This window comes from Pangasianodon hypophthalmus, chromosome 2, assembly GCF_027358585.1.
Source record: "Pangasianodon hypophthalmus isolate fPanHyp1 chromosome 2, fPanHyp1.pri, whole genome shotgun sequence".
NCBI lineage: Eukaryota > Metazoa > Chordata > Actinopteri > Siluriformes > Pangasiidae > Pangasianodon > Pangasianodon hypophthalmus.
In genome coordinates, this window is record NC_069711.1 from 32196079 (window position 1) to 32257026 (window position 60948).

The window sequence follows — 60948 nt, forward strand, 5'->3', positions numbered from 1 at the left end:
TCCTCATCCTGGACATGGTTCAGCTGCAGTGTTCCACCATACCTGTACAAGATCCCAGGTGATGCTCAGGATCACTAAGGCAGCCACTCAGGATGTGCAGACGTTAAATCCGCCATGATTTACGCTTAAGCATAAGGGCTTTAATGAGAGGATTCATCTTTAAAGAATTCATCTTTAGCCAGGTGGAATTGGTGGAAAACTCTCTGCAACTTTAGATGTTGCACAGGAATCCCTAAAAGATTAAAAATAAACAGAAAAACACAGCCACAATCATTAACGCTGATGTATACATCGATGTGTCAACTAAATGTTGCTTTATGTCATTCTAACATAAATTTAATCAAACAAATTTCTTTTATTCACATTTCAAGCTATACAGATGGAATGCCGTTGAGGTAATTACAATACTGTGCTGTCAAACATCCTAAAATGGCAATTCAGTTTCAATTAGGCCTTTTTATTCAGTTTTTATGCAACATCTGGATATCAGATGAGGCTGAAGTTGTTAAATTCGTCCCCACAAAACATTTCCAAAAGGACATTATGAAATAGTTTCTTTTAAAATAATATCTTGAAACATGTCTGGGCCCTCAGCAGTCAGCAGACCTTTGCACCATGTTGACTGATATTACATTTTGTTAAATCATCAATGTCAATGTTGGATAACTGGAAATAGATAGATAGATAGATAGATAGATAGATAATCACATGTTAAATGACAAGTTAAATCATTTCAGAGCCAAAAAAAACAGACTCCAAATTCACCAAAGACTCTGAAACACTCACTAATGTAAAAGTTATTGAACTTTATAACACTTGTTCCCTGCGTTATAAAGCGTTACTACCACCAAATGTAAAAAGTTTTATGGTTTAGCATACCATTCATGAAAAAACACATAATATAGGATATACTAATATACTCTTACACTGCATAGACAACGTACAGTCATGCATTTATTAAAAGAAAAATCTTTTAAGTTATTTAAAAAAGAAATCTTACCGCAGAGGTAGTAGTTTAGGAAGTCTTAAGATCCACACAGCACGGGTGCAGGACAGGAGGAAAGCTTCAGGTGCAGAGTGAGACGCAACAGCGCCACAAAGCGTTAGTGGCCAAAAATATATTACATCCCTAGTGGTTCAGTGCTACCACAGAGACCACGGTTCGATTCCCCGACAGGGAAACACAATTTTTTTAATTAAATAATTAATTTTTACTCCTTTTTGTGAACACTGGAAAACTTTTATGACTACAGTCCAACTATAAAATTAAACCACATGCCCTACATGTGAAAAAAACAAAGTGAAAATAATTATGTGCAGAAATCAAACCACATGCCCTTCATGTGAAAAAATAAAGTGAAACAAGGTGAAGAAAGCTCACCTTGCTCCTCAGATCATGGTGAATGTCTATCGCTGTACCATTGAAAGCATCATCATAACCTGCATCACAGTATGGTACAACGACTGCACAATGACTGTATGACCTGAAGGCACTACAGCGGGTAGTGAAAGCTGCCCAACACATCAGTGGAACACAGCTGCCCAACATTCTGGACATTTATCAAAAGCATTGCTTGCAGAGAGCGAGAGGCATTATCAAGGCCACCTCCCATCCCCACCATGGACTGTTTATACTTCAACCATCAGGAAAACGCTACAGAAGTCTGTGTTGTTGCACAAAAAGTCTCATGAACAGCTTTTTCCCTTCAGCTGTACTAATGCTGAACTCAGCTTCTAAGCCTCCACCTAATAACTAAACAGTAGCATTAGACACCATAGTACTGTATTGTACATTACTGATATTACCTGCAGTTATTTACCTGCAAGTACTTGCACTTTACTGCAATTATCTGTCATTACTACAATTATTTATATCTATGCTGTATCATATTGCATGCGTCATGCTGTTTACCTCTACCTGTATACTGTTTATCTCAACTTACTGCATTCCTATTTATTCCATTTAACTTAACTGCCATTTGCATTACTGGTATGCATCATACTGTTAACTTTTACCTATACACTGTTATCTTAACTTATTGCACCATAACCTTATTACCTCGTTTAACTTATTTGCTGTTTGCCCTACTGTTTGGATGCTAACTGCATTTTGTTGTCTCTGTGCTTGTACTCTGACAATGACAGTAAAGTTGAACCGTATCCTAAAATAAATTAATCATGTGCAAACATAAAATCACATAAAATCCCTTCAGAGTTATAATCACTTAAACGCAAAAAAAAAAAAGATTTTGAATGTTATTATTTTTGAATTTGTATCATGTAAAACTGAAATGAAATTGAATTTCATGGTTTGCAAAAAAAAAAAAAAAAAAACTAAAATCTGAAACTGATTTTCATGCTAAAGCTTGTATAATGGAATGTGATGAATTCCATGTATAATCAATGCAAAAAAAAACCCCAAACAAACCATTTAGTCTCTTTATTATTTCACATTTTTAGATTTGCTGTCAAAATATCTTCCAGGTAACTTGCATGCGAAAGCAGTCCAACAAAGAACTCCTCTAACTCCATAATCAACATGTGAAAATAAATTAATTGTGTGGCGCAAAGTATCCATCAGAAGTTTGCAATTTTCCTGAGTGAGTTTGTTAGATATTACACCTAACAAACTCACAAATGTGAGTAAATGAAGTAATGGCATAAACCAAGGTGGCTAACAGTAGCTAAAGTTCATAATGTATTGACTGTATGACCTTAGGGTCCCTGGAGGACTAGTGGTTAGGCCTCATCGCTCTCACCACCGCGGCCCAGGTGCGAGTCCTGACCACAGAGCCGGAAAAGAGCACGTCTGCATTCAGATGCGTAACTTAATGCAGGTGTTAGAGTTAGATGAAAATCATTGAGAGTAGTAATTTTTTTCCCTCAAAAAAATATGTTGTGTTGAGTGTAAATGTTGATTCCAGTTCAACAAGGCAAGTACAGCTTTGTTCAGACTCTGAGATTGCTGAATTCCTGACAAGCCAAAGAAACTTCTCAACTCAACTCGAAACTCCTGCTCATGACCTCGGGGAAGTTTTCTCAACCACGAGTTCCTCCGAGTTCAGGGAGTGACGACAAATCAACATGGCTGAACCCAGCATCAGGACTTCTTACCTTTCAGCTGAATTATACTGTAAATCAATCAACATGCAGACATATTCAACTGTTAAATCTATAACACAATACACAGTTTGCTGTTATTGAGGAAGAAAATATACATCACTCATCTCTGTTAGCTCATTGCTAACAAAAAAAACAAACATGGAGGTGGCCATGTTCTTCCCCCAACTTTGTACCTTAAAAGCACAGAGGTCGAATCTTTTCTTTCTTTCTTTCTTTGTATTTTTTCTTTTTTTTCTATTTGCTACTTAATTTAATCTTCCATTCAAAATTAATTCAATTCTTTAATCTGCTCAGTACAATTAAAACTAGATATGCCAAATTAAGAAAAAAAGAAGAACAGCCCTAAAATTATTAATAAATTATATGGATAATATATCATATTGCTGGCCACAGACAGCTTCTGGTCATGGTCATTTTGATATTATTACACAGTAACCTTGATCAGTACATATCTGTAAATACTTTCTGGGGAAAAAAAAAAAAACACCTACCCATTTCACTTAACTGTGCAGCTCTGTGTACACAGTCGGCGCGCGTTCACGCCGCAGGCATGCGCGCTCCCGTTTGGCAGCTCCACGTCGACATTCCTACAAGTAACCGCACAGAAGCGGGGGGTCCGCACGCGGGACACGGCGCGGGGACGAGCAAGTCTGCAGCCGGTGTGTGCAACATGACGAGTGCATGATACATGATTAAGACAGATAGCAACTCAGAAATAGCTTTTATTGCATTGTGAAGTTTGAGTTTTTTTTTTTTTTTTGTGGAGGAGGAGGAGGAGATGCAGCAGCAGGCTTACAGGCTTAAAGCTCTGGACACTTGAGTGAGCAGTCAGGTTGGTGGATTTGCTAAACATTTCTGGAAGTATAAAAGAGTGTAAGTCATAAAATAAAAAGCTCTTTTAGGATCCTGTTACCTGGAAGAATGCAGGTCATCTGTGTATCTTTGAGGGTGGAAAAAGTAAACAGATAGATTGTTTGCACTTCAGGATCTAAAAATGTCTAAAATGAAAAGCTTATTAAGCATTTATTTGATCATTACCATCCTAAATGACAGCATAAATAAAGAAAAGTTTGATTAATGTACTATACGACTATATCATTTGGACTATTTTTCTCTCTTTAATCATTTGGTTTGCTGTATTACTGAATTAATGTACTGTTTGTAATAAAAGTTGATGAATGACCCATAATGCTCAGTGTGAAATGTCAACATACAGACTTTTTAAATTGCTTCTAACTTAATAAATAGTCGATGACCTAGTAAACATTCGTACGATTCAATTTTTTCAGGTGTAAATTATGTAAATGATCCATTATGTGTAACATTTGTCGTATTTTTGTGGTCAGGTTCCCTGATCTACCTGCAGTTATTGTGAAATTGTTAATAAGGAGCGTGTTTAAGGAACGTCATTTCACTCAAATCAAGAATGCCATCTGTGTTTTTTCCCAGGATGCACGGAACCACGTGTGAGCGGCCCAGACCTTGACTGAACCCTTCTGCCTTCTAATACAAATCTGCAACATTAATAACAGAATGTCATGCAGTTTTTGTTATTTTTATGGCTAGGATGTTGTAATCAGTGTTGAGGAAGCTTTTTGCAATTTTAACTTGTTGAATACAAGCTAGTCATGATTTAAAATAGCTAAGCTATGTCCAGATTATTCATACCATTCTGATAAAGTAGCTAGCTTTGCACGCTACGAAGAAAAAGTAGTAGCGTCAGTAGGTAGGAAAAGCAGCTGGCTGTAAAGTCATGGCTGTAACGAGCTATGAGGGCACCGAGGGCATGATGGGAAGGTTTTATTTGTTTTTCCTCCCATGTAGCCTGTCTCCATTTGTCAAATCCAGCACGGAAACAGTGACGTCCTGATAACGTGGAGACAGAATGTAATCTACTATGCGGGAAAACGTACATTCCATGATTACCAATAGCCGTAAGCAGGATCAAAATTTTATTGATTTCCACATTGCAGAAATGTTATAGTTCGTATACTATCACAAAGCCGAGTATACACTATGTCAACTGCTAATTGATGCTAATTAATCTCTATAATGTTATCCTTTCATTCTTCCATGAACTGCTTTGACTCCTGTTTAATTTTATTGGGTTAACTGTTTTGGGTTCAGTCTCCAATGATAGCTGATCGCAGTAATGTTTTCCGATTGCAGTAGTGTTAGCTGATCGCAATAATGTTAGCTGATCGCAGTAATGTTTTCCGATTGCAGTAGTGTTAGCTGATCGCAGTAATGTTAGCTGATCACAGTAAATTTAACTGAACACAGTAGTGTTAGCTGATCACGTTAATATTAGCTGATCGCAGTGATGTTAGCTGATCGCAGTAATTTTAACTGAACACAGTAGTGTTAGCTGATCGCAGTAATGTTAGCTGTTTGCAGTAATTTTAGCTGATCGCAGTAATTTTAGCTGAACGCAGTAGTGTTAGCTGATCGCAGTAATGTTAGCTGTTTGCAGTAATTTTAGCTGAACGCAGTAATGTTAGCTGATCGCAGTAATGTTAACTGAGCACAGTAATTTTAACAGATCATGGTAATGTTAGCTGTTCGCAGTAATGTTAGTTGATTACATTAGTAATGTTAGCTGATCATAGTAATGTTAGCTGATCACAGTAATGTTAGCTGATTACATTAGTAATGTTAGCTGATCTCAGTAACGTTAGCTGATTACATTAGTAATGTTAGCTGATTCCAGTAATATCAGCTGATCGCAGTCGTGTTAGCTGATGGCATTTTTAATGTACACCTTTTCAGTAATTAGTGAAGAGGAGCAAGAGAGAAAAGGATGATGAACACACAGAGAAAGAGAAAGAGAGATAACAGTAAATCAATATATTTAGCTCAATAAAATCAGTCACAGATAAAGTAGCAGATAAAGGAGGAAAAAGAGATGTATGACATAACAGAGATTAGAAATGGTATTGTGGTAAATTAACAACAAAGTGTGTCACATTTCTGCAGCGAGGACCTCACTGAAACGTTGATCCTGCTTACAGATAGGACGTGACATTCCCATTTAACATAACAGAACGCTAAAATATTGTCAAAATGAGCCACAGATACGGAGAGGGCTCACCAGAAGGTTTTTTTTTTTTTTTTAAATATATAGCTAGCTAGTTTTCTCATGCTATACCACTACTTGTAGCTAGCTACTCTATAACACTGGATAAAATGTAATGTAATGTATAACACACCTGAACACACAGCTCCTCAGGCGAAGTTCTGTGGTCCACTCTGACCGTGTGAGTGTGTGGTCAGTGCATTACAGAGCTTTGCTTTATGAGCTATATCTGCTGGTGCTGAGAAAAGGAAAACAACACACACATAATGGCTGGATTATTGGATTATTGATCTGATATCAGTCACATACACTTAGCCACCATGCTTTAACTGTAAATAAATTAAGCTATACTATATGTCTGATTAAGCATATTTGAAAACTGAAGAATCATTATGATCATTATGTCTATAAGGATACAGAATATAAAGTGAATATTGATTTGGTTGCACATATAAATAAAATATTATTTATTTATTATTAATTATTATACAAATAAATAAATTATTGCGTCTGTGTTGTTTACATGAGTCAGGGATTTGATCACCATCAACGTGTCACATTATGAAAAAAGAAAAAAGGTACAATTAATAAATAAATCAATACAATTAATATAATTCAGATTACAAACCCTAGTCACAGGGGATGTAAACCTTATTTCTTTGTGATCTTTATAAAAAGAAAAAAAATATTGGATTTTGGGAAACTTCATCTAAATTTGAGATTAATTGTGATGAGATTGACGATGAGATTCATGGAGAAAAAATGTACTTTGGGACATTATGCATATCTAAAAATAACACTAATTTGTATTTAAGAATTAATTTCTTTATTGCTGTTCTTTTTAAATAAATGTCTGTTTTGTAGGATGGGCATTTTTTTAGTTTAGTTGTTTTCTTTGTCTCTTAAGGTACAAGTGTATGTTATGACACACTGTATCCTACACAGTGCACTATATGTAGTCCAAAGAGAACCATTTGAGATTTAGCCCGTAAGTAAGTAACCTAGTGTCTGGAAGTGTGTACTTCACCATCATGCATTACAAACATTTTTTTAACTGGTGAAATAGAAAAGAAATATTTTCAGTAGAATGTAGTATAATGTAGGTGATTAGATGAATGTTTTAAATGAATGTATTCAAATAACAGCACCATCATTAACAGTTTTAATTAAAGGTGTGCTAGGTATGATTAGTCTTTTTCCCCCAAGCTTAGGTCTCTAATGGTTAAGCACATGGGTTCGAGTGATTTTTTTCCCCCTTGAACCTACCACCCCCCCCCATTTCCACCCATGTTCATGAAGCTCCACCCCAGGACGTATGGCGGCTCGTCAAGCTGAGTGTCTATAAAAAAAACCTGACAGGATGAACGTCCAAACACATACACTGTGGTCCGTAAGTCAGTTCTCTGAACAGGTTTTCTCAGCCACTCCACACACTTGTGTTGACCTCATGGCTTAAAACATTATTTTTTAGTATGTTACATATCTTCCAGGTTATTTGTACAAGTAAAAAAAATCGACTATTGCACCTTTAATGTTGTTATTCATTAATTGTACTTACATCTTTTAACATTTTTCTTCACTGTGATTCCCTGTTTGCTTTTATTATTATTATTATTATTATATTGTTTATGATTGTGGATTGTTTTATTCCTTGTCTAATTTTTAAGCTTATGCAAAGCACATATCCAACAGTTCAGACACAAAATGAAAAGTACTATATAGTTTTACTTACACTGTATAATTTTAGGTTAAACATTTATATAAATTATATTCTCAACTTCGTATCACTCAACAATATAGTAAATATATAGTAATATAGTAAATATATAGTAATATAATGTGTTAAGACACATGCCAAACTTTCTGCAGATGAATAAAAACTATCTGAAAGCATGCTCTGTTCACTAAAATCCCACAATGCACTGCACTAAGTTGCAGGTTTTATAGGGAAAGGTGTGACACATACAGTCACCTGTCAACTCGGTGGCAATATTGTCCATCGGAAAGCAGTGATTGTGGTCTGGTCAGCTGTGTTCAGGGTTTTATAATCAGGAAGCCTGAGTGGACTTGGCACTCTGATGTGGAATTTTCACTCTGAGAAAGTCAGTGCATTTCACTCGAACTGATAAGCATTTCCTTATAATGTGTTTATAAGGTGATAATGTGATTTAGAGAGTGCAGCTCTGCTGAGTTGCAGCTGAGTGTACACCCACTGATATTACATTTACATACATACATATACATACATACATATATATATAAATTAGAGGTAAATGTATTTTAAACCCTGTTTGCATGTTTCAGATAAATTAAAACATAAAACCTACATCAAACAGCCTTTGTGCCTGTCTCAGCCCACAGGAACTACAATTTGCCTTCAAATATAATCATTAAAACACTTGAAAAATCTTATTAATTTTGCATTAATAAGTGAATCTAAAATTTAACATCTTAGGCTTGAACCATCCTTTTTCCACAAGTCATGCTTTATAGGTTATGAAAAAATGTATATTGCAATTTGAACACCTTCACTTTCATGAAATATTTGAAATATTCCACAAGTCACATGTTCAACAGGAAGTTCCATCATCCAAATTATCAGAAGATCACAGGAAGAAGAAAATTACTCTCTCATTCATTTTTCGTTACTTTCAGTGATATTAAGTGACATGTTCACTTTAAAGCACAAACCTCTTACCCACAATATACTGAAGACTTAAAGTAAATTATTCACTTATGAAAATGATTAGAATATCCTTAATGTAAAGTTTGCTCTACGTTTTAAATGGTGCCATGAATGCAAGTGAACGCTGTACGCTGTGTGTTATCATGAATAACATCACTGTTGTGCAGATCTACCTCCAAATCTAATCTGTGATGTCACTTGCGCTAACACACTCCCTCTCGTTCTGCATAATTAATACCTAGAATCTTTACGGTAATTAAAATCGAGCTAATTTGTCTTGGTTCATTGGATAAATGGTTATGCCATGAACCCTTACAGTGGAACCCTTTCTGATAGGAAAACATGTTCTAGGCTTCTATGTTTTTTTTTCTTAGAGCGTGCAGCCCAGGCTTCTGTGGAGAAATGAACACAAAATTAAGTTGAAAACACGACAGACATCAGTGCATCATACACGGCTTTACAGATAAGTGGGATCCCTTTTATTGTAGAAGTTCTCTATAGAAGCATGCATAAAGCAGAAGAAGGAAAAGATTTTTCACTTTTATCAACTGGGTTTTAATTTCATCTGGTACATGGTTACCATGGCAACCGCTAAACACATCGACATTCGCAGTGCATCTCAATCCATAAACAGACATTACGTTTAAATTAATCAGACCACAGCTCCTGTGAAAACCAGGACAGAAAGACATAACGAGAACCCGCGTTGCTGAAACAGTCGGCCATCAGCAGCGCGCCATGACCCTATACCCAGAATTCAACAGTCCATGATGTTTAGTGATGTATTAAATTGTTCAGGTAGGTATTGTTAAAAGACAAAAAAAAAAACAAAAAACAACATTACAGATGTCTAATTTAAATATCTCTCTATGGATAGAACAGCGTTACGATGTGGCAGACTTCAAATATGCGATAAGGTCTGCGCGCTCGCCCTTCTTCTTGATGCCGGCGAAGATCATCTTCGTGCCAGGAATGTATTTCTTGGGGTTCTCCAAGTACTCCATCAGAGTCTCCTCATTCCAAATAACACCTGGAACATTACAGAGTACAAAAAGTCATTAAACTCAGGTCGCAGACTCGAGCCAGACTTTGCAAAGCAAGATGTCATGTCATAACCTAAACCCAAGGTCAACACTGTCATAGAGAACTGCAGCTTGTGGTGACTTCCACACCAAATTACCTTTGCTCTTGTTGGCATCTGTGTAGGAAAAGCCCTCTGCCTGGCCCGTCTTACGTCCAAACAGACCCCAAAGATTGGGCCCGACCTTGTGCTTGCCGCCGTTCTCGACTGTGTGGCACTGGGCGCACTTCTGGACGAAGACCTTCTTTCCCTTTTCAACGTCACCCATAGTGGCCTAAAAAGACAAAAAAAAAAAAAAGATCAAAAACTGTTAAATACTGATGAAGGTACAAAGTGCCACAGGTTAATTAACTGCATCATGATGCTACAGTCAGGACAGCCTCGGGTCATTCAAGGTGAAAGCACCAATCCTTTTATACTCATTTGTCTTTTGAGCAAAAGTACACATTGTGGTCTCAGGTACATCTTGCTTCTTTTAAAAATTAAACCAAAACTAAAAAAAAACTTAAATGACAGACTAAAAGCCGGCATGATGTCATCACAGGGAGCTGGAAAATGCCAACAATCAAAATCAGCTCTTAAAAATCTCAGACAGATTGTAAACTGTAACCAGCCAAAATAAAGTCAGCTATTATTTGCTATGATTTATACAGATGTCTTAGATTAGGAAACGTGGCTAGTCAGTTAGCTAGCCAGCTAATCAAGCTAGCAAGACACAAGGTCGGGCGTGAACACCATCCTCAGAACTGCTCATACTCGCTAAGCGAGGACGTGGGCATTAAACCAACACTCCTGGTGATGAAGATAAAAATTTTATTATTGTTACACTTTAAATTTTACAGTATAACCTCAATAATGAAAAGCTAATCCGGTTTAAAGGTCTCTGTTACAAAGAAAAAAAAATTCCGGTTAGCTAACCTGGCTTTGGTGATTACTCCAGACCAAAACCTTGACATTTTAAACCTGAATTAAATGATACTTTGATCAGATCTCACAACATAATGCGCTATAATAACTGAAATTTGTGTTAGCTTAGCCACCTCAAAAATACCGGCTCGAGCGCTAGCTAGCTAGCAAGCTAATCTAAAAAAAAAAAAATCTTTTTCTTTGGAAGAACACTGCAGTTTAACGTTACAGTGATGAAATATTCGACCCCGTGCACATGTAAGAAGGAAATTATGTATATATAGAGCGTCCAGTTTAAAGAATATAAAATTACCTTTTAAACAGGCGAGATTGTTCTCTCGAAGCGGTTTATTACCTCGCGGACACCGGACGCTGTTCTGCACGAGCGCTGAGGAAGGTCACTAGGTATTAGAGGCTCGTAAAAATGACGTCACTACGCACCGCCAAGCGCTTACGTGCTGACGTAGACTACGCGCACTATCGCACTAAAGAGTATGCATATACACTGTTAGGTGTCGTAACGCTCTGGCACACTGTTTAGTACACTAGTATGCGAGTGCGCCGCGGCGGTTTAGCCTTCTATGGAGAAGCGAGATTGATTGACAACCAGAGGAGAGCCACCTGGTCTTGGCTAGAAGTGTTCAGAGTTGACAGATCCGCGGTTTTTCCACACAGAAGCGAGCAAACAAACAAACAAACAAACAAATAATTAAATAACTCAACAACGGTGGGGTCTAGAAGAAATGATGCCAAGTTGAACCTGGGGAGTTAAGAACCCTAAATGAATCAGTTTACTATTACTGATAATAATAATAATAATAATAATAATAATAATAATAATAACATCTCACCCACCCACAACAGTAATCTAATCACAGACCATAGACACAGGGCATTAGATCAGCAGTAATAATAATTATAATAATAATAATAATAATAATAATAATTATTATTATTATTAGTAGTAGTAGTAGTAGTAATACACTGATTAATTAAAGGTTATTAACTCCTCAGGTTCAAATTGGAATCATTTCTGCTAGGCCGCTCTGTTGTAGGGTTATTTGTTTGTTTGTTGTTGTTATTATTATTATTATTATTATTATTATTATTTCCATACATTGCTAACAATATCTAATACAATAAGAATATAAGGCAATTTGTCAAAAAAAGTTTTATTTCATATGTAGCATATGTGCTGGACTTTAAAAGCAGTGTACATAGTTTTGATGTTGGGATGGTTTTGGGCCTGCTGTCGTGCTTATTCATCTCTCAAACAGGATAGTTTGCATAATGTACACATATATATTTGCATAATGCAATGTGTGTTCACACAGAAAAACTCACTAAGATGGTAGACAATTGGTGTACAATTGATAATAACCATAAATATTGGCACACAGCAGCTTTACATAATTCCATTTTTAGTCACTTTAATAATAATATAAAAACATTCTTTTCAAATAAATCATATGTTCAAACATAGGAGCTGAAGCTTGTTTGAATTAAATGCCAATGCAGCAATGGATCTTCAGCTAAATTCAGTTTAAAACAAAAAACATAACATAAAAAGTTTGAAGTATAATGAAGACAGGGATTAAAAGTTGTTTAATTTATATTATTTGTCTGATATATAGTGAGCAGAAATGTCACTACGCAAATTATAAGCAAATAATTTAGACCAGATATTTTGTTTTTTTTTTAACCTGAGCAGTTGTTCATGAAGGTACTTGTGAGGCATTGCAAGGTGAGCTGTGATTTCTGTTTAGACATTAAAGCTTTACAGAAATCCAGATATTATATACTTCAGTCCATAGTGTATAGTGTAAGCATTTAGTGTATTTTGTGCCTCATGACAGGGTAATGCTTTAGAAATACTGCATAGTGTCCTCTAGCGTCCATTTCAAACTCAGTGCCCTTGGAATCGTCCCCACTTTCCTTTTCCAACAACCTTGTGTGTGGCCGTAACGAGATCTCATGGGTGTGTGTGGGAAGGAAGTAGCACGATGTAACGTGAGACATGTAGTCCGACAGGGGGAGCTGACACAACCGCTACTCACATGTAGCCCTACTTTTGTCCTTGTATACTGTATCTCTGTGCTGTGTCAAAAAATTGTGCTTTTTACACCTTTTTATACAAGTATTCATCATGGCACATTTGCAAGTGTATGTCACAAATGTATATATCATTCAGCTACACTAGCTTAACTCACACTGTAAAAGAATTTCTGTAATTTTTACAATAAACTATATTCTGTATGTCTACAATATGTTGTGTTCACGGTATAATACTTCAGATAGGTTTTAAAGTTTGTCTTGTATACTGGGGAAATATTTATAGTACTTGCTGGTTAAAATATCAAAAATACTGCTGTGACTATTGTAATAACACAGTCAAACATACAGTATTATTAGCTTTATTCTAAAACTAGCTGCTAAAAGTGTTTAGCTGAAGCAGCAAAGGAACCTTGCCTGGCTAAATTTTCACATTTCATTTTTTTCCATTATTTTGTCATCTTTTGATTAAAAAAAATAAAAAGCACAGGTTTAATTATTTTAGCTATGTGAAGCTGGGTAAGTGCTGCAAATCTTAAAACCTGAGGTAATGCTAGTCAACAGTAGGTAATGAATGCCTAGCTAGGGAGCTAATGTTTGCTAGCTAGCCTGGTATTTTCACTAGATTAGCCATATAGCTTGGTTTTAATGTTGTAATTAGGGTGATGGCTCTTTGATTTTGTCCCTGTTGTTCGCATTTTTTAGTTTAACACTTTATTTTTTATTTTATCTGGTTGTTATTTTGTAAATTGATATCCTGTTTTTTTCCTATACAAACTGACACAATTGCCTCAATAAACAATTTTTATCAGTTTGTTTTTCAAATTTATTTACAATGTATATTTGGCAGTAAATGTAGTAAAGCAGCAGTAAAACGGAACAAAAAGTTCAGCAGAGTCCCCCCCCACCACCACACACACACACACACACACACACACACACACACACACACACACACATACACACACACACACACACACACAGTTATATACTGATATCAATATGTAATCCTGTAAAAATGCATTTTTATGCTCTGTTTACAAAAAATACAGTACAATGTGTCAACATACATTACAGTATGAATGCTGTAAATATTGTTTCAGTAAATATCTGGCAACCTGGCTGCTAGTAAATTTAATTTTACAATGTTACAAGGTCATTTATTCTTACAGTGCAATAGCTCTGAGTGCTCTGAGAATCACTAACCACTAAACACCATAAAACCCATAACAGCTTGTGTATTATAATATTAAAAACATATCATGGAAAGTGTTTGCGCAGGGCTGTAACAGGTGCATAGGAAATGAACGTTATAGACTGAGTAAATTTTCCAGGCAGCTCATTTTTAGCAGGAATTAATTGAGCTGCATGTAAATGAACCCTGTGTGTGAAACAGCAAAGGAAAAACTAGGCCACCCACAATAACTCCCAGTAGTCTTCAATTTGTCTGAACTTTGAATACTTTTTACAAAAATAAATCAGCATTGTGAAGAAAAAATTACAATTTGTAATGTGAAACATAAGTCATTAAAGGGGCTGAAAGTTGTGGAGGTTGGTGTGTTTTCTGTCCCCATGTTGACCTCGTCTGTCAGGGGAAAAACCATACCGTTCTTAATCATTTAATGTTTAACGCACACACACACACACACATACACACACTAAACGGTGATCGTAATTGTCTAAATATAATTCAATTTAGGATATATAAAATTCAAAGTACAGGATTACAAATTAAATAAATGTAATATAAATGTAAATGTAAATTGAATGCAGTGTAATAGAATTTTATTGGGAACATGTTTCATGATGTGAAACGAACTTGTAATCAGAATGAAAATCAGAGTAGTGGTTGTTTCTCTGGTGTGGTTGCATCACAGGATGTTTCTCCTGCAAACACGTACATGGTTCTTAACAATTCCATTTAGACCAGACAAAACAGACTTGAATAGGTTTCCACGAAATACCAGATACGTGTCACAGCTTTTACAAAGCTGTGTAACGTTATCCCGAAGTGTCAGTCTTGTTATGTTGTTATAAAAATACTTGTAAATATGTCTGGCTGAGAAGAAACCAATTTTTCAACATCAGTTATGCTATGCTGAAGAACCAGATTCATAATTATATGCTCCAGAAAGTGGGCATGCTCGGGCAAATCCATTGTCAACTTTCACACATTTCACATTTGACAATGAGAGCCAAAACATGTGTGTGGAATTTAGAAACTAAAAAAAAGATATTTTGTATTACCACTATTGAATTCTCGATTCTGATTGGTCAGAAGGTGTTGGTTAATTTTCTATAACAGCAGCTCTGGCAGTAGTGCAGCTGCAAATCACAGGTTTACATTAAGGCACTTGTTCTAGTACATTATTGTTTAACACTTATAAAAGACGTCTCCAGTGTCAGCGCTTTGTAACAGTCAGGTGTAAAATATGCAGTAGGTGAACTGGCTGCTCTAAATTGCCCTCACTTCCTGTCCTGTGACCCTGACCAGAATAAAGTGCTTAAGATGAGTTAATGATTGAATGATATTTAATTTGCAGAAGACTCATCTTCGGTAAGCTGAAAGTGCACTATGGCAGGAGAGAGAGAGACGACAAACACACAAACAGATACACCTTTTGCATGTGTCTGTGGTTGGTTTGTAACTCATGCATCACATTCCTGGTTAGTCACATGACCATCTGCATATCTGAGAACAGGAAGTTACCCACAGTGTTGGATAAACAACTTGTGTCACCTTACAAGATTGTATTTCCAAGATGCCCCTTTGCTTTCTAGATTAAAATGATATTTTAATCTTCAGTGATCTTTGCATCAAACATGCTTTTGTGGCTGTGACCTGTTCACATGTGAAATTGCTGGAAAGTAGGGAAAAGTGAGCAAAAATGACATCTAATCTTGAATCACACCAATAAATAGAATCCAGAGGTGTTAATAATTGTGTATGTGTGTGTGTGTGTGTGTGTGTCCTGCATCAAGACAATGATCCAGAACAACAGGCCTGGATTATGGGTGAAAGGATCCAAAAAAGGATGTGAACTGGGTTGGAGGTATTTATAAAGGAATAAGATGAGCAATAAAAACTTATTAGAGAATATTTATATCACATTCAGAATGAAAGGAGTACAGTCTCAGTCTGTGTATGTATAGCCAACTATTGAAGGTATATGTATAGTCAGATGGTTAATTGTTGTATAGGTCTATAATTGTTTTTCTTATTTATTTTCATATTTATGTTTTAACTTGTATGTAGCACCGTGGTCCTGCGAGACACGACATTTCATTCCACTATATGTCCACACATGTAGCAGAATGTCAATAAAGCTTCACTTGACTTGACTTGACTTGAAAGATGATCTTAACATACACTATTTGACCCATAATATTTTTGTCTTCTTCATTTTTTCCTAAGAGTATTCAAACTTTGGCATTAAACTGCATATATGCTGATTTATGTGATGATTAATTGACAAAACCTCACATCTTCCACAGATCATTGTCTCTCTTTTCTCCATAAAGTAGTCAAATATAAAACATGTTTATGTACAATTGGGGGTGCGCTGTTATAGGAAATTAATTACTATAATCAAAATAATTATTTTACTACCCCAAATTTGATTATTTTCCTATAAGAGCATGTCCTGAAGTGCTTTACTGCTTTATACAACAGCAATTTGCCAATGCTTCCAATTTTTCTGTTAATCAAAATTACGACATGGTATACTTTTTATCCATTTATAGATACATTTATACATGTTGTGGAATGTCTGCAAAATAATTAAGTAACTACTATAATAAATGTTATTCAGTTCAATCCATAAATGTTAAATAAATGTCTCCTTACAGAAAACCATATTAACAAATACACACTTTTTAAAATGTGTTTATGTGGAGTGTCTGCCATACAAGTCCCTGTGTAAGTTGTTACTATAGAAATGACAATATATTTTTTTTGCCATGCAGCTGGTACGATTTTCAGAGCTGCTGTTAAAGAAAAATTAATCACGCCTTCTGCCCATTCAGAATCTAGAATTCGACAGAGCTGTGGTATAAAAGGTTTTAGTGAATGACTCTAGTTTGTTTTACTTTTACATAATGAAGCAAGGTCAGTGGCTGTGGTGGTTTAGCATTCAGGAAATGCCCTTACTGTGGTGTTCCTAGAGTAGCTGCAGGAAAATGCATAGCTCGTATACACACAAACCCACAGTCATTTACCTAAAAAAAAATGCTGAGATGTGAGAAAATCTATGTAATCTATTCCCCCAGTCTGACTAGGAGAAGTTGTGTGTCTTTGAAGCTGTTCTTATATGACCTCCCTAAAGTTGTTGTGTGGGCAAAGGTCAGTGTCTCCTTCAGAGCAACTCTGTGGCTGAGAGACAGCTAACTGTGCTAAATTTAGCACTTATTACTACATAGAGAGGACGCAAAATGTTCCATACTTCACTGTTTAACTTTGCAGAATGCTGGACTATTTCACAAGATATTTTATTTTGTCTTCTATTGAATTTGTCTTGGTTTGTTGAGATAGAAAAAAAGAGAGTCTGATGAGAGTACTACTGGTTATAGCTGCTATATCATAATTCATAACAGGAACTTGAAATATAACTGTAAATAGATAAAAAGTATGACGTGCCATTCTTTAATTAATAAAAATATGGAATAGGCAAAATAGGAATAAAACAATTCAGGACATGCTATTATAGGAAAATAATGGTGGTAATAGTAACTCTGCCTCGTTTCATGTCACTGATTATTTTCCTATAACAGCATACCCCATTTTGTTGAAATGTGCAGGGCCAGGGGTTGTTTCGGACCCAAGGACTGGGGTAGAAAGTAGATGTAAAACTAACCCAGGACGTTACCCCTCCCCTCAAACGAAGGTTGTGGTCCTCAGAATCACTTCCTGACTCCTGAAGTGGTCTGGGAAAACCTGTGGCGGTGGCTGAATTCTGGTAAACAGGCAGAATTGATGAAAATTTCACCATGTGCAGGTGTTTTGCAGGCCACCCCACATATTTATGCTTTCTTAAAGTGAAGATATATGTTACAGGCAGAAAAAAAATGGTCTGTTCTTTTGCAGAATTCAGACGTAGTGATATCCGATGGGTTTTCCCAGACCACCACACATATATATAAATATACGCCTGCAACATTCATTCGTTGTGAATTCTTTCCAAAAGGTATAGATTCTGAGCCTTGTTATTTTACTGATCCTTTGTTTGACCCTCTGTCTGATTTCTTGTTTACTTCTGTGGATTGCCGTTTGATCTGATAGTCCTTTGCCTGATTAAAGACACTAATCTGGTTTGTGATTTCACTTTTGTATATTTGGATTTTGTATTAAAGTGCCTCTGCGCATTGATCCTCTCTCTCTCTCTCTCTGTGTCTCTCTCTCTCTCTCTTTCTCTCTGAGTCTAATATGTTACAGTAGGCAATAGATTGAGACACCTGCTGTCCGTGTACAGAACTTAATTAAAAAAAAAAAATTCTTCCCTCTAGTGGCTAAGTGGAAAACTCAAGTTGGCTGTGAATGGCTTTTAATTTTTATTCCACACTGTGGAGAGTGTGCATGAGGTCAAAAGTAAAAGACTGGATGGCAAATGTGCACCCAAAAGCATAGTAACATTTCAGGCCACCACCAGCCACCAGAACAGCTTCACTGCTCCTTGGCATTCAATGCTTCATGGTTTCTACAAGTCTCTCCAACTGTACTGGAGCAATAAACATAATTCTTTGTGAATATTTCCACAAATAAAACCAACTTAGTTCATCAGAAATATTGTGGGATGGTGCAAAAAATACTAACTGAGGAAAAGGGTGGGATTGGTCAGAATTCCTTCAGAAATAGGCAGGATTGGTCAGAGTTCCTGTGGGTGGAGGCAGGATTGGGTAGATTTCCTTCTATAGGGGGCAGGATTGGTCAGAATATTTTTCAAGAGGGCAGAATTGTTCAGACTTCTTGGTCAGAAGTGGGTGGGATCACTCAGTCAGTATTCCTTGATGAAGAGGTTGTATTGGTCATAATATCTTTGAGATGGGGTGGCATTGGTCAGAATTCCTTCAAGAGGGATAGGATTGGTTCAATTTTGTTCAGAAGGGGGTGAATTTGATCAGGATTTCTTCAGGAGGGGTGGGATTTGTCAGAAATCCTTTGGGAGGGGGAGGGAAAGGATTAAAAAACAGATCTAGTACAAACCTCTGAAAATGGAAATGGTCTTTACATCGTTACTTGTACAGAGAAGGCCAAGAGCAGATATTTTTGTTGGAAATGCAGCAGTATTGTAGGTGGGTTTGTGGTTGAAGCTCAATTTTAGAATAAGTTAAAGGGCTATTTTTTCAACTTTAGGCATGTGTACATGCTGGTTAACGCAAAAAAAAAAAAAAAAGTAGTTTCAAGCTTGAGGTGATGAGGTGAGACATGTAGAAACCCGTGTCTTTTTTTAAAGTTCTCGATTCGGCTTTGCTGTCATTCTGTTCTGTGAATCTGTTTAAACTGATCTCTGTGTGGTTTCTTTTCAACTTTATAAACATGTTTTCATGTTGGCGAACACTTGTTGGTTAACACCTGTTAATACATGTGAACATGTTCGTGCAAGATTCATGTCATTCTGCTGTGTAATTGCAGGAAATACTGGCTTTCACACAACTTTAAGAATAATTTATAAAACAATGCAGTTAAATTCTCAAATCTAACTGAAAGTGTAATCACAAGGTGTTGATTAATTCTCTATAACAGCGGTACTCAAATCCCAGGTTTATATTAATGTGATAAATGTTGATAAATGTGTCCTTACTTATTGATGAATGTAATATCCTTTTGTCTTGAGTGTACCTAATGTACCCTAGTGTACAGCTTATAATTCAGTTATTCATAATAGAGAACATTATTCAGTAACTAAAGTGAACTTAATATTATGTGTTTGTAGTTAGGAATATGTCCGGAGAAGGTCTGGACAATGGTCACTGGGATTTAAGGGTTTTCTTAAAGGGTACTCTTCACAGACATTTGTTAATAATATTTTGTGGCTTCATTCATTAAAATAATATTTAAACTACTTACAGTAGAGTGGACTTTCTAAGATATACTACATACATGCTAAGACTGAATTTCCAGTTGTTTTGATCTCCACCATTTTGGGTGTTCATGTAAACCACTGAGCAGATGAAAACTGTGACAGAGTGCATGTAGAACATATTCCAAGAAAATAGAGGCCCTGTACTTTCAGTATATTTGTAAAATGTGTCTGTTTAGGGTTCAAGCTTATACTAGGGGTATTTAATTCATATATAAAAAAGCTTTATTCAGTATTTTAAACATCATAAAATGTTGACACAGAGACAATAAATGTATATATGTAAAAATACAATAATGCACTGAATATAAAAGTTGAAAAAAAGTCCTTGTTTTCATAAGAAAAATCTTAGAAATTCTGAAAAATATGATATGAATGTAAAGTATGGAATGAAGTGTAAAGTAAAAAACAAAACGAAAAAAGAATGAATAATCACAATAGTTAATATAGAAACAATAAAGTAAATATAAAAAGAGGAAAAGTCACTGGCTCATGGGGAAAATGAAGTGGTGTCAGTGTCAAGCCCGGCTGAGGATTTCCTCTTACCGGAGTATATGACATGGCTGGGACTCGAGAAGCCCAGAACCTTCATCAGTTTCAGCAGATCATTGCGAAACTTCACGCCAATGAAAGCATACAGGAAGGGGTTCACGCAGCAGCGCAGGAAGGCGATACCTTGGCTTACATCCATGGCATAAAGGAGGTTGTTATCGAGGTCACACACGGTGGTGTTGTGCGTGCTTAGTCCCATCACCACATTATACGGCAGCTGGCTGGCAATGAACACGGCCACGACGGCGAAGATCACTTTTAGGGCTTTATTTCTCTCAAAGTTCCTGGCTTGCACGAGGGTCTTAATGATGCAGCTGTAACAGAAGACCATCACGAGGGCCGGCAGAACAAAGCCCAGCACCATCTGGCTGACCAGCATGGAGATGCGGAGATCTTCGTGCCCACTGATGTACGCCACACAGGTGTTGTTGGAGTTGACATTGGAGTAGATTATCTCAGGCAAGGAGAACAACACAGCTATCACCCAAGTGACCAGGGAAGATACACGTCCATAGTGAATGGCGTTGGAACGGCAGCGGTGAGCAGAGACAGCTTTGGTGATGGAGAAGTACCTGTCCACACTGATGCAAGTGAGCAGGAACATGCCACTGAAAAAGGTGATCTTGTAGATCGCATACATCGCCTTGCACAGAAACCACCCGAGTGGCCATTTAGTCATAACGCTGGCGGCCCAGAAGGGCAGCGATAGCGCGAAGAGCAGGTCAGCTACAGCCAGGTTGAGCAGAAAGATATCCGTCATCGTCTTAATCCGCTTGAAATGGACGTAGGTCAGGATCACCAGGAAGTTTCCTAGGAGAGCCAGGAAGCAGATGATGCTGTAGATTGTGGGAAGGAACCATGATCGGAAGTTTCGATTGGAGTCTTTCCCACACACTGTCTCAAATTTGTCATAATCAGGTGTGTAATCATCTTCAGTTGTTTCAGTTGTGGAATCAGTAGTCACATTGGACCAGCTTGTCTGAAAAAAAAAGGGGCACAGATTCACTCGAAAACAGTGCTTCAGCTTGCTTTCATAACTTTCACAATAAAGATACACCATCCAGGCTATTATTACAGAATATGCATTTAAAATGATGCAGAATATGCATTTAAAATATAAAAACACCATCACTACATTCACATGTCAGTCTCAAACTTGGCATAAGATAAATAAAAGTATATCAGAAGTACACAATAGTGCATGTGCAGCCATGCACAACCACATTGTGCTAAATATGTTACCTGAAAGTGGAAGGACCACATCAGCAGAACGGGACCTAAGACTACAGATGAAAGAGAACACGAATTAGAAAATCGATCTATTTCTAGAAATTTTTTTTTATCAAACGTTTAATAAAACTCTATGTAGAAACCTTTTCCTGTAAAGCTGTGTATAGTATTTGCACTATTTGCACAATTTCACATCTATTTGTAGAATACACTGGAAGTAGACAAAGACTATGATAACTATGATAAGACTATGATAAGATAACTTTTACTAGAGTATTTAGTTATTTGGTTTTAAAATGCTTGTACTCACCCGTGAATGAGACCATTGTTGTTGAATGAGTGTGTTCGACGTCTGCCGCACTACTGCTCAAAACACAGTGATCAGCATTGCTTTTTTTCACTCCCCCTCTGCTCATTGTGGAACCACATCTCCTGTCTTTGAAGCCACGATCAGAGGAAGGGTTTTCACCTCACCTCACACTGTTTCGAGAAAAACAAGCAAAGGCAATAAAACGTTATCTGTACAGAGTTTATGTATGTTAACTTTTATGTAACTGATTATGAATTTGTATGAATTTGAATTCCTGAGTTCAAGCAAGCAAGCAAAAGCAGGGGGTGCCAAAACTTCAACTGCATAATTCAAAAATTCAATAAAAACTCATTTTTTCATTTTCATTTTCTGTAGATAAATTTCTACCCCACGTAATGAGAAAACTGTTGAGACTTTGAAGATGGCAGAAATAACGTGGGTAATATCGATGTTTGACAAACCTATTGTATAATCACTGCAACAGATTTTGTTGTAATTGTTGGATTCTTTAGCAGATAACTCGTTGAATATTTCAAGTAAATCCTGTCTTACAAAATGAAAAATTTTAGAAGCAGGATGCAAGTGCGTCAATTCGGTGTGTGTCTTTTAGGGCAAATACAACAATTTTAATCAGAGTCCGGGGTCAAAACACTTACACGCAGCATCAGAGAAGGATAATTCATATTCAGAAATGAGAAAGGAAGTGGTGAGAAAGGAAGTACAATGAGGACCTGGACCTGTGAACCAAGGCACGGACTTAATGGCAACTTCACAATGAACAATGACACAACAGGGTATACATAAACAAACTAATCAAGAACAGGTGAACACAATAAGGTAACAAAGCAAGGAAAGGGGCTGAGACAGAACTCGAACAGAAAATCAGCCATATGCTCATGTTGTAGTCCTGACTCCATCCCTGTCCTGTCATTTTTTATTACCCAAATGTGAAAACCTATTATGCATTTTGTATCTTTAAGTCTGAGCCTTAATTCCTGAGTTCTGGTCTTTATTGTACTTCCTGGTTTTGCCTATGTATACTCTGTGATGTCACTGTTGGTTGTGAAGTCTTATTGCAAACTTTGAAACAATAAGACTTGCGCAAAGGGAGAAATCTTGACAAAAAATATGCTTAGCTGCTCTACTTAGGTATCAGGCAGTAAGTAAGAAAGCATAGAAGCCCAACACTGATGCTGTGTTTGGTCAGTATAATGTTGTGAGTAAGGGCAAACTGGTCAGCAGAGATCTAGTTACAACATTCTGGATTTTAACGACTGCACCGCTTCACAGATATCAAGCTCAAACTCTGCTTCATGACTTGACCGTTCATGAGCGTTCAATTCAATTCAATTCAAATTATTCACAGACATTGTCACAAAGTAGCTTTACAGAAATCTGGATGTAGATTTTGATTCCTAATGAGCAAGCCGGAGCCGACAGTGGTGAGGAAAACTCCAGGAGGCAACGTGAAGAAGAAAACATGAGCGGAACCAGACTCAAATGCGAACCCAGCACCTTCTGGGTGACAAAGCAAACATTACTAAGTGTGTGGCAGATTGTGGACAAGAGTCCTGGGATGAGCACACTGTCTTTATGATAACAGCAGCAGCAGCAGCTCTTAGGTACAAATCTACAGTATCTAGGTGAGATTATATACTGTATGCTGAATAAAGGGTGAGACTTGGGCATAACCTGTTTTTGTGAAGTGCAACTTTTTAGGGTGTCCATGTGGAGCCATGCACAGCAGCAGAAGTGTAGAAGCTCCAAGCAGAAGAAGTATGAGGATGAATCAGAGGAGTCACAGTGTGTCAGGATCAGGAATCGGCATCATCCTAGTAGTACCATGTTAGGTTAAGGAATAGTTCTCTATTAGATGAACTGAATAATAAGGGGTTAAACTGGTACAGCTGCAGAGTTTACTAGCATAACGGTTCCCACAGTAGTATAAAGTAGGGCAAAGAAAATAATGGCCGCACGGGAAAAACAATGCTACATAAACCTTTCATCTTTCCCCCTGCCTCACACACGGTTGCACACAGGTACACACTTGGTTTCTTGTGTGCAGCTGTGGTTCATGTGTAGGCTGTGTTTTTAGCTCGATATCCTCCATATCTAAATCAAGCTAATACCTAAGAATTTCATTCTTTAAAGGAAAAATCCACCCTCAGTTATTTACACAGTAATCTTTGAAATCAACGTGATCTTCAATGATGTCGAAGACTTGTTTTGTAATGAAATCCTGAGTTGACCTTTTTTAGGTTAAACTTCTTTCATTGACGTGTTCGGCTATTTTAATTTTATTTTTTTAATAGTTTTCACCCTAATGCTGATAGGGTTTCCAGTGGGATTTAGCCCTCGCTTCATCTTTATCTATAGAGTGTGATGCAGTGGTCCTTTAGTGTGAGAAAAGAAGCTTTTGTGAAAATGCAAATGAGAAAATGAATAAAAAATTTGAACATAGTAAAAAATTGTAATACAATTATTCACTTAAGGTTTTAATTTGGCCACAAGCAAATGATCTAATTTCCATGTCTTAACGATCTTGTTCGCACAAGTTAATAAGCTGTACCTACATCTTAGTTTTATCAAAGGAAAGATCTCACCACCGGGGTCTGTAGTAAATGGAAAGATTAAATTAGATGACTGCAAACGTCATAATTTAGTGAAGTGTGTGGGTCAGGCTAAAGGAAATGGTTCATTGCATTGTTTGTGTAGTCCAATGTGATGGAGTGATAACAAAACTTTCTCAAACCATAAATCCTTATCTGCATATCTGTGTGTGTTCTCAGAATCACACCTCTGTTTAATCTGATACACAATTACAACTCAACATGAAAAACCAGGAAGTGACATTGTCAAACAGCCGTGGTTTCATTATTTTTTATCTCTACAGACCACCCCCCACCCCCCAAATACTCTACCTTATCCTAACCCTAGCTTTGGGTGTGCACAGGTACACACTTGGTTGCACGCATGCAGCTGTGGTTGGTTTTGTAGTAGACTACTGCTAAGGAAAGGGGCGATGACAGGAAAATGTGCAGCGACCACAATCCAGGTGAGTCATGTGACCATGCAGCCAGCGCTCTGCACTCTTAAAAACAGTGCAAATCTTTGCTCCTGTGGACATGCATGCATAGATTTTCTTTTTCTAGAATATTATTTCTAGAATACTGTAGAGTTAAACTGCATTTTCCTGCAAGGCCTCATGTAAATGCTTTCAGAGTTCAGGCAACATCCTTCATGCATTTGCAGCAATATGCCAAAAAAAAAAAAGATTATAAGATGGAAAAAAAAAAAAAGAAAAAAGAAAAGACTGAAAATGAAAAGAATTGATCATAAATGAAACAATACTATAGTTATAGTAAGTGTCTGTATCTACAATCAGCAGGTCTGATCTCAGGTAAAAGTGTGTACAAGCTGCAGAAATCCAAGACACAAAGATCAAAGAGAAAAAGAAAAAAAATCACAAAAAAGTAAAAAAAAAAAAAAAAAAGACAAAGAAGTACAACTTCCTTTCTGCAAACCACTTTCACTTGGCTGAAAACACTTTCCTTTGTGAGTCTGATTACAGCCTCCATCTTCCACTGATTAATAAAAAGAAAAATGCTTAAAAAGCATGTCTAAAAATCTGTTTTTTTTTTTTCACTTTTATTTGTCTTACTTTTACTGTCATACATTACTTTTATATTATTTTAATAATAGTACACATTAAAAAAAAATATATATATATATATATATATATATATATATATATATATATATATATATATATATATATGTATATATATATATATATATATATATATATATATATATATTTGATATTGTTATTATTTTATTATTTTATCCATTCTGTCCCTCTGTCATATAATCACTGAAAAAAGATGCATAACACAGTTTTACAAATATTCTTTTTTACTTTAAATTTTAACTAACATTTATTTATTTATTTGTTTGTTTATTTGATTGTTTGTTTATTTGTTTGTTTGTTTTTACTGGCACATTATTTTACATTACTTATTTTGTAATGTAAAGTTAGTTATACACGTTTCCTATAAACTATATATTTTTATATATTTGTATATATATATATTTTATACATTTTTATATTGTTATAGACTTTATATTTTTAATAGAAAGCATTTTGAAATGTGCAGTTTTTTACTTTCATATTTAACTTCAGTGGATATAAAAAATCCACTCACCCCTGTTAAAATGGCAAGTTTTTGTGATAAAAAAAATTAAACTAAATCAAATCATGTCAGAACTTTTCCCACCCTCAATGTGAAACATTTTAGGGAGAAATAGGAAAAATACAAAAGTTGCAATAACCTGGTTGCATAGGTAAATGAAGCACCGCAGTGGCATCACTAAGAACAGGATGTCCCTCTAAAAATTACAAAAGTACAAGACAAACACTTACCAGGGAGGCTGCCAAGAGATGTACAGGAGCTGCAGGAATATCTGAGAAATACTGATTACTCTCTGCATGTGACAACAATCTCTGGGCTATGGGGTAGGGTGGCAATAGGTCAAACCATGTGGCAATGATGAGACCAATTCCAAAAGGTATAATAATTTCATAATTCCAAATGGTATGTTTGGTGCGAAAAAAAGAAAAAAAAAGCACAAAAGAACACCATATGCATGGTGCAGCACGGTGGTGGCAGCATCATGCTTTAGGGCTGCTTTTCTTCAGCCAGAACTGGGGCTTTTATCAAAGTGGAGGGAATTATGAATAGCTATAAATACCAGTCGATTTTAGTGCAAAACCTTTAGGTAGTAATGGTGAAGATGAAAAGGAATTTCCCCTTTCAGCACAACAGTGACCCAGAGCATACATCCAAATCAACAAAGGAATGGCTTAAATAAAAGAAGATCGATGATTTTGAATGACCTAGCCAGAGCCCCAGACCCAAACCTGACTAAAAACCTGTGGGGTGACCTGAAGCGGCCTGTGCACAGGAGATACCGTTAAAATTTGATGACTCCAGAATGTTTTTGCAAGAAAGAGTGGGATAATATTGCCAAGTCAAGATGTGCCACAATGATAGAATATAAAAAGACTGAGTGGTGTAATAAAATCAAAAGGTGCTTCAACCAAGTAGTAGTTTAGGGGTGTGAACACTTATGCAGCCAGATTATTGTAAGTTTTTTCCCTAAAAAAAATTCTGATTGTTTTTCTCTTTATTTGTATACTTTGCAATTTCAAAAGGTGGGAAATGATCTGATGTGATTTATCTTAGTTTCATTCTTTTACTTCACAAAAACCTGCCATTTGAACTTTTTATATCAATTGTGTCCACTGGATGCTTATAATATGTTTGTCCTATTTTAATTGTTGTACTTTTATTCAGTTTTTTTAGATTTACATATATATATAAATTTCATATTATTATTATATTCGTCCATTACTTGCATTGTTATTATCTGCCAATTTTTCCAATTTTTTTTTTTTACTATGTTTTGTTTTTGTTTTTCTGTCTTTTTTGCTTCACACTGGAAAGCACTTTGGGGTGCATGTTAAATAAAGTTAATTATTATTATTATTATTTTGACACACTTGAAACACAAATTAGAATTAGAAGAGTAAAATCTTTTTTTTTTTTTTGTAAAAAATGGTAGGTTTTGTTTTTCAGCTTTTTTACCCACAGAGAACAAGGAACTGAATATGAAAAACGTATTTCCGAGGAACAGAAAGTAGTCTGACAAAAAAAAAAAAAAACTTTTTCAGGTTTTTTTTTTTAAACCACATTAATGATCATATCTCATACGAGGAACAGAGCCGAGTATGCCACAACATGACTATACAAATCTAACGTTATGATTCACATAAAGATCACATTTTCTTTATTTGTGAGCTCTTAAGACCAGCGTCTTTACCAGTGAGACATTTCACGGTTCTGTAAATTACTCATGGGTCTGTTATTGACTCTTGTGGGATTTAACCTTCAGACCAATAGCACAGAACTCTAACGTCTGAGCTCCTTTTTACAGATTAATTACAGGATAATTAGCACGAATATAACAATTTAATCTCTAATCATGTCATATCTGATCTCCAGCTCTTCCTCTTCCTTTAATTTCCTTGAAGTGCCCTTTTTTTAATAAGATAAATCAGTTCTTATTTGAGAAACTATCAAACTAAGAAGATTAGACTTAATTCTATAGTCACTATTACATATCCATATTTCTGATTTGTTAGAAAGATAATTAAGATATTTAATTAAGAAATGTGTAAGGGGTACGATGTGTTGACTAAGTAGGGAATAAAACACTCAGGACGTGCTGGTATAGGAAAAGTAATCAGCGATGGTGTGGGGTGATGAAGTGGAGTTACTGTTACCACAGCGAAGTTGATTATTTTCCAATAACAGCACAAATGTTTATTCCATTTTATACCACAACAATTTGCCAACAATTACATATTTTTATGTATTAAATAATGAAACATCATACCTTTTATCCATTTCTAGATACTTTTCATGTTGTGGAACGTCCACAAAGCAAGTTAGTTCCTGTTACCAGTTACATTATAGCAGCTATAAACAAGCCTCTCTTTTTAAAATATACAAGGTTAATGTTTTGTTCATGGCTTTGTTCATTCTTTTTAATTTATATAGGATGTCTTATGTATTGCACAAAGCCTTACAGGTATGTCTTAATGTTTCATGCTTAATTACAGTATTTTTAGTTTTTAACTTTACATCAATAATATTAAACGTAGTAAATGTGAATAATTTCTGTCTTACTGTGTGATACAAAATGGTACATTAATGCTTACTATACAAACATGAGGTTTAATAGTTTTAATGAGGGAAAAAGCATTTGACACTGAAGCTTATGTTACACATTTATTAGTGTTCAGCAGCCGATAAATATCAAAGGCACTTGATTTACATTCATGATAATGCAATATATTTTACTTTATATTCAGTTCATACTGAAAATGTGAAATGAATATATAAATTATCTTACTGTATGGCATTTAATACCAGTATATATTCATAACTGAAAGGATATCACACTCTTCTCAACTAAGCCAAAAGATAATAAATAGATAACCTTTAGGTATGTCGTTTCTGTTTGACTATCAGGCTACCAACCCCAACATGTCATGCACCTTGGGTACAGTATGGAGTACTGATAAGCTTTGTTCCCAGGAGTGTATACTATTAATCCAGTCTGAAAAGATCTCTAGAATTGACTGGTATTGTTACCTCATGCTCTCTTTCCTCTTGCAGTAAGGTGTTCCCTGTACAAAAACATCTTGTTTGAATAAAGCAGTTTGAGTGAAATTAAAAAAACGACCCTTCAATCTAATCTCCACATACACGAGTTGCAGGTTAACTATGGATTAACTGTGACTAGATACATAATCATAACTCATGCTTTACTTCCAAAAGTCCATCCTACTTGCACACATTTGGCACAGAAATCCAAATACATACTCACGGCTCAAAGATCTCAACCTCTTTGGAACACAAAAGAGTGACTCTAAGGGTCGCCACTGAGGAAACTCTACTATCACTCAACTATCACTCCTTAGCCACCGTTGCTAATCATGCTGGAGGAAGCGCTGCCGTCACGCCGTGTGTCCAGACCGAGCTTCTGCAGGTCCACACCCATGCTGGCCAGCACCTGGAGCAGGGTCATCTCCTGCTGCGTGGCCTGGTCAATCAGCGCCGGACACGTCGGGTTGCACTGAGGGTATTGGCATGTGTCGATCAGGTGGAAAGGGCAGCCTTTCAGAGCCGTCTTGCTGTTCTTGTTGGCCTCCTGAAGGCTTCTGTCCCAGCACTGGAGTGCGCGAGACAGAGATGTGCCCTTCACTTGGAAGTCCATCCAGTTACTGAAATAAGATTAGGAAGTGGTGAAGACAGGTACAAGCATCATGTGCTCAATCAAAACATGGCCATGTAAGGATTTTCATCAGGATAGGATATATTCTCTAACGTTTTCCTTGCTTGATTAATTACATTTAATGTGTTTGTAACAGATACAAATACATTCATGAGGTCATTTTATGGCCCACATAAACCCCGGGTGGTCCGAGCTATCATTACGCCCAGCGAGGGGCCACTGGCTAGGTGTGTGAAAGTGTGAGGTGGCATTTTGGTGACATCCAGAATGTGACATGATGGATGTGTGGTCAAAAACAGCAGCATGAGCTCACCGTGTGTGGCTGCGGTGTCCTTACCTTTTAGTGATCAGTGTGTGGGACAGGCAGGACGGGGCGAACACAGCACTGAAAAAAAAATAAACACATGATGAGAGGTGCTTATCTATAGCATAGACTTTCCTGTAGAAGCCACCTTATAGCTTTACTAAACTACATGTTTAGTTTAGCACTTAGTTTAGTATATGTTTAAAAAATACTTCCTTAATAATAATTACTGACACTTTTTAATCAGATGTTCTATCTGCAACTATTTTCTTCTATAAATTGTATTCTATCATGTGTAAATGTGAAATGAGGAACCACAGAGTAGCTTTGTGAGAGTGCAGCACTTACGTGACATCTTTGAGGGAGTTTTTCAGTTCTTTCCCGAGATTCTGCATGTAGGTCCACTGCTGCTCGGAAAGAGACTGTCCGCCCACGTAGATGTTTTCCACACGCAACTGTTCCTCATCAAAAAGCCACTGAACCACAAACAGTGGAGCTGAACACAGAACAGATTTTAAATTTCATCTGATCTGATTCACTGTTGCAAGAAAGCATGAAATAAGCCTGATATTTTAAATACCTGTTAAAACCTACTGACCACAATAATGAACAATAACATTATGGAAAAATTGGTGTACACTTCCATCTAGCACCATAAAATAATTCACTGATTTGTCCCTTAAATCAGAGGAATCCCTTAAATGTTCTATATGGAGTTCTCAATTCAAGCCCAGTCCCTGGCCCACTGATTGTACACAAACTCACAGCTCAAGAAGGAGTACAGCTTGTGTCCGAAAAAGCATTGCCACTCCTCGCCTCGCTTGTAGTGCTGCTTACACTTCTCCGGAATAACCCCATTCCACATTCTGTGGAGAAAAAATGATTTATTCTCTAATTTAAAAAATTGAATGATGTGTGAAAGTGTAAGCACTATGAAAATGCTTTATACGAGAGCAATTGAATTTACCGCAACCCTTTCTTGATAGCATCAACCGGAGTGCAAGAGAGACTGTCTGGACACTCTTGGGTCTTTTGCTGCTTGCTCTCCAGAAACCATCCGGAATCGACCAAGCCTCGAACCTGCACATCTGCACCGAACTGCTCCAGCTGACTGGCCACCTTCTCGATGTTCAGCATCACACCTGTACCTCCAGCACTGCAGGTAAGATGGAGCAAACACATTTTACCCCTTTCTATCCCTACAAATGCAGCCAAAATAAACCTGACTTGGATAGAAAAAAACATGGGATGTCTCACTGGTGTGATAACCGTGTGCATGGCTGTGCATTCTTTTTTTGGCCGACCAAACATGCCACTAATCTGGGAAGAATCTTCAGAACTCAACATCCCATTGTGGAGGGATATACATAGATATTATGTCATAGCGGTATACATCTTCATGGCGGACGACAGCATGGGCTGAAAATAGAGCTCCTGCCAGGGTTATGTGTGCTGCTCGGATGGTGCCGGCAAGGAGCTGGTCCATACATGGAGAAAGTGTTTAAGCCCTCTGACCCAGTGCCTCTGTGTCCATTGTTTCCAGTTATTGAGATCTAAATGTATCTTGACTGTTATAATGAGTGGCTACTGATACGTATCTTGGCCTTACCAAGCTTAAGAAGACACAATCCTAGACATAACTCCCACTTTAATAAGCCATCTAATTTAATGAAAAATTACCACAGCACTGTTGAATTCTTCATTCTGATTGTCACGGGTTTATATCAGTGTGCTCATTCTAATATGTTATAGTTTCAGTAGTAACAACCTCTTGGGATGGGCTTGTATGGATGATGTTCCACATAAACAGATTAAAATCCATGTGTCAGATTATTTTTTCTATAACAGCATTTCCCATTGTGTTTTATTCCTTACACATTACCTCGTTCCAGCCAGCATCACCACTTTGGCCTGTTTCAGTCCTTTTGTTGCAAGCTCTTTGATCAGCTCCCGGATGATCACAGATCCCATGAAGGAGTACTCTGACATGGAGCAGACACAAACATAAAAAGCATAAATGATGCAGATACCGGTCAAAATCTTCAGTTAATGTTCACATCAAACATCTCAGTGACTTTAACTGTTGTATGGATGTAAGCAGTTCTGCTGCTGGCGGAAACACCTTGTTGATGAGAGAGATCAGAGGAGAATGGCCAGACTCATTTGAGTTGACAGGAAGGCTAAGGTAACTCATATAACCACTCTTTACAACCGTGGTGAGCAGAAAAGCATCTCAGAACGCACATTATCTGTCGTGTGCAGTTCCCTGGCCTAGAATCGAAGCCCATCCCAACGGGTTGTTACTACTGAAACTATAACATATTAGAATGAGCACACTGATATAAACCCGTGGTGAGAGCGCTGAGGTCTAACCACTAGTCCTCCAGGGACCCGATTTGTACTATTATTTGTACAAAATCGTATATTTGTACAACTAATTTGAACTAAGTGTAGGCACTGTTGGGGTGGCGGTGGTGGAGTGGTCATGAGAATTTTGTGCCCGTAAAATGGTATCATTTTGGGCAAAAAAAGGTTGAGAACCCATGGGTTAGAGTATATTTTACTCCCCTGATTGGATATTTGTAATAAAACATTCAATTCAATATAGCTTTAAGCAAACTTATATCCATGTACTAATAGAAGATAGAGTGTCACCTGTTTCTTTTGCCTGTTTGGTCTTTGCTGCTGGTTTGTTACCACTCCACACATCACTGGAGCAGTAGGGGACAAACCTGGTCACAAAACACAGAAAATTACATTAAATATCAGATTTGTTTCGCTGTTACACTTTTGGTTTCCCTGTTACACTTTTGATGCACTTACACAATGTTGGAATTATACCAGTGTGGATTCTCATCAGCTTGTGAAGACAGGATTCCAGTTCCTAAAAAAAAACAAAAACAAAAACATCACACAGATTCAAGCCTCGGGCACTTAAAAGTGAAAGCAAGCGAGAGAGAGAGAGCGTTGGCATGTCATGTTAGTGCTACAGGAAGTGATAGACAGCAGCCTACCTTTGCGTGTCTGTGGCCAGTCAGTTGAGCTCATCAGGCGAGGGATATTTTTATATCTGGAATCACAGGTCTCTTTGTTGTAACAGCACCAACCACCTAAAAATAATTCACTAATATTAGCCGGACATCCGGTTTGACTAGGGCAGCCCCGTTAGGCTGCTGTTCAGGCTCTCGAGGTATGGACCACCTGCACCAGGCCATGCTGTAAAAGCAGCAGCGAGAGGCATGACTGGTGCAGAAATGTGTAAGAGTGCTAACTCTCACATCACTAAACGAAGGTTTAGGAGTATAAAGTCTTCCTGAGTATAAAATTAAACTCATAATGTATTGAATTAGTGTTATCATTTCACTGTTTGTTAGAACTGAATTGTGTTTACATTTTTTGCATTTAAACCTAACCTTCACCTAATACTTTTTCAAAGAAAAATCTCTGCTTACATTCTTCTTGTGAGAATGAGACCTAATACCCATCACTGCTGCATATCTGCTGCTACACACACTTTGTATTTAGCGTGGGAGCTAGCTATTAGCATTCAGCTAGTTATTATCATGCTAGCTAACATTTGACAGATTAGGAATAAAGCTGTTGTTAGCCTTAGCTAATGTTATTCCATGTACCTTGGTTCCTTGGAGAAAGTGGAACTAATTTACCATCAGTAACTAAAATCAGACATGTGAATCTTTTTTCTACTTTTACTTTAACCCACAGAGGTCTATGCTAACTTTTGCCTCTTTTCATACCAAAGATATGTGGTGTTTTATATCTTTTTTTTTCAACACAGATAGTGCTATGTGACTGTTGTAGTTTTAGATGTGTCAGATAATTGTATAAAAAGCTAAACCAAATTGAAAAAAAAAGAACTAAATAAAAACTAAATAAAAAACAAAATGTCCGCCGTGTACTTGTTCATAAGAAAGAACAAAATAACAAACATGCTAATATGCTAAATAACCTGCTAAACTGTGAAGCTATGAGTGAAAACGACTTTCTAACCGTCGCTTAACCGTCAAATAATTTGGAAATTATTGAGATTATTGTAATTATTGTAATTATTGAAATTATAAAAAATTATTGTAAACTTTTATATATATATATATATATATATATATATATATATATATATATATATATATATATATATATAAAGATATAATATCTTTCATGTCACAGACATTGTTTATACTTTTCTACTTTAACACAAGTGAAGAAGTTGAAACTTCAACTTTTACCAAAGGATTTATTTATATGAGGAATTTCATTTTTTAACTGAGTAAAGAATTCCTCTCAAAAATACAGTCATACTCTCCCACTACAGAGCCTCAGCAGGTTTATTATTGTTTTCCAATCCAGCTACATAGTGGGTTTCTTTTCTTGCCCCGTGCTGACACCATCAATCGTACATGTAATGCAAGTGAAGCAACACGGCGTCACACAGTCCAAAAAAACAACAAAAAAAAGCACGCCTCCAAGAAGATGAGCGGCAGTCAAAATAACGCCGAGCAGAGCATTTAAGCCCGCTGACGGCCCCTTGACAAAATTAACCCCGTTTTAAATACTCACCCTCCAAAAATATCAGCCACCTCTTGCTTCCTTTGAACTCCTTTAGGTAAAACCTGTGGATGGAGAATAAATATAGAATGGGATAGAATAGGAAGAGGTTACGGATGAGCCTAGGACATGCTCAGGTCATGGCCATATCAGGACGTTTTCATAATAGAGTCTGTTTGTCATGCAACATTTATACATATCTGTTCTTATTAGTTCGTTTTATATAATAAATACAGTATGTCTAATTTAAAAAATATATCAGTGTGCATCACTAAACTGTAACTGACAGAAGTCTTCAAGATGGACAACTTTGCGCTTTATGGTTTCTCTGTAACATGTCAAGCTGCGGTTTTTTTTTTCTTATTAAACTTCAACAGAGGCTGATGAGGGAATGACTGTTTATAGCTGCTATAACGCAAGTGATAACTTGTTTTGTGGATATTTCACAACATTAAATGTAACCATAAATGGATAAAAAGTTAACCATGTTGCTTTTTTAATAAATATAAAAATTGCTTTGAAAAATTTCTGTGGAATAAGAGGAATAAAACACGGTGCTATCTGTAACAGCTCTCTGCTTCACATCAATACACCACCCCGCTTTAAGAATGAGGTGAAGAAGCTCTGACGATCTCATGCTCTCACCCAGCCGCAGTGCCGTCATTGCACGTGGCTGGCGTGTTCTTCAGGAGGTGCAGCTTCATGTCATCGGCCGGCTTGTTAGCAGATGCTGTCTGCTGGTTCCCCGCACGCGTGTCTTTGCCAGAGTCATCGTCTGGGCCGACCTCTGCAGACGGACTGCTGGGTTTTTTAGCTGCTCTGCCGCTGGGTTTGGCATTTCGGTTGTTCTGGCAATAAATGGCTCCCAGCATGAGCAGGAATATTACATGACACAGGATCTTCATATCAAATCCAGCAGGACCTCCTTTGAAGAAGAAGGAAAAGAAGTAGAAGAAGTAGTCATTCATGTGTTATAATCTTTAAAATATGAAAACTCTGCTTGCTTTAACTTTATAATATGACTTAAAGTAATTCCTCACACATAATAATGTGATCAGATTCATCTAATATTTCTCAATACGAGATAACACATCTAAGTGCATAAAACCTATTTCAAACGCAACTTTGGCTTTCTAGACGTAAACGCGTGAAATAAGCAAAGTTATCAGCCAACAGAACAAGCCGACATGTAATACAATACAATAAATATATCTTCAATAAAGTCAAATTTGTGTAATATTTCTCATTATGATGCTGTTACATAGCAAATAGGAGTTTATTAAATTTATTTCTACACATTTGTGAGCTTGAAATTGTCTTTCTAGTAGTAAATGCTTGAACTATGCAGTTATGTGCTAACAGAATAAAATTTCAAGGTTAAAATGAGTAGAAATGTCTAGAAATTGGCTTAATAGTCTTTCATTTGTTTTATAATCATTAAATAATGAGAAATATTAAATAGATCTGCCTTTATTCAAGATATTATCACTTGCTAAGTCCACTTGCCTTGACTTACTGTTAACTGACATTATGACTTTACTTAATGTAATAAAAAGTACAAAGAAAATGGGATAGAATACATGTATCTTAAATAAAGTAAAATGTCTCTAATATAATTTTTTATTATGAAGTAACAAATAAGAATATTAAGCCTATTTCTATGCATTTTTACTCATTTCAAGCTTGAATTTAGCTTTGTAGAAATCAGTGATTGAAATACGCAAAGATATCCACCAACAGAAGAAGATAATGAAGCTTAAAATGAGTGAAAAAGATCTAGAAACGAGTGTAATAGTCTTATATTTGTTATATAATCATTTCAAAGTGAGAAATAGTAGATACATTTGCCAAAGATAGAATTTTCTTGCCTAGTTTTGGTAAGTCCACTCACCCTCAAATTGTCTTGAATTTGGACTTTTTTTTGGATTTCGCAAAGTTATCCACCAATGGAATAAGACAATGAAGATTAAAATGAGTGATTGTATCTAGAAATGGGGTAATCTTCAATAATCACTATATGTTCACCTGAGTTTGATAATTCCACTCACCTTGACTTATTTTTACCACTCAACTGGCATTGTGACATTACTGAATGTAATTAATCACACCTAATAATAATGAATTGGGATAAAATATTTACAGCAAAAGAAACATACCCTTTATAATCACCCGGTCCTGGTCACCTTGTGCTCTGTAGAAGTCTTCTGTTGTGTGGACCACCGTGGCCGCTGTGAAGAATTGAGAGTTATTGACTTGATGGTTTATTGAAGCCTGCAGCGATGATCTTGGACTATGGATATGGATGTGCTAGGTTTTATAGTGCCACCATATGGATTGCATTTCCTAGCATCTCTCCCCCCACCCCACACACTTTGAGCCAGTGCCAGCTCTGGGCTGTAACTGATGACACACCGGCGCTGGACGCTTGATGCCGAGGAGAAAAGATAACAGGCACTCTACCAACCATATTTCAAACACAGGCCCTACCCCTCGAAATGCGTCCCACAACAACTCCTCCCTCGCTGACGGCTCAGGCCGGCTTTGATTTAAACACCTACATGGCTGAAATACCTGCACGGCCCTTCAGATACATGGCATGCAACAGGTCAGTGGAGTGAACGTCTACTACACGCTGGAGCGAGAAACAACAGGTCCTGAGTTAAATGGTGTTTATATGCCAGTCATCAACAAGGAACAAATTTCCTGGATGTCTAATGAATACTTCACTCTAATACATTATATCATAGTGAAAATATCATAAATAAAGCCGAATTGATCAAATATTTCTCATTAAGAGGTCAATATATAAGAAATATATGTGTACTAAGCCTATTTCTAGACATTTGTAGACATTTGTGACTATTTTCAAGCTCAAAATTGTTTATATATAGAATTTTGCTCCTTTTTAAACAATTTCATGACAATTTCAAGATTACCATTAGCAAATATATCTAGACATGGGCTTAATAACCCTATATTTGTTTTAGTATTACTTCATAAAGATGAATATTAGATAAATTTGCCTGTATGTAAGGTATTCTCACTTGCTAAGACATAATTGTTTATGTTTTTTGTTTTTTTTGCATTTATGCAATTTACTGCATTTAATGCTAAGTAGAATCTCAAACCTCTAATTAATCTATACAAAAAAGAACATTTTGAGCATTTTAAAAATAAAAAACAGCTGCTAATCTGTTAAAATTAACAGACTAAAAAATGGTTATTGATATATAACACCCAAAACCTTATATAACACCTTATTACACCCAAAGAAGCTCTACTAGTTTAATAAAACAGCATGCTTTTATATATATATATATATATATACATATATATATATACATATATATATATACATATATATATATATACATATATATATATATATATATATATATATATATATATATATATATAACAGTATAAGCATTTATATTAATTTTTGGTGCACAGGAATTCATGTTTGAAAAACATTTCCGTGTACATTTTATTATATTATTTTATTACTTTATTATTATATGCACATATTTTGTGACATGAGTCAAAAAACATATCAGATTTTCATTACTGACGTTGATTATTGTGAGTGAATCTTAATGCAAAAGCAATTTAGTCAACACTAGAATAAAACAGATGTTACAGCTGATTTTATCTTCAAAACTGAGAACGCTGAGGTGGAAGTTTTGGTTTCCTCTGTGCACAATCTGAACTGCACTGAAATATTTTGATTAATATTGTATTCGAGGAAGCTCGTGAGAAGATAAATAAAATTTTAATTTGTCCTCTGCAGGCCTAGATAAACCAGCATGTATGGTATCGTTCATTTCATTTATTTATTTATATATATATATTTATTTATTTAGCCAAATAATGCAAAAAAAATGCCAGGTATCTTGTATAAATGCCATTTTTTTAATGCAGTAACCAATTTTAGATTTGACATTTTTTAAAACAAGTTTTACAGTGTTGCGTGATGCTAAGATATTTTTTACTTTTATCGTGATAAGATATCTGAATGCTTTAAAGCGTTGCCAGAAAATATTTCACATACATGAAAATATTCGAGTAACGAAATATCTAAACAAGTCATCCAATGACATCGCTTTTTGGATTTGATCTACCGAGCTTTCATTCTTTTGCTATTTAAACGCGTGCAAGCCTCATTCTGTCTTCCCAGAAATCATTGCAACAATCTGTTAAGCAGACCTCAAAACACTTAAAAACCTGAGAGAAAAAAACTGGTGTAAATCAAGCAAGAATGTTTAGAAAAAAAAGCATTTAGATGGCATTGCCGGTCTTTTATGTCTTTGATATCTGCTTCAACAGATTTTTGCAGAAGCTGGCAAGAGACAGCAGCTCTTGGGATCGATAGTGAAGACTCTGGAGCGTGGCTGGAGCTGAAACACCCACACACTCTTACCTCGAGAATGACCAGATGCCCATGATGCCTCAGTGGGTCAAAGGGAAATACAATGACAATGCTCTTACATACACAGCGCACAAGTAGTGCCTTACAGCCAGGGGTACTGAAGTGGAAGTATCCAGCCAAAAAATGTACTTAAGTGATAGTCAGAAAGTTGTTACTTTTAAACGTACTCAAGTATTAAAACATAAAAAGTACATTTGTAACTGATGAAATTAAGATAATGCCATAAGTAACTTTAATTATCTAAAACTGTTAGAAGATGCTTTTCGTTGTGAAGCAACTACACTCTTTTGCTGAAAACATCATTCAATCTCTGTAGGTTTGCTGCTCATATGCATGAGTAACTCTACGAATTAATCAGAAGTAAAATATCATGTGAATAACCAACATTTACCATTAGCTAGAATATAGCTAGGCAATTATGTTAGCTACTGAAATCAATGTTAAATATAACTAGTTAACATTAACGAATTAGCGAACTTACCTCAACATGCTTTTCCACATTAGATGGAGTTCATGCATTCTCAGGAGGCAAAGGAAACAACTTTATAGAAAGATTTCCTTACTCAAGCATACTGAAACATATTACTGAGGTAGGGCTAGAGGCGCTCATCCTCAAGTTCCACACTACAGTCTTGTGACTTCTTCATGTTCAAATGCACACGGATAGCTATAGCGCTAACTACATTGTGTAGCATGAGAAGGTCACCGTAGATGACAAATCGACATGATTCTTGCTAGTTTTTTATGTTGGTGCTTTTAACATAGTTTTTGACATATTTGGTGTTAAACTGAAATGATAAAAGAAACCGTGAGAAAAGAAGAGACCTTTGCGATTTGTAACGAGTACTCTGAAGGTTTCAATTAAAATATAAGAAGTAAAAAGAAACATTTTTAAAGGAAATGGGGGCATGATGCATTGGAGAAAGAAATCATTTCTGGCACTTATGCTCATTTTCTTTCATTGATACACTTTACATTAACGTATCTCTATAAGACACTCTCAGTGATCATTTAACTGTAAAGAGATAGATTCTCTTGAGCTGGAATGCCTCTTCAGAAGGTCATGGGCTGACACACACTGTCTAGGACGAGGTGTGTGTCATCGCTGCTCTACAAGCAAGCTACATTTCTCAGCTGACACCCATCAAAGCATGCCACGCTGCTGGGAATCGTAATAAATTGCATTTTCGGCGCTCCATAATGCAAGAAGGTCGCGATAAACATCTAAACTTAATACCTGTGACTTAAACCTCTGCAGTTTACGTGCCTGGTGCATGACAAGGCTGTTTAATGCACTTTAAAGGCTAGCATAATCTGAAATTTTAAAATGGTTGGGCTTGTCAACAGTTCTCAAGTACACTTTTAATGAGAGAAATATGCTCAATTTGTGCAATGACCTGGAGGAGATGAATGACCTGTTCACGGGGCACCTGCAGTAAGAGGCACGATGATGATGATGAGGGATTGCGTGGTTAGGGGCATCAATCTCATGACACGGCTCTCAAAGCTTTAAAGGATTAATGCAAAGTACAAGTTGTCCAGTAATGAAGTGTGGTGGCTAAAGGCAGCCATTATGGGAGGTGAAATGCTAACCTTGTGGTGGGTTCGATGGTCTAGAGAGCTTGGTGACTCAAAAGAAAGTGAATGGCATGAGGGGTAGCATCACCTCGTCTGCATGTAAAGGCTTTTTAAGAATTGAATACATTTGTTGCTAGTGTTGGTCTTTGATGATGAGTGCTGTTTAAAAAAAAAGATCAATTCAGTTCATGCAAGTTGCTTAATGTAGTCTAAACCAGGAGCTGGTCCTACCTGCACGTGCAGGACCGGTGTTCACTCACTGTTTCAGGCCAGGGACGGATACATCAGCAGGGGCCTGTGGTAGTGATCAGCAGTTACCTAACTGGGTCATATGCTTGGATGAATAGCTCGAAGGGCCAGCCGAGGCTCATGAAGTAGCTACATGGCCTTGGAGTCAGCGACCACCCGCACTGTCATGGCCACTGATTGATTGCCGCAAGGGTCATGTCTCTCTGAAACACCTAACATAAGCCGTCCCAGCTGATCCGAAACGTGCCAACACAACTGCTGGCCCCCGAGCAGTGAGATGACTTACAAAGGCAAACATCCTTACATCCACTCATGTGCTCGCCTGTTCCAAATGACACTAATGTGCATTTTACTGTCATGTTCGCATGAGTGATGAAGCTACAGCTTAGCAGCAGACCACGCACATACTAACTTCTCATTCACAGAAGATAGACGAAGATTAATCAATGCATTTTTGGACATGAAAAAAATTTACTAAGATTTTGTGGCCTAAGCTCTTATTAAATTGATGAGTTCAGTTAACATGAATTACATATAAATCTAAAAATCTATAATATCACAAAGTACCATTAAAAGATCTTGAAATCCTCTGAATAATATATTAGAAAGACGACATTGCCAACTATGCTAACTAGCTGTAATGTGTTTGTATAATTGTGAGCTGCACTGAGTGGAACAATGTTCACCTTTGTGCATGTGTAGGCCGAAGTATGTGTGGCAGAATATATCTAAATTAGCCACTTAATTACACTTCACCCATGGCACTTCTCCTCTTCTACACCTGAATTCAAGCTGAAAGTGAGATTGCCTTGTGGAGGACAAATTTCTATTCTATTTAAGGACAACGCACTGCATCTCACATGTCCATGCGTGGGACAGCCTAGATATGAAAAGAGTGTACAGGTCCTTTATGATGTGTATTACAGACCGGATTCTGCTGAAAGGTCCGAGCTTCTGAGAAACCGAGGGCCGAGCACCACCCACACCTCAAAGTGGACCATTAGTTCATTTTAAATTTATCGCTACCTGACAGACAGCGTTTATGTTAAGGCACATGACTTATAAATGAATCCTTTGCCCTTTGGACTGCATCTATATGGAAGACATTTTTAGGTAGGGCCATAAGTGTCATCAAGGTAGCTGATAAAAATATACAATGATACAAAATCATTTTTACTGAAATGAATATGTTTTAAACTGGAAAATGATTTATGACAAATATGTTTTAATGCCAAAACCTTAAAGATATGCCTGTCCTATTGGTTAAGAATACTGGTAGAAAAAAAAACTGCTAGCATGGGTTTTTATTTACAGCACAAACCAATAAGATATGATTTACAGAGATATATAAAATACATTTTATAATTGGAAATAGGACATAAAGATGCACAAGGACTGGATGCTGTGAGGCAGTATGAGCTTCAGACCCTAAGCTTAGTGATTGATGACGCTTTAGAAGCCAAGAAACACAATGATCTGCATCCGAAAGTTTTTATGAGTGCTGTGGATTTATATTAACACTGCTCGCAAAATTTACAGCAGCGATTTTTCACAGTCTGAGGACCAAGCCAGTTTGACTTTTCACAGCCCTTTTGCTGATTTCCTGCTCAATGTCAGTGCAGATTCTTCTGAGAGGTGAACTTAGGCAAAGCAGTCGTGCAATAGACCATGAAAAATAGTCACACATATGTAAAGCGTGAACGATTTTAACCGTGAGATTATTCCTATTGAAATTACGGGAAGCGTGTGCCAAAAACAGGTTGATATAGATGTTAATTTTTATGGTTTGCTCTTATTAACACCTGCAGTGTGCCTGGAGTCATCACTCACGGTTTTATTTAACGATAATTTTGTCACCCTTCACAGGTGCCAGATATGTCTCTGTACAAAGCTTGTCACTTTTTTTTAAAGCCTTGCATCATGCTAGACTTGCATCATGAAGATGTCAACACTATTAATCTGAAACAAAAATAATTCCCAGCCTTGGCTTAACTTTTGATTGGATGTACTGCTCCTGTGTAGTTCCATGCTGTAAGAATAATCATAACACTGCAAACACTGCTTCAGTAATCTTGATGGTTTGTTGAGGAACCATGTCTAGAACACATAATCTGATACTGATAATCAGAGAATGATTAATGTCTAAGACACAGATCAGAAGGTGAACAGTTTAAGGACTATTCATTCTTTCCTTTCTTCAGTAAATGTTTCATCCTGGTCAGGGTCGAGGTGGAACAGGAGCCTATCCCAAGAACACTGGGTGTGAGGAAGGAATACACTCTGGTTGGGATGCCAGTCCATCACAGGGTACTATCATTCACACACCTAGTGGCATTTCAGAGTAGTCAAACCACCTACTGACGTGTTTTTGGGACGTGGGAGGAAACTGGAGAACCTGGAAGAAACCCACACAGACACAGGAAGTGCATGCAAACAATAAACACCTCCCTAATAGATGGATTATTAAGCATTTGCCCAGTAGTTTCACTTCCAAGTGGAGAACAGTAGGGACGCTGACCAGCCCATATAACATCGTGTCATACTCATACTGACTGAAATGTTATGATGAGTCTTTCATGCACCTGCAAATTTAGTTTCATGACCACTTGAGCACCACTAACAGGTTTCAGAGCTGAGGTGACTAAAATCTGCATTTCATTGTTATTGAATCTTAAACTTGAGGGAAATGTTTTTGAGAGGTGGGAGGAGGGGTGAAACCAGACAACCTGAAGGAAACCCACACAGACATGGGCAGAACATGCAGTAATAATTGATCCCCTAAGAGATGTACTAAGTTATTACCAAGTGGTTTAACTGCCAAATGGAAAACAGCGGAAATAAATAGGAAAACACTCATAGTGACTGAATTTAGTTGAAATCTAACTTGACGTTTAGTTTAATGAACACTTAAGGGCTGTAGTAACTTCAGAGCTGCTAGGCCTAAAGACACGGAAAGTCTGTATTTTAGTGTTACTGAGTTTTAAACTTGATAATTGATACAGAGATGGAGGCTTCCATCCTTCTTTTTCAAACTGCTCTGGAAGTGGAAGCTCATATGTAACCAAGCTCACCTATGGAAATATGGAACATATGGAAATAAAGCTGACTTGACTTGGCCTGCTGTTAACACACTGAAGTTCATTATTTTCCTGTAACAACACGTCTCAAGAAAAAACTAAAACACTAAAAACAAGAAAGAATGTTTTTAGTCACATGTTACATTATAGCAGATATAAAGTCATTACCTCATTTTCTCTTACAAATACAAAAGAATTTAGCTTGTAATTGAGAAAAGCCCAGAAGATGTTCTCATATTGGAAAATTGAAGTTGCAGCTTTCTCACTGACTGTTATAAAGCTCTGACACTGGAGACTCCTTCCATAAATTTTAAATAAACTTCTCCTTACAGAAAATCATATCAATAACAATTACACGTTTATCGTTGCTAAATAACAACACATTTAAAAAAACAATCTGATCATCATTAGACTTAGAGTATGTGCAGTGTCTGCTGTACGAGTCCCCGTAGATGAGTTGTTACTATAGCAACAATATCAGAATGAGCGCATTAATATAAACCTGTGATTTGCAGCTGCCTTACTGTCAGAGTCGCTGTTATAGAAAGTTAATCAGCACCCTCTGACCAATCAGAATGGAGAATTCAACAGTGCCGTGTCTAGCAGCCTTGAACCAAGAGATGAACTTACAGCTGTACGCAGAGGCAGCTGTTCATGTTTAAGATATGAAAAAAAGACACACATAGTGAAGGAATGTAGCACCTCAGAAGAACTGGAAAGCCGTCAGTGAGCTGATACGCATTCTGAAGCATTACCAGTAACAAGGCCGCCTTAATTGCTCTTGTCCAGCTCATCTGTTGTTTTTCAATAGGAGCTTAAGGGAGGGGGTGTCTTGATTTATGAAGGTATGCGTGACGTTTATTTATATACGGAGAGCGGCTCGTGAGTAGTTCAGCTTAGTGTGTGCAGAAGGGTGATGTCATCCAAATGCTGAATCCTGTGTTACCTAGTACAAGGCGAGAAGGGATAAAGTGACACATGCTTTCGGTGTGTTAAAAAAAAAAAAAAAAGCAACTACATGTATACATTCAGGATTATTTATTTCATACAGAGTTCTTTTAGAAATGTATTCAGATTGTTCTGTAAATTAATACAGAGTTTTTGCTAGTCATTTTGGGATTTCCCACATTTTAGGGCAGTGGCCAGGGTATTTTTACAGGAAGAGTTGCAGTGGTTTAACCTTAAAGGTCTTCTCTCAAATGCTTAAAAAACAGGTCAATTAAGTGAACTTATAACACAGAGCTAAATATAACCCTGCTGAAAAATCCAGCCTGGTTGAGCTGCTCAAACTGGTAGAAAGGAAACAGTTGAATATACTGCTAGAAACACAGCAGTTTTTTTTAAAAAACCAAAATACAACAGTAAGTAATCTCAGACATTTTTGGGGGGATTCCCCTCCAATTTCTCCCTAAATTACTCTCCCTAACTTTCCACACACCAGTCAGCTCTCCCCGATCATACCACAGCTGCCTACTGAGGAGAGTCAAAGGTAACACTTCCTTCCTCTGAGAGACATCAAGCCAGCCAATCACATCGCAACACACTCTGAAGAAAGCGCTATCTACCCTCTTCCACATACATGAGCTCGCAGATGCCCTGGAGAACACAGACATAAACGAAAAAAAGAAAAAAACCCTCTTCTGGACAGGTTGCATGCTCAGAGAACATCAGGAACTACAATACATCTGCTTGCCACCAGATGGCGGATTAAAAACAGCATGCAATGTCTGTCAAAGGTTTTTCAGTCTACGACTTTTAACAACCCCAAACACACACCAAAGCTGTGAAAGAGATATTTGAAGATTAAGGAGGAAGTGTTGTGCAATGAATGCCACAAGGCTTTACACGTAATACTATTTGCCTAAAAATAAACCCGATGAGTGTATAATGAGTTACGGCAAAACGACAAAGAAAATGCTTGTTTATTAAAACATCTTAAAGCTAAGAGTCCATAAACTTTTAATGAGCAACAATTTTGAGGATTCTTTGGATAGTTAAAGGCTTTTTAGCTTACTAAAGGAGCCCTAACCCTCAGATAGAGCAACTCTGTTGTAGGGTTCTAGATTTAACCTCTTTTTTTTTAAAGAGCCTTGATAGATAGATACATTATATGGCCAAAAGTCACATGTCATTCAAAATGTAGTCCCCTTTTACTGTTATAATCAGCTCCACTCTTCTGGGAAGGCTTTCCACTAGATGTTGGAGCGTGGCTGTGGGGATTTGTGTTCATTCAGCTACAAGAGCATTAGTGAGGTCAGGCGCTGATGTTGGTGAGGAGGTCTGGGGTTCAGTCGGTGTTCCAGTTCATCCCAAAGGTGTTGAGTGGGGTTGGGGGCAGGTCTCTGTGTAGGACACTCGAGTTCTTCCACTCCAACCTTCACACACCATGTGTTCATGGAGCTCGCTTTGTGCACAGGGGCATTGTCATGCTGGAACAGGTTTGGGCCTTTTAGTTACAGTGAAGGGAAACTGTAATTTATAACATACAAAGACATTCTATACAACTGTGTGCTTCCAAATTTGTGGTGATCAGGTGTCCACATACTTTTGGCCTTCCACTGTTTATTCTGGTAACCATTGCTGGATATAGATTATATACCAATTTAGGAAGAAATACAGTTACATAAATATATAAAAACAAAAACAATGGCATATACAGTCATACATTTTATTAGAATGGTAATGAAACATCCTTGGGAAGAAAAAAAAAAAAAATAAAAATCAATCTATTTTCCCTGTGCAGATGAAAATTCTGGTATGGCCCATAATCAGGAAAATAAATTCATCTTACAACTTCATTATATTAAATAAAACTTAAAATAATGGATGCACCAGGCCCGTATTTCTATTTTAAGTTATCTGAAACATCAGAGGTGTTCTTTACAGCAAGCTGTGTCTTGTGTTCCTGTGCAGGATCTGTGTCCCATCACTCAACATCACACTCCACCTCGTCATACTCAACACTGGACTAGTTAAATAAGGAAACAAAATGACTCAGTACGAGAAAGGATTTTTTAAATCCGCTGCGAGATGTAAATCGCAGCTTTACAGCCGGCCTGTATTAGAGTCTTCAAAACCAAATATCCAGGAACCTGGAGGAAACACACAGCAAAGAAAAAAATCTGATTATACTTTGGTGTAGCAACTCATTATTTTATGCTCATGGTGGGAGACAGACGTTCTTCTACAGTTAACATAATCTCTCATCATCCTCAGTGCTTCTCAATACCAGTCTGGAGGAAGGATGTGGATGGATAGTTGCATATCTGACCCATTGCACTGCACTGCTTAATCAAATAAAGGTATTAAAACGTTTACTATTCAGGATTTTACTGAATCACAGAAAGTGTTTAGACAGGAGTGTTGTTTTTGTATTGAGATAAAAAAAAAGTGACCGAAATCATCCCGTGTTAATTCATAGCAGTCTGTATGCTCGAGGTTTATATGCTGTATTCTTGGATTGGATTCTGTCTCACTTGTAAATCATGCTGGATAAAAATGAATAAATGTGAGCATACTATATTTCCTTATTATTAATTTGTTCCATTGTTGTTACGCCACTCTGAGAATGAGCAGCCTCAGAGGGGCCTTCCTTCATAATTACTGCAAATAAATAGAATTATCACATATTTTTAAGTGAAAATGTAGGTGAAAACTATAAAAAATGTAAATCAATAAATTTTTTTAAAAAATCAGAAAGATAGGGATTGAATATGATACGATACTGAAGGCATGATACTGGTCACTGATACTGAAGGCATGTTTCATGTGGCTCACCGATTCGGCGTCGTGTTCCAGCCCAGTGTCGTGGTGCTCCAGTTCATCGTCACGAAACTCTTTAATGAGCTGATGGAGTTAAAAACAGGTTGCAGACATGTTCATTAAAGTTTGCAAACCACACACACACACACACGACAGCTTTTAGAAGTGAATAGACACTGAGGTGTGCGACGGCTAACGTCGGTTTTACTCTGTGTGATTTCAGCCTTAGCCTTTTAACATTATTACTTGTCACACTGCATGAGACCAGACTGTGTGATAACGTGTTCTCTGTGTCAGATTATACGATCAAAATCCTCTAACAATAGACCTCCGATTAAAGAAAACAACGTCACTACCTATTTATGTCATCAATCCGGGCTTGTGTAGAAAACAGGCTTGTATAAATACAAACATTCTTGATGTAATAAGGATATACTTCTGTCTGTTAGCATGTTTCGTTTATGTATTTATAGCCATCCTGTGAGTTTGGCGACATCCTCTGCCATCCTCCCACTGGTGGCTTTTAGACGAATGTCACAGCAGCGCTCACACTCTGAGATTTTAATCCGAAATTTCTCACATTTCACACAACCAAAGAATTCTGTTATGATGTGTGATATTGGTCTGAGGCAGCAAAGTCATGCCAAAATCGTACAGTGTAAAGCCGGCTTTAGAGATTTGGCTCATACCTGTAATAACTCCTCATATCTCTCAGGATCTGCTTCCATTAGCGTTCGGATTTGGTTGTTGTAGTGTTCAGAGATGCTCTCCTCCACCGCCACAGTGCAGGCCATTGCTCCCTCTTTCCCCAGAAGTGCTGTAGAGGCTCCTTCACACACACACACACACACACACACAAACACAATTTAATTTGCTGATTTTGCTGCCTGCTCCTCTTATCTTCTTCAATAATTTCCAGCCTCAGCATCTACACCTACACACTCTAAGTAAGGAATAAAACACTTGGGGACATGCTGTTAAAGGTAAATAATCAGCGAAAGGGTGGTGTGATAAAGTGGAGTTACTGCCCCAAATTTGACAATTTTCCAAGAACAGCACATTCTGAAGTCTTGTATTCCTCTTATACCACAGCTATTTCCCAGCAATTACATTTTTTGTTAGTTATAAACAACACATCATAGTTTTTATACATTTATAGTGTTGTGCATGTTAATGTTGTGCAATGCCATTAAAGTTACTTCCTGTTATCACTTATGTTACAGCAGCTATAAATAGTCATATTAAATAATGGAAAAGATAGTGTAGTTCATGATGGACAGATATAAATATAATGTTTCTAAAGCAGTATGTGATTATACTGGAAATAAACAGCATATAGACTATAGAAATAAAAAATTAGATACATGAAAATGCATAAAGATTTAACTTATAACTGGATTTCTAACAATACTGAATCGAATCGTGTTGTGAGATGAGGCGTGAAGACCCTTAAATTAGGGTGGACACTTTAATATTTTCATATAATTAGTCATTATTTTATTTCACATCCAAGCAAGTCAAAACACCACACACACCATTTCACTGTCCAATTCTTGCAGTGTAACTTCATCAAATTGTATAGATTCAGAATCATTAAAGAGTCAGAATCGAACCTACCGAGTAAAAACCCTGCAACGTTCCACAAAGGCAGCATGAGTGTTGGTCGCACTCGGTTCTCCCCCAAGATCTCATTAAACTTCTGCAAATGCATCTTTTCTTGGTCCCACATGTGCTGATGCAAATGACAGAATTTGGTGTGATTCAATATTTAAACATTAAACAAATATTGTATTAAACACAAACACTGGTTTAAAGTTCTTGCCTTCGGTGCATGGTAGAAGTTATATTTTTAATTATCTCTCACTGACTGGTAATTATAGTATTATTAATAACAGGATAGGATAACGATAGGGGCTTTGAACATCTCCGCAACCTTACTTTGTGCCATATCGGTTCCCACGCTTCGACATGCTGTATCATGCTGACTAGAGTTATATCTCACGCTTTAGAAATTCAAGAAAGGGTTGATTCATTGCTCATGGTAAACCTATCCCGATATAAACAGTCAGTATCTCAGGAAGTCTGTTTCTTTCTTCTCCCGTCCTTCCTCGTCCTCCACAGCCGTGTCTTCCTCAGGTAAGGAAAGTACTCCACATCCTTCTGTGCAAGAACCCTTAAACTATTTAATACCTGGATAAGCGGGCCTGTCTGAGTTCTTCCCAACACAGCCATCTGTCCAGCGTAGATGCGATTGGCCCCGTATTCTCCGGCATGGTCCACGCGGAGCATGCTGTCCAGCAGGGCTTTCTCCTCCTTGTCCCGGGGAGGAGGAAGAGTACTGTACTTTCTGCATAACAGCGAGCTGTTTACTGGAATAAACACACACACACACAATGAGCTAAGAATACACACTAAAACATGACATACAGGAATCATATCATGCAATGCACACATGATGCCATGTTTCTGCAGAGGTCAAGTCAATCATATGACAAACATATAAAGGACAGAAACTATACTGAAGTTTGTTAGGATGTTAAATATATTCAGAGTTCGAGCTGATGAGGAAAAATGCTCTTTATGACCATTAACCTGATGCTGTATTTATTAATTACTCAATCATTTACTGTATTAATATTAATTCATCTGCACACAGTCCTAACACATGTTATGTTATGACAGTTACCTCGGTTAATGACAGCAGGAGCATTTCCTACGTTTAAAGGATAAAAAACACGCCATAAAACGCAGTTTGTAGCTCTCTGCATCACTGCTAGACGATGACGATAAATACTAGCGGAAAAAAACTAAAAAAAAAAAAAAAGTAAGCTCCGTTTTAGCAAAGGTTGTATATGCAGTATTTTGGCGCTGTTAGATGACGCAATCAGTACGCGTCATGCTAAAAAGGGGCGTTGTTTTTGTTCTTCCGCCGCTTCTCTGGTTAATCTGTGTTTCACACTTTATCTGGCTTTATTACAACTTACGAAACTTCACCACCACTAAGATTACTTTCGTGTAATATGAGAATTTTTTTTTGTCATTTAATATGTTATCTGTTTTTTGCGTTTTTTTCCAGTAACAATAGCTTTAGTGCCGATAGGTGGCAGTATTGTACAGGATGAAGCTCCTGTACAGCCAGCAACAAAAGTCGGGGTCGTTAAGGCCACTGGATTTGTTTTATATGTTTCATTTGAGAAATCTACAGTAAAGTCTAACTTTATTAAATTTTATTACTGTTTTATTACTGTGATTTTATTAGAAAATCACTACAGTAGGGCAGTAAAGAAGCAGTAGATAAAAACAGCAGGGGACCAAAAAAACAATGATGATATGCATCTAGATAGATAGATAGATAGATAGACAGATAGAGAGCTAGATAGATAGTGTCATTCCTTTTGACAATAGTCAATATATTCATTCATTCATCTTCAGTAAGCACTTTATCCTTGTCAGGGTCGCAGTGGATCCCGAGCCTATCCCGGGAACACCGAGCATGAGGTGGGAATACACCCTGGATTAGACACAGGTCCATAGCAGGGCACCATACACACACACACACACACACACACACTCAATAACCCAAATGCAATTTATTGTAGCCAGTCCATCTACCAGCTGTGTTTGGGAGGTGGGAGGAAACCGGAGAATCCAGAGGAAACCCAGACGAACCTGAAATATTTCACATGGACAGTAACCCGAGCTCAGGTTCGAACCAGGGACCGTGGCACTGTGAAGCACCAAAGCTAGCCACGATATATACAGTACTGTGCAAAAGTCTTTGGCACCCTATTTTTTAAAATTTTTTTATTAGTACAAAGTTTGTTATAGATTTTTATTTTAGACTTCTACATTAATGAGTCAGTACAAAAACATTTTAGATTTCCAAACATTAGTTTTCCAGCACAAAATTAAATGTTACAGAAAAATATTTGTGTATCAGTAAAGAAATATTACGTAAGAGACACTTTTCAGACAAAAAAAACATAATGAAGGCTGCTGGGTTTCGCTGCAAAATAAGAAGCGAGTGTGACAGTCAAAGTCAAGTATGTATGTGTGTATGTATATACACACATACATACACATACATACACACACACACCGATCAGCCATAACATTAAAACCACCTGCCTAATATTGTGTAGATCTCCCTTGTGCCACCAAAACAGCTCTGACCGGTCGAGGCCTGGACTCCACAAGACCTCTGAAGGTGTGCTGTGGTATCTGGCACCAAGATATTAGCAGCAGATCCTTTAAGTCCTGTAAGTTGTGAGGTCGGGCCTCCATGGATCGGACTTGTTTGTCCAGCATGTACCACAGATGCTCGATCGGATTGAGATCTGGGGAGTTTGGAGGCCAAGTCAACACCTTGAACTCTTTGTCATGTTCCTCAAACCATTCCTGAACAATGTTTGCAGTGTAGCAGGGAGCATAATCCTGCTGAAAGATGCCACTGCATTAGGGAATACAGTTGCCATGAAGGGGTGTACTTGGTCTGCAACAATGTTTAGGTAGGTGGTACATTCAAAGTAACATCCACATGAAGTCCAAGACCCAAAGTTTCCCTGCAGAACATTGCACTGAGCATCACACTGCCTCCACCGACTTGCCTTCTTCCCATAGTGCATCCTGGTGCCATCTCTTCCCCAAGTAAGCGACACACACGCAATCGGCCGTCCACATGATGTAAAAGACGTGATTCATCAGACCAGGCCACCTTCTTCCATTACTCCATGGTCCAGTTCTGATGCTCACATGCCCATTGTAGGCGCTTTTGGCGGTGGACAGAGGTCACCATGGGCATTCTGACCAGTCTGCGGCTACGCAGCTCCATACGCAGCAAGCTGTGATCCACTGTGTGTTCTGACACCTTTCTATCATAGCCAGCATTAACTTTTTCAGCAATCTGTGCTACAGTAGCTCTTCTGTGGGATTGGACCAGACAGGCTATCCTTTGCAATTCTTCCAAAATTTTTCATACTTAGTTCATATATATATATTTTTCAGATAGCCTTTAAGAATGCCTTTGACAAAAGGAGTACGTATTGAAATCATTCTCATGGTTGGATTGGGAAGCTGTCTCAAAGCTTGGGAAGGTTGTGATGGACTTTATCAGGAAACATGGCAAGCACAGCACACACTGTTACCAGACACTGTTACCAGACTTATTAACAAATTCAAACAGACTGGAATTGTTGTGGACCAACCGAGAAGTGGATGTCCGTGAACATCCACTGATGAAGGCACAATCGACATGGTGCTGGCATACATAGTCCCCAAACCCCAGACTTTAGTGACACCCTGTATATACACACACATATACTAATATATACACATATACCACCCTGTTTCATTTGTTCTCATATTTAAATAAAGACAAAAGAGACGCATATCCCCCTTGACCAACTTTCAGGAAAAGCTGAAATATTCCTGCCAACATTTAGGTCAGAAATTGAGGCTAAAACAGAGATAATAGTGTTCCTTCAGTCCCTAAACGCTGTCACGTGTGTCAGCACAGGGACAATAAGAGCACACACCCAGTTCCACTTTATTAGTTGCACCTAACAATACAGTGACCCTGAAGAGCAGGGCAAATAAAAAGAAAAAAATGAGAAAAAATAAAATAAAATTTAAAGTTGACTGTTTTTATATTAAACTTGATGTTTGCCCTTCAGGGCCACCGTGGCCTTTTTTTTTTAAATCTCTTAATATTAACATGTTTATTAGTCAGCCCTCTCTACCCCATTAGTGAAAATGGACCTTAAAAACAATGCTGACTGAATATTATTTGGTTGGTGGATCATTTTAAGCATTCACTGACACTGACGTGGTAGTGTAACGTCACTACGCGTGTAGATCAGGTACAGCAGTGTTGGGGATTTTAAACACTGTGTACATTTACACACCTCATTACACACGCCTACGTTATTAGTTCACAGTGTAGGTGTGCAGGTTTTTTCCATGGACAGCATTCGTTATTTGTGCTCTAGCTGTGTAACTGTGTCACTTTATTGGTTGGTGACATTTTTGGTTGGTGAGAATAAAAAGCAACCAAAAAGTTTTATTTTATTGAGTGTTTATCATTGAAAAGCGTATGAAAAATTGGTAAGTGTGTGTATGTATGTGCAAGCTTAATCTTCGTTTCCCGGCCTGTGTTAGGAGACAGAGTGTGGAGTTGGCAGTCGGAAGTGAAATGTAACTGTTCACTGTTTTTAGCGTAACCAGTGAGTGTTAGCGGCCGTGTTTAATTGTTATGTTGTTTTCCATAAAATGTCTATGAGAATTCTGCAACGTCGTGTGCATTTCCCGGCAGCCTCTACAGCTGAGTGGTAAACTTGTGGCTGAAACAAGAATGCATAACCACTCAACAAAGCATTGTCATAATGTGGAGGTAGACAGTCAGAGCAATACTTTTGCTAGGTCTGACTAATACTATTTGAGAACAATACTGACAGGAGTCTGAAGCTACTGTGAGCACAGATTCACACAAACTCAACAGCTGAAGAATGGAAAACTTCAGCTGGAACTTTTTCATTCTTCAGCTGTCTCATTTCGGTGAGGCTGTGCACACTATACCCTCAGATTTTTTACTTCTGTATCATACCCTACAGAATAAGACAAAGTCAAAATATAATTCCTGATAGCCAGATGTTAGGCAAAGAACCTGAAATAGAGCTGAGTTTAATAAATTTTACAATGTGTTCGTGCAAATTTTTGTTCCATTAACTAACATTATTTACTGTATTAAACATTAGCAAGCCATGAAGCTCAGCATTAATATATATTATACCACAGCTCTGTTGAATTCTCAATGCTAATGGGTCAGAAGGCCAAGGAGTATCTCTAAAGCATCTGGAGGGATCTACAACTCAGAAGCTGTTCACAGGACAACTAGAGAGGTGACACTCCACAAATCTCAGCTTTATGGAAGAGTGATGGAAAAATAGCCATATTACTTAAAAGACATGTTGAAGACTTAGCAAATATGTGTAAAAATGTTTTTTTTTTCTGGTCTGATGAGACCAAAATTGAACTTTTTGGCCTTGCCACAAAACACTAACCTAACACTTTAATCACACTGAAAAGATCATCTCCACAGTGAAATGTGGTGGTGGTAGCATCATGATGTGGGAATGCTTTTCATCAGCAGGGACTGGGAAATTGGTTTGATGTCAAGATGGACGGATCCAAATGCAAGGCCATTCTAGAAGAAAACCTGTAGTCTGCAAGAGACTATGTGAGACTGGGGCAGAAGTTCAGCTTCCAACAGGACAAGGACTTTAAGCAGTACTACACTGGAGTACTTCAAAACCAAGAACTTGAATGTGTTAGAATGGAACAAAGCCCAGAACTCAATCTGATTCCATGGCAAGACATTAACATTGCTGTTGGCCAGCAGTGGTGTCCATCTAATCTGTCAAAGCTTGAGCAATTCTGCCAAGAAGAATGTGCAAAAAATATTAGGATCCAAAACTGCTAGACACATATCCTCGAAGACTTGAAGCTGTAATTAGAGGCAGATGTGGTTCTACCAAGTGGGGGGTGTACACGTATGCAAACAACACATTTCTGATTTTTCATTTATTTAATGTTTGTGTCACAATAAAAAATGCTTGCAACTATAAATGTTAGACATATTAGACACATGTTTACCAACAATGGGAACACAGCCGTCAGTGAATCAAATCAGTCAGCAAATTTACATTTTATGTAAATACATTACGTGGTGATCTACACCCCCTATGTGGTCCCTTGCCTTGTGCCCTGAATCCCCTGGGATAGGCTCCAGGCTCCCCATGACTCTGTGTAGGATAAGTGGAACAGAAAATGGATGGATGGATGGACAATATGTATCAAAAGTTTGTGGACACCTGACCATCACACCCATATATGGTTCTTCCTCAAACTGTTCCCACAAAGTTGGAAGCACACAATTATATAGAATGTGTTTGTGTGCTGTAGCTTTACAATTTCCCTTCACTGGAACTAAGAGACCCAAACCTGTTCCAGCATGATAATGCCCCTGTGCACAAAGCGAGCTCCATGAAGACATGGTGTGTGAAGGTTGGAGTGGAAGAACTCGAGTGTCCTGCACAGAGCCCTGACCTCAACCCCACTGAACACCTTTGGGATGAACTGGAACACCGACTGAACCCCAGACCTCCTCACCAACATCAGTGCCTGACCTCACTAATGCTCTTGTAGCTGAATGAACACAAATCCCCACAGCCACGCTCCAACATCTAGTGGAAAGCCTTCCCAGAAGAGTGGAGCTGATTATAATAGTAAAGAGGGAATAAATCTGGAATGGGACGTTCAACAAGCACATAAGGGTGTGATGGTCAGATGTCCATATACTTTTAGCCATATAGTGTATATTCTTGGCACAGAAGCTTTTATTCAAAGTGACTTACAGCGAGGCAGAATCTAAATGTATGACTGATTATCAAACATATACAGTAGTTTGGCATCTGGCACCAGCAATAGAGTAGAGTCTGAAGGCTATCACTGGAACATTTGGTGTGTTTGTTGTTGCATGTTCTGGCTGCTCCTGATGGAAGGAGAAAATGTGTTCTTCACTGATGTTTCGTGGTTCGGGTCAGACAGCAAATATCTGTGGTGGAGCTTCGACCGCGAGCCCCAGGCTAATGTGAGTCAATGTGTCTGCCCACTGCTGAGAGACGCAACATGTCTTGCCTTGACGTACACAGACATTTGTGTATTTGGTTCCATATGTATAGTATTAGGCGTGTTATTTTTAACTAGGAGCCAAGTTTATGTGGGCAATCATCAGAGGCATGAAGTCACGTGACTTGGACTTGATTCAGACTTGAGTCATGAAATAAAACGGAACATGACTTGCACCTCAACTTTGACTTGAGATCCAAAATTCGGACTTGGACTTTGGCTTTATAATGCGAAAAGGCTAATTAACCTGCGTCCAAGGATATCTTGAAGATAACGGTTTCAATTACAAATGCAGTATGCAAAACTGTGATAAGTGGATAAGATTTTTAACCCTTTCATCTCACATACTTTGCATAATGCATTATACAGATTTACATTCCTCAATCTTGTTAATTTGTTTGCATTGATTCTAAATTTTCTTTGGGGGTGTCAATACTTTTTGCCACATGTTTTTGAGGGAAAATACACTCACTCACTCACTTGCATTCAGAAACCTCTTTATCCTGGTCAGGGTCACAGAGCCTATTCCGGAAATGAACGGAAATTCTAAGGTAAAGGAAAACTAGAGGAATTGTTGTTAATATATAATATAAAATATATATGATATAAAATATTTTGAATCTACATTTTGATGCACTGTAAATGGCTTGGGTTCTATGGGTGGAAAGTCAGTCTCTCACTCACTTTCAGTAAATGCTTTATCCTGGTTAGGGTCATGATGGATCCGGAGCCTATCCCAGGAACACTGGCATGAGATGGGAACACACCCTGGATGGCTTACCACTCCAATGCAGGGCAAGAAAAATACAATTATGAAATAAAGGGCTTAAAAGAAAGATTTTACAATCTTTCATCATTTATTGTCAGTAACATCGTTATCCTGGTCAGGGTCATAGTGAATCTGGAGCCTATCCATGGAAAAAATGGAAATTCCAGGATGAAGGGTAACTAGAAAAAGTGTTGTTAATATGAGGAAAATCTTTCAAATCTACATTTTAAAACAGTGTATATGACATGGGTTCCATTGGTGGAAAGTCACTCTCTCTGACCACTCTCACTCACTTTCAGTAAGTGCTTTATCCTGGTCAGGGTCACGGTGGATCCAGAGCCTATCCCGGGAACTCTGAATGTGAGAGGCAATTATACATAGTCTATCCACTTAGTGTGTTTTTGGAAGGTGGAAGGAAACCAGAGAACCCAGAGGAAACCCATATGGACACTGGGAGAACATGCAAAACTCCACATTGACAGTAATCCGAGCTTAGGAGCGAACTGGTGTCCCTGTGTGGTGGACGGATACTGGACGTGAAAATGTTATTCCAAGGAATCTCTATGATGATGTTTGCTCTCAAAGGGTGTTGTATGGGGTTCACTACAAACAACGGTTTACGAACTGTCACTGTGTGAACATTGCAGATGAGCCCAGTTAAATGTTTTGTGCTTTTAAAAATACTCATGCAGAACGCTTTGCAAAATACATTGAGGAAAACCTCTGGAATCTTCTCTATTGCCGTAAAAGAGGATTTGTGTGCAACAGGGTTAACCAGATGTTTAGACTGTGTTACTGCGAACGGCAGCAGACGTTTCACCATCGCTCGCATTATATCAGCATGTGTAGGAAAGGAAAGTTCGGAACGCTGTATATACATTATGTTTGCGTAAGTGTGTGTGTTTATGTTTTATATATATATATATATATATATATGTGTGTGTGTGTGTATAAGCGTGTTTTTATATATATGTGTGTGTGTTAAGGTCTGGTGGTCATCTGGGTGCTTAAGAACAAACATTGAGAAACAGAGCTGCCAGTGTGTAGATGTGGTTGTGTATTTTGCAACAGACAACGATGCAGGGAGGAGACGCTGTGCTGGAACGATGTGAGGAGGGTCTTCTCGGTTATGCAACAGTAACGTACATTGGTACATTTAGTCCAATCGTGGTCCAGAACTTTCTATTTAATTGTTTCCTCATGGTGCGTCCCCTCGACTTGCAAAAACAACAACAACAAACGTCAAATTCTGATTTAAATTTGCAACCACCCAGCTCTTTTTATAGCCTGCTATATAAGACATAAGCCTAGGGTGAGACAGACAGCGAGACAGACAGAGATACACTTTACTGGCCATGCCGAAGTGTTTACGCTGAAAAAAAGTGTGTCTCTTCATCTACAGCCCTTGTTAAGCGGTTCAAAACAGGCTGCCCTCAGAGACAGAGGGAATTCGGCATGCGTCTGGTGGAAGCGCACAACCGCTCATCTGTCTCGGCTGCTTTAACTCCGACACTTTCTCAGTCTTGTTTCCACCTGTTCCTGGCTGTGGGACCCGTGTAACATTTTCACGTCCAGACACATTTCATTTCCCAATGAGCCGAAAGACAAACAAACGATAGTCTGTGCAATACAGAGAGAAAACCACTTCAAAATCCAAACCTCATAAGGTTTGGATTTTTGATTTGACACTTAACCTGTTATTTCGTTATGGATTCAGTGCAATTACAGGGCGAGTGAGAAATCAGACCTGCATAGTTAACTATCTGCACAAATATTTAATCTGCACAGCCATTTTACACAATCCAAACCTCCGCTGAGCATCTTCCAGGAAAATCAGGAAGAATCTGGACTAAAATCTTCCATTTACTAAAATCTGTAATAATGCAATAATGCAAATAAAAAATAAAAAATAAAAATGTCTTTCTAGTGTAACTGTTAGTGGTTTGCTAATAGCTTCACAGCAACTGAACATTGCTTAAAAAAGGAATTTAGCTTTGATTTTTAATTATTATTATTATTTTTTTTACAGTACAGCCAACATTTATGCTAACCATGCTAACAGCAAAAGGAACATAGTAGCAAACCAAGTTAATGACAAATAACAGCTTATTAGTATTATGAAAATCTGAGTCTTTGCATTGATTTTCATTGTTCTGCACTAATATCTGAGCCAATGTGTTAACATTTGCACTAAAGCTGGCCTTCAAAAACAGAAAAGCAGCACCTTCTGACTCTTCAGAATCAAGAATTGAACAACAGTAGGGTATAAAAAAAGGAATAACTGAGTAATAAACCACATGGTTAAATCCTCCTGCTGAGCATTTTTGATACAGAAAAAGCAACTGACATGAATCATTGTGTCTGCTAATTAAAACTTTCTTTGTTTTTAAAACTCACTATGTGAAAAATGCCATAAATGGTGCAAAGCTGGTACCACTAACCATTGATTGCTCAAGAAAATGGAATTTAGCTTTGATTTGGTTGTGAAATTGCCCTAGAGCCATTTTTTAAAATAGTGGCTCAAACACTTATGCTAACCAGGCTAACAACAAATTAATAACAAGCTAGTGGCTTTTTTAACATGTGCATTATTAAAACAAGCCGCAAAGTCCTTCAAAAACAGAAAAGCATTTTATGGATAGGGTGGGATGTTTTTCATTTATAAATATTGTCCTTAAACTTGTCAGTGAAATGATTTCTTAGCTACAGTAGGGTGAGATCCTGAGTATCTGTAATCATGCAGATTAATAACAAAAATGCATGTCTGCTGCGGTTTGCTAATAGTTTAGCTTTACCTGAATGTTGTGTAGGAAATGTCAGAACTCTGGCCATTTTTAACAACTACTCTTACTTCTTTTAGCATATTCCATAATTCTTAATCCAGTATGCTTTAATGGATGAACCTACTGCGAGATCAACACCACACCCATTAATTATTATTATTAAATTAACAATTGTAATCGTTTGTGTAAGAGGAATAAAACACTTCGAAACGTGCTGTTGTAGAAAAACAGTAAACTTACAGCACATCACACCACCTTGTCGTTGCTTATTTTCGTATAAAAGTTTTCCTCTACATGTTTTATCCCTTACTAAATATATGTTCATTTCTGGATCTTATAGTAAAATGTTACCTAAAACATTTATATCTAATATTATGCATATAAAGTAAAATTCAAGGTACATTCGCAAATAATAATAGACTGATGACAGCATTCTATTGAAAACTTGACCAAAACAATTCCCATAAACTTCATGGTGTTGTTTAAATGTCATTCTTGTTCACCTCGAGCGGCCTCGAGGCACATCTGGTTGACAGCTGTGTCGTCTGCCATAAATAGACCCAAGATTCGGCCAAGAACCAGCAGGATGGATTCAATGTGAAAACATACCCGACTAATGGGGGTCTTTTAAATACAGTTTCATTTGGAGCACTGATGTAATGAAATTAAGCTGCAGAAATCTCTGGTTCATCAGAATTATGTTTAGTATAAATAAAGAAAAACTAGTCCAATTAGTCGTGGGAAGTGAGAAAACATTTACTCAGAGGTAATGTACACTAACGTTTTTTTTGTGT

At 37.4% G+C, this 60948-nt stretch overlaps 4 protein-coding genes and 1 long non-coding RNA gene across 5 annotated transcripts in view; all 5 read right to left on the bottom strand.

The window, feature by feature from the left end:
* LOC113538523 (uncharacterized) overlaps positions 1–1063 on the bottom strand; it is a 3375-nt gene extending 2312 nt beyond the window's left edge. Inside the window, exons 1-2 of the long non-coding RNA XR_003403855.3 lie at positions 1001–1063; positions 1–232 (exon numbers count right to left, since the gene is read on the bottom strand). The exon at positions 1–232 is cut by the window's left edge and continues 280 nt beyond it. This is a non-coding gene — a long non-coding RNA (uncharacterized LOC113538523). The remainder of the gene's footprint in view (positions 233–1000) is intronic.
* An 8278-nt stretch (positions 1064–9341) lies between these two features.
* LOC113538217 (cytochrome c iso-1/iso-2) lies at positions 9342–11341 on the bottom strand. The gene is made up of 3 exons (XM_026933129.3): positions 11186–11341; positions 10066–10240; positions 9342–9915 (listed from the first exon to the last, which is right to left on the bottom strand). The coding sequence occupies exons 2-3, from the start codon at positions 10232–10234 to the stop codon at positions 9770–9772; spliced, it is 315 nt and encodes a 104-aa protein (XP_026788930.1). The 5' UTR covers positions 10235–10240; positions 11186–11341; the 3' UTR covers positions 9342–9769.
* Positions 11342–20202: 8861 nt separating this feature from the next.
* Positions 20203–22211, bottom strand: ccr7 (chemokine (C-C motif) receptor 7). Its single transcript, XM_026933439.3, has 3 exons — positions 22093–22211; positions 21795–21835; positions 20203–21531 (listed from the first exon to the last, which is right to left on the bottom strand). The coding sequence occupies exons 1-3, from the start codon at positions 22196–22198 to the stop codon at positions 20491–20493; spliced, it is 1188 nt and encodes a 395-aa protein (XP_026789240.1). The 5' UTR covers positions 22199–22211; the 3' UTR covers positions 20203–20490.
* Positions 22212–28933: 6722 nt separating this feature from the next.
* notum2 (notum pectinacetylesterase 2) lies at positions 28934–37283 on the bottom strand. The gene is made up of 12 exons (XM_026933494.3): positions 36979–37283; positions 35468–35747; positions 34835–34887; positions 33274–33369; positions 33083–33143; positions 32915–32991; positions 32142–32241; positions 31227–31415; positions 31025–31125; positions 30608–30755; positions 30293–30340; positions 28934–29944 (listed from the first exon to the last, which is right to left on the bottom strand). The coding sequence occupies exons 2-12, from the start codon at positions 35725–35727 to the stop codon at positions 29638–29640; spliced, it is 1440 nt and encodes a 479-aa protein (XP_026789295.3). The 5' UTR covers positions 35728–35747; positions 36979–37283; the 3' UTR covers positions 28934–29637.
* An 8776-nt stretch (positions 37284–46059) lies between these two features.
* Positions 46060–50798, bottom strand: coq7 (coenzyme Q7 homolog, ubiquinone (yeast)). Its single transcript, XM_026933448.3, has 6 exons — positions 50604–50798; positions 50108–50286; positions 49535–49649; positions 48607–48746; positions 47933–48001; positions 46060–47247 (listed from the first exon to the last, which is right to left on the bottom strand). Exons 1-6 carry the CDS (start codon positions 50683–50685, stop codon positions 47170–47172), a joined length of 663 nt encoding a protein of 220 aa, XP_026789249.1. The 5' UTR covers positions 50686–50798; the 3' UTR covers positions 46060–47169.
* Positions 50799–60948: the final 10150 nt, after the last annotated feature.

Excerpts from the sequence above, each read along its gene's own strand:
- LOC113538217 (XM_026933129.3), bottom strand. The coding sequence starts at position 10,234 with ATGGGTGACGTTGAAAAGGGAAAGAAGGTCTTCGTCCAGAAGTGCGCC. Across the intron at positions 9,916-10,065 it reads AGATGCCAACAAGAGCAAAG|GTGTTATTTGGAATGAGGAG; the intron begins GTAATTTGGTGT and ends GTAATGTTCCAG.
- ccr7 (XM_026933439.3), bottom strand. The coding sequence starts at position 22,198 with ATGAGCAGAGGGGGAGTGAAAAAAAGCAATGCTGATCACTGTGTTTTG. Across the intron at positions 21,836-22,092 it reads AACAATGGTCTCATTCACGG|TCTTAGGTCCCGTTCTGCTG; the intron begins GTGAGTACAAGC and ends TTTCATCTGTAG. Across the intron at positions 21,532-21,794 it reads TGTGGTCCTTCCACTTTCAG|ACAAGCTGGTCCAATGTGAC; the intron begins GTAACATATTTA and ends TTTTTTTTTCAG.
- notum2 (XM_026933494.3), bottom strand. The coding sequence starts at position 35,727 with ATGAAGATCCTGTGTCATGTAATATTCCTGCTCATGCTGGGAGCCATT. Across the intron at positions 33,144-33,273 it reads CTGGCCACAGACACGCAAAG|GAACTGGAATCCTGTCTTCA; the intron begins GTAGGCTGCTGT and ends GTTTTTTTTTAG. Across the intron at positions 32,992-33,082 it reads TGGTATAATTCCAACATTGT|GTTTGTCCCCTACTGCTCCA; the intron begins GTAAGTGCATCA and ends TTTTGTGACCAG.
- coq7 (XM_026933448.3), bottom strand. The coding sequence starts at position 50,685 with ATGCAGAGAGCTACAAACTGCGTTTTATGGCGTGTTTTTTATCCTTTA. Across the intron at positions 48,747-49,534 it reads CGTTGCAGGGTTTTTACTCG|GAGCCTCTACAGCACTTCTG; the intron begins GTAGGTTCGATT and ends GTGTGTGTGAAG. Across the intron at positions 47,248-47,932 it reads TGGAACACGACGCCGAATCG|GTTCCTGGATATTTGGTTTT; the intron begins GTGAGCCACATG and ends TGTTTCCTCCAG.